This window comes from Condylura cristata, unplaced genomic scaffold, assembly GCF_000260355.1.
Source record: "Condylura cristata isolate star-nosed mole 26May11 unplaced genomic scaffold, ConCri1.0 scaffold00025, whole genome shotgun sequence".
In the NCBI taxonomy this organism is placed as follows: domain Eukaryota; kingdom Metazoa; phylum Chordata; class Mammalia; order Eulipotyphla; family Talpidae; genus Condylura; species Condylura cristata.
Window position 1 is genome coordinate 1894030 of NW_004567126.1, and position 55877 is coordinate 1949906.

Sequence of the window (55877 nt, forward strand, 5' to 3'; positions counted from 1 at the left end):
AAAAAAAAAAAAAAAGGAAGAAGAAAAAGAACCAAAAGCAAAAGGAGAGATACAAAGAGAAAAGAATGAAAAACACTTTGAGAATTATCTGACACCATGACAAAAGGAAATATAAGAGTCATAGAAATTCTAGAAGGTGAAGAGAGAGACAAGGAAATTGAAAAACTATTCAAGGAAATAATAGAAGAGAACTTCCCATACAGGAAGCTAGAATTATGCCACATTGTCATAATGAAAGGAAAACTATAGCAAGGTATATAATAGTATAATTTCCAAGAATCCAAGACAAATAAAAAAATAATGAAGCTGATAAGGAGGAAGAAACAAATAAGATGTAAAGGAAAACTGATGACACCAGACATCTCTGAAAAAATACTATGGGCAAGAAGAGATTGGAGTAATATATTTTTTAAAACCCAAGATAAAAAAATGCCAGGCAAGAATATTTTATCCTGCAAAGCCTTCCTTCCTGTATGAAAGAGAAATAAAAATATGTTACAAACCTTAAAATCTAAACCAACAGAGGAATGAATAGGAAGAATGGAACAAGGTATTGATTAGAACGACAAAATGAAGAACAGAATGGCAATAACAGATTCCATGTATCACCCTAAATGTAAACAGATTAAACTCACAATTAAAATGACAGAGTAGCATATTAGGTAAGAAAACTGATCCAAACTTACGTTGTCTGCACTAAACACATTTAAATTCTAAAGATAAACACAGATTGACAGTAAAGAGGTGGAAACAATTTTCTAAGCAAATGGCCACCAAAGAAAGCAGGGGTAGCCATACTTGTATCAGATAAAATAATCTTTAAACTAAAAAAAGGTGACAAGAGACACCAATGGATGCTATATAGAATCAAGAGGATAATACACCAGGAAAACATAACACTGGTCATATATATTCACCAAATGATGGAGCACTAACATACATTAAGCAATCACTATCATTTCTGAAAACAGACATCAGAAAAAATACATATGTGGTAGAAGACTTCAACACCCTACTCTCATCGATGGATAAGACAATGAAAAAAAATAAAAAAATAAAAAACACAGTATGGGCCCTCCCTGGTGGCACAGCACATTGGACACAGCACTGCAAGCTAGCTGCAGCTGTTTCAGTGGAACTCGATCTCCCATCTCGGAGGTGACCCACATGGTGCAACAGATATCTCCTGTCTCTCCTGCTGCTCCACTCAGCAATGTACTTCATAGATCTCCGTGTTCTGCTCCCCACTGTCTCCCTGCACCTCTGACCTGTACTCCAATTCTTTATGCAGCAATAAATAAAATCTTAAAAAGAAAAAAAGGACATAATCATCTTAAATAAAGGTATTGACCACTTGGGCCTAACACAGACATCAGTATGACACTGCACCAACCCCCCAAAAATACACATTTTTTTTAAGGCACTCAGATTATTCTCCAGGATCAATCACAAACTGGAGAAACAGAAAAACATCAACATGTGCAAGAAGATCAAAATCCTACACAAGGAAAATGAAGGAGAATATAAATGGCTGGAACTACATCAAACTAAAAATCTGCACAGCAAACAAGACAGTAATCAAAATGAAGAGCCCTCCTTACTGAATGGAAGAATGTGTTTGCCACTATACAAAGAACAAAGAACTGATATCAAAGAGCTACGGAGAGCTTACACAACTAAAATCCAAACAATCCTGTCAAAAATGGGCAGAAGAAATAAAAAGAGATTTCTCCAAAGAAAAAATGCAAATGGCCAATAGATATATGAAGCAATGTTCAACATCCCTAATCATCAGGGAAATGCAAATCAAAACCACAGTGAGACACCATCTCAAACCAATGAAAATGGCCCACATTCAAAAGACCAGAAACAAATGCTGGAGAGGATGTAGAGAAATAGGAACTCTCTTACACTGCTGGTGGGAATGCAAACTGGCCCAACTACTGTGGAAAGCTGTGTGGAGGTTCCTCAGATTAATAAAAATGAATCTCCATATGATACAGTGACTCCATTCCTACAAATCTATTCAAAGAACACGAAAACACTAACTCAGAAGGAAATCTGCACTCTTACGTTTATTGCGGCACTGGTTACAACAGCTAAGACATAGAAACAACCCAAATGCCCCTAAATTGATGAACGAATCAAGAAGATATATTTACACAATGGAATATTACTCAGTGACCCAAAAAGGAAAACTCATAACATTTGTGGCAACAAAGATGAATCTGGAAGGGATTATGCTAAATGAAATAAGACAGAAGTAAAAGATAAATATCGTATGCTCTTCCCACCCCCATTTTATTCTTGTTTTCCCTCTCCTCCCCCATAGAATGTCTCTGGTTTATAGTGGTTAGTTGATGTTCTTTTTCACTTTATTACAATTACTATATCTCTCTATATATTTTCTCCTGATCCCTTGCACTCCTGCTATGAGTGAAACCATCCAGTAGTTTTCTTGTTCTTTCTGGCTTATTTTGCTAAGCATGATCCCTTCCAACTCCATCCATGTTTCCACAAATGGCATGAGCTTATCTTATTTATTGCTGAGTAATAGTCCATTGTATAGATGTACCACATCTTCTTGACCCAGTCATCAATTTTTAGGCATTTGGCTTGATTCCACAGCTTCCCTAGTGTAAATAAACATTGGGGTGCAGGTGTCCTTTAAATTATTGTTTTTGTGTCCTTTGGGTATATACTTAGGAGTGGAATTGCTGGATCATATGGAAGCTCCATATTTAGCAGTCTGCAAAATCTCCACACAGCTTTCCATAGTGGTTGTACCCAGCAATATAGGAGCATTTCTTTTTCTCCACACCTTCGCCAACATTTATTGTTACTTGTTTTTTTTAATATGTGCCATTCTAACTGATGTGAGTTGGTATCTCATTGTTGTTTTGATTTGCATGTCCCTTATTACAAGTGATGCGGAACATTTTTTTTATATGCCTTTTGGTCATCTGCATTTCCTCTTTGGAAAAAAAAAAGAAAAGGAAAGAGAACTACAAAGAAAAAAAATTGAAAAGACAATCCAAGAAATATCAGATGCAATGAGGTAAAGAAATATAAGAATCATAGGTGTCCCAGAGAGTGATGAGAGAGAACAAAGAGCTGAAAACACTATTCAAGGAGAGAATTGAAAAGAATTCCTCAATATGAAGAAGGAAATGAAAATAGAAATACAAGAAACCTGAAGAAAACAAAAACACCACAATGAGAAGAAAGCAACAGCAAGACACAAATTAGTAAGTTTCAAAGGAAAAAATAATGAAGCTGACAAGGGGGAAGAAACAAATAACATACAAAAGAAAACCAATCAGGATGACATCAGACTTCTCCAAAGAAACACTACAAGCATGAAGAGAATGGAGGGACGTATTCAACAAACTTCAAGTCAACAAATTCCAACCAAGAATACTCTACCCTGTGAAGCTCTCCTTCCTCTATGATGGAAGAATAAAAACTTTCCATGACAAACAAAATCTCCAGAAATTTACCAATACTAAACCCCCACTACGACAATTACTACAAGGAACCCTACAACTAAAACCCACAGAGGAGTGAATAGGAAGACTAGAACAAGGTAAGGAAAGAATCACAAAAAAAGCAAATAAAATAAAAAATACAGATTTCAATGTATCAATAATAACTGAATATAAATGGTCTGTATCAATGTTTTTAAATGCTGACTAAAACAGATCTTCACTGCAACCTTCCATCCAGGTTGAAAATCAGTGGCCTCTGGCATTTTTTACTGTATCCTATATCTGATATGTGTGTGTGTGTGTGTGTGTGTGTGTGTCTCACATAGCCTATGGGTGATACAAGAATGCTGGCCATCTTGGTTTCCTTGGCCTATAAAAGGAAAGAGCATTTGAGGAGAAGAAAGTAGTTTAATTTGTTAATAAATCAAGAAGGGCAGCAGATTCATATCTGAAAGACCACCTTGCTGCTCTTTGACAGAGTGAATGTGTATTCATCCAGGTTTACAAGAGAGTAAGAAAGGGAATGGACTAGGGCCAGCAGTCTTATCCATGTGACACAAGCATCTGGAGATTTAGGTTGATACCAGCTTGCTTTTGCTATCACCTGGTGGGAAAGAAAGAGAGACAAATGCTTGTATGGTGGGGCAGAGAGAGAGGCAAATCCCTCACTGCAATATCATTCCCCCCGATCTCGGCAGTTGTGGCCTTCCACTCCTATGTGGGAAGGGGGTGTTATAATCATCTGCTGAACTGAGCTATCACTGGGGGGCTTTATTAAGGAAGGATTTTGTGGTGGTGCAGTAGCCCTTCATTGCTGTTTTATGGTCAACATGTAATTGGTTGTGAAAGTAGATACAGTCTAACTTTTCTTCAAACAGTGTGTTGGTTAGGTTTAATAGTTCAAATAATACAGATAACCCCCACATACACTAATACTAAAGATTAACCTGCATAAATAAATTACATTTTCTAATTTATATAACTATATATTTATTATCTTCTACTACAGACTTCAGTGTTGAAGATTGAATTTCCCCAAGGATAATTAGAGAAATTTATATAATAAAGCTTAGTGTTATTACAGAGAATTTTATTAAAACACTCTATGTGCCAAAAGGTAAACTGTTAAACTACTCAACCATTAAAATCATGTTTTTACACCAATTTGAAAGGAAACCTGCACCCCTCCCTATGTTTATTGAAGCACTATTTTCAAAGTCAAGATATGGAAACAACCCATATGCCTCAAAATAGATGAATGAATCAAGAAGCATGAATCAAGAAGCATGACTCAGCACAGCAATCAAAAAAGATGTGCTCCTGCCATTAGGACAACATGAATGGGGATGGATGAGATTATGCTAAATGAAATAACTCAGAAACAAAAGGACAGATACTGGATGGTCTCACTTATATGGGGAATATAGAGAAACCAAACGAAAGGTCAAGAAAAAAAATCAACTTAGCAAGCTGACCATATAGATCTCAGGCATATAGCAAAGGAGGGGGAGAAGGTTCAAGATGGGAGGCAGGAGCACAAGGAAATAGGGTGATCATTCACAGGTGACATGTTGACAGGGGAGCTATAGGGTCCACATTGATGTAAGGAAAAATTTCAAAAATTTAAAAAATGTTTTTAGAGAATACTAATGAAACAGAGGAATAGCAGGCCTTCATTGCTAAGTAGAAACAGAGGGGGACATAACTACACTCCACATATAAACTATGGCAGTAAACAAGCAAACAGAAAAAGAAAGGCCAGGAAATCGATGCAACAGAGTGATGGTCTCTTGGAGGTGGGTTTCAATGAGTGTGGAGCATGATTTTGTCTCAATTTTTTTATATTTTTCACACTATCTACTATTTAATCCAGACTTGGACTTCCTGAAGAATGAAGGCTGGGTAGACGAGCAATGATGGCGAAGAGAGAAGGAATTTGAGACATCAGAAATAACAGGTGCTAAACTTTACCTGCTTTCCCTTTGCTTCATAAATCTCCGAATCCGAAGACCAGGAGAGTTTCCAGGCAAGTGGAACACACACTCTTGGTTTTTACTACTTCCTAAGTCCACCAAAAGTGACAATTAAGGGGCTAAAAGGAGAGAATGGGTCAAAACACTAGGAGAGGGCAGTCCCAAACGATTGTGGTGATCGATCCATCGATAGGGAGGTGGCTTAGCTGACTAAAGATAGCTACAGCCGGGGCTGGCAGTGGGGAAGTTCAAAAGCAAGCGGGTCTGTCCAGCAGGATCACAGGAAAACTCAGGTTTGAAAGGCAATAGGGACCATAAATCCTGGTTCTGAAAATCTAGGACTTTAAGAAGGACTTACAAAGAAAACATCTACTAGGATTGTTTTTTTCTCATCATCAGTGTTATACTGAAATGACTTTGAAGAAAGCAACATTATTCCAGCAACTGCTGTAATTCTAAAAACTGAAGGTAAAAGTGCACTGTGCCAAATCCCCACACCAAACAGTTCGGCGATGCCTCTACCTTTACCAAAGCAGGAACGTTGGACAAGGGAATAAAAGATGATTTCTTTAACCTGTTACAGGACAATTGGTGGTGGCTGTGAAATCGCTGAAATTACCCTCCAGGACTGAGGCACCTTTGCCACACTGTTGAAACTGTCCAGTCCACACTGTGCTGTTCTCCAGCCAGCGCCCTAGTCTCCTAGTCACACCCAGGCCCTGAGGGGCCATTATCTAAAGCCAGTTGATGGGGGAGGGCAGGGATTCATTAGCCAGAAAGAAAAAAAATGGAACTTTTTAAAGAAAAGACAGTATTTACAACAAGCCACAATTTTAAAAGCCAAGAACAAATCCCTAAAAAGATATACAAAACTCTCTCTATATGAAATGGATTTTATTTTTTCTGTGTGTAAAATACCTTATTTACATACCAATTATCAGGGGAAAAGTTGGAAATAGCTCAAATACTTTTGTTGTTTATTTGTTTTGACACTTGTAATGGTTGGGGATTAGAATAGAAACCTATCTCACAGAATCTATAAAACAAAGATTAAGTGGGATTTTAAAAACAAAATTTTAAAGCCAGCAGATACCACATTTTTAGGACGTTCATTCAACACAAAATACTCTAATGTGTTTATTTAGGTTACTTTTTAAACTGTGCATGTTACCTGAAATAAGGTTTGCAAAGGCTTTTTTTTTTTCCATTTGCCAAATGGATTGGGAAGGCAAAAATATCATCAAAGGCCCTGAGATTATATCAGAGCAAGACAAGAAAAGACTTGGAAGGTGTGTATGGTCAGGGAGCCAAGAGCACCTTTAATCCAAACAAGTCACGAGCCAAAAGCATCATTTGAAAGGGTAGAGAATGAAATCAGCTCTTCCATAAAACCATCTCCTGCTCTCAGTTTATTTCCATGACAAACAAGCTAGAGATTACAAGGAAATTGAATTGGCAAGGTTAGCTTTCTAATCATTTGACCATCTTTTTCAGTCTGATGTAAAAAGAGGTAATCTCCTCTGAGAAACATCTGCTTAGAGTACCTCCTCCAAAGAAAGTTCCTTCATTAACATGCATTCATTCAGTCAAATTAACTTTTAAATTGTTCCTGTCACTTCATCTTTCAGTATGGGTTCTGAAATAAATATAAATAAAACACAAGCACTTTTTAAAAGTTAAGAAGATAAAAGACTATAAAAGGAACTCATTTTGAAAGATAATATATACAAGCAATACAATGCATTTCAGATATTCTGAAGGCAGGAGTGTGGGTAAGCGCTCTAAAGGTAGCCAGTAAGTCTGTCTCCTAACTCTGTTTTCTGTTGTTCGGAATCAGAAGTGTTATAGTAGTATTAAAATCTTAGTATGTCCACATTCATTTAAAATAATTTAAAAATAATTTCCAGTGTTTCTTTGCAGTATACTATCTTGAGAATTTCCTACTTTCAAAAAGAATGATTTTTATGTCCCACAAATTCCAGGATATATTTAATTTTTAAATTTGTGCTTAGTATTCATGAAAACTTTTAATATGCCTATTAAAAAGATTAAATCGGTCAAATACAAATTATTTAAATGCTATTTGATGTTTGACCTAATAGTAGATTCCAGTAGTAAGTAAACAGAAAGGCCAGAAGCTTTTACCGAGGCCCCTTTTCTGCCAGCCGTCATAAATTATGATATGAAGTAATTTCTCAGAAGTGGATGGTGGTGTGCCTTCATAGACAGCTTTAGAACAATTTACAATAATGATAATTTTTTGACAATTATAACTAGTACCAGTTGATGCTGACAGTGATAATTTATTGAGCATTTACCCATGTGCCAGATACTCTATTGGGCACAGTACATGATAACCTCATTTAATGCTCTCAAAATCTCATAATGTAGGTGACTTCGTTTTCTGCCTTTCAGCAGATGGGCACAGTGAAGTATGAAATAAAGATGTCTGCCCAAAACGCCACAGAAAACATAACAGCCTGGAATTCTAAGTCACAGAATTTGACCCCAGAACTAGTACTCTCAAGTACTGTATCTCCAGAATTTTCTTTGGTAGCCATGTTGGAACTGTAATTTGTCTCATAAGCTGGTTCATAAAAGCCTAGAAACATGTCTAGAGTGTGCACTATATTACATACAACTGGGCTGTGATATGAGGACACAGAAGGAACTGGTAGCAAAAGGTGTCTATTATTTTTATTTACAGCAATGGCCATTCCCTTCAAAACAAGGATTTAAACATTTTAAAAAGTTTTTAATTTTTATATTTTTAAAATATTAATTTATGTATGCATACAGAGCTGGGGTACGGGCCAAAGGTGCAGGGACGGTGAGAGGATTCACCAGAGACAGAGTGGGGAGCAGGCTGATGACAAGTACACTGCTGAGGGGAGGGGGGGCAGGGGGGGTTGTCAGGAGAGGTCTGCCACGCCATGGGGCTCACCTCCAGGGCTGCAGGTGGGGGATCAAACTCATGCTGAAGTGGCCTTAGCTTCTTAGTGCTGTGCTTTAACCTGCTGTGCTACCAAGGAGATCCTTGATTTAAACACTTTTAAAGCCAAAGACTCCTCTTTGCAAGTGCAATCTTAAACACTTCAATTTCTAAAATAGAAAAGAGCTACTCTAACTGAACTAGGAAAAGGCCAGCTTCTCCTTCCTTCATTCCCCAAAGAGACCTGACACACTTTCCCCAAAATTCAGAGGTCCACAGAGATAGTCTAAAATCACTGAAGACAGAGAATTTTCTCTAGATTCAGTGGGTCTGATTTTCAGGAAATCATTGGATAAAATATCTTACATGTAGATGAATGTGAGCTATAAAACAGTGTTGTTTCATATGACAATAGATGGTATTGGTGTCATGCCAGACAAATTGGTTCCTGATCACATTCCACTCAACAGTTTTTATCCATAGCCTCAAAAAAAATAAAGAAAAAATTAAAAAAAAAAACAACTTTAAGTCACAGAAGATATGTCTATGAGCAATATGGATAACAGTTGTAAATTATCGCCAAACATAATTGAAGAAAGTGTGAGCTGTCAGTAGTTCAGGAACACACATTTTAAAATGCTGAATATTTTCCACAGAAAATCTTTCTAGTGAGATCTAGTGTGCAGAATCACACACTTTCACTTGAAGGAGTAAAAGCATTCAAGACATCATTGTAAACTTAAAAACCCCAAAAGTGAACTGGCTTGCCTCCTTGCATAGAGTTCACTCTCCAGTTGAATGGATTCTGGCCCTAGGCTGTAGGATGGATTATTCACAAGCCCCAGGGAATGCCAGAATTAGACTTGAACAAAACTTGAAGAAGCCATAGGATACTACAGTTTAAATGGTCTTGAAACAGATACTAAAACCAGGAAAAGGAGACAACACAAATACAAAATCTGGAGGATAACTGATCTCTGGATCCTAGGAAGAGTTCTGGGTGGAATGTTGTTCTGTTTCACTTACACAAACTGGCCAAGGTGCAAGGCATGGGCTGACTGTCATGTTTAAATGTCCAAATTCAAAACTGACACAGTCCTCCCCAAGGTAGGGTGGAGAACCCAGTCACGAGCTGTAATACATCCCAGGAGGTTCATGAGTGGAATATTCACATGACTTCTCTTACCACCCTCAAGCACTCTTCCTAATATACCAAGTTCTAGGATTGAGTTGATGGCAAAAGCATTCTAATGCTTTTCCCTTCTTTTTTCAGTTCCCTGGCTCACATAACAAAGTATAGGGTATAGGTCAGGGTTTCAGCTGGCCAGGTGAAGCAAGGAAGTGATGGCAGATGGAGCAGATAGCCATGGAGGAGAGTAACCATCATGATACTGTCACAGCATTAGTGAATTCCACAGAGATGAAAGACCCAACTCTGTTGTCATCTTTGAGGTTGTCTTTATGGAAAGGCAATGCATGTATTTTGTAAGGAGAGATGTCTCATTCATTGCCCAATAACCATTGGTCTATGCTTTGTCCCTAGAATAATACCCACATTACAGTGTTTTTTGAAAGAATTAAATGGAAACTGTTTAAGCCATTGCCTGGTGAATTAGTACATTCTCAAAAATACAGCTAGTCTTATTACTAAGCTATCATCACTGTGGTCATCAACCTGATATTTTTTTTCTTTTCAAGATTTTATTTATTTATGCATACAGCACTGGAGTGTAGGCCAGAGGTGTGTGTGGTGGGGAGAGGGTAAAAGGATTCACCAGGGACAGAGTGGGGAGCAGAACAGGCAGATTGACTGAAATACACTGCTGAGGGGAGCAGTGGGGAGACAGGAGAGATCTGCTGTGCCCGGTGAGTCACCTCCCCAGCCAGGGATTGAACTTGTGCTGCAGTGGCTCTGAGAGTTTGATAGTGCTGAGACATACCTCTTGAGCCACCAGGGAGTCCCCCACCTGACATTTTCATCCTGGCACCTGTCAATCTTCTTCAGCAGCCTGCAGGAACTGGCCAGTTCCTGGGGCTTTTGGTAGAGAGAGCTCCTGGCACTATGCAATGGGAGTGTTTCAACCCAGGTAAAGATTAATTCTGGAAGAACAGGAATACCATTTTAAAAATTGATTTCAACTGTGTAAGTGCATCTTCTATTAATTGTTCTCTCCGGAACAAATGAGAGATGAGGCTTCCTGTAGGCTTTGACTCTGGGGGTGTGTCTAAGTTGGAGGTTAGAATAAGTAAGAGCGCGTAGTGATCTAGGCTGCTTATTAAACTGGTGTCTTAGTAGTGCTGGTGGTGCACAGAGAGCGCTGGGGAGGTGAGTGTCTGTGAAATCTCTCCAGGTTTTCAACTAAGGAAGTGTGGACTTGGACAGGGAGCATACGCCACTTAGACCCTGGCCACTAGCTCTGGTTTGAATTGGTTCCATGTTAGGTGCTCTCCTTCTCAGGCAGAGTCTGAAAATATCCTCCCATAACTTACTTTTGTTCTCATCCCCCATGGAAGTTGAAAAACTGGAGTGGAGAGGGCAGATATATAATAAGTCTGTAGCATGAATTTCCAGGCAGGAGAGACTGAGACCCAGGCACAAAAGCAACATGGGAGGAAAATGTCCATCCTCAGAACCAATCCTACACCCTGCCTATGGGGGCAACTCTCTGCTGATTTGTGAAGGAAAAGGGAATTATTTTCATTTGTGCTTATTTCTTTGATCACTAAAAATGCTAAGGTTTTTTTTTCATTTTTATTGGTTATTTAATATTTCTTCTTTTATGAATTGGTTGTTCAGATATTTTATCCAGTTTTCTATTTTTAAAATGGACGTTTTTGGATCTTTTATGTATTCAGAACAGCAATCCATAACCTTGTATTTATATATAGTTTCCAAATGTCATTTGACTTTCTCATTTTGTGCAGATGTTTCTAAGTTTTCATCTAAATCTGTCATTTTTCTTTCTTTGATATCATGCTTAGAAAGAATGTCCACCTCCACCCTTGAACTTATATGTAAACATGTTTTGAAAGAAAACCCCAGGATGTTATATTTAGTATTTCACAGTAATTTTATAGATGCCATAAGTCATGTCTTTAATCTGGAATTTTTAGAGATTTGACACCTACCTCCCCACCTCCCCCCCCCCTTTTAGCCACCTGCCTTTATGCAGTTCATATTGGTTCTTTAATTACAGTTGGAATGCTCCCTACCATCCTACCTCACTTCCAAAGTAATGTCCATATTTCCTGTCTAGGCATTCCAAGCTATAGCCTGGTCCTTTTTCTTTCCTGCCCATTTCATGTTTTCTGTGATTTTTTTTACTGTTTTAAAACTGTGATCAGATGAGCCCTGCGGGTTGTCTAAAGTCAGCTGAGAGCCATTTCACCATAGAGTGAAAAAAATGAAGCAAGCAAGCACAGAAACTCACATTTCACTGCATTGCATGTTGATGCTTCTAGACAAGAATTTCATTGAAGACACTCACTGCTTTAAAGGAAAAAAATCCTACTTCTCTAGAACCACTGATCCTCCTTTGCAGGTCTCATGATGTCTGCTTCTTGTGAGTCAGTCACAAGAAACAGTTATTGAGACAGAGAGATCTATGCCCAAGAGACTCCTCCATATGTTTCTCTTATAAGGGAGTGCAGGAAAGTAGACTTAAGCAGAGAGAGTAGAATACATCGGATATAAAATATATACAAATAAAGAAATTAAATATTAAAAAACTTTTTCCTAAAATAAATAAATTTCAACATTTCATTTGTATCTCTCTTATGGCACCAATGCATTTATCATGTTCTAGTTTCTGTTACAGTTACTTTTCACATCATTGAGTTGAGACCTTTTATTGATCCGGGATATATCTTAGATATAAAGTAAAGAAAAGATATGCTCCTTTCCATACTTCAAGCTAATAATTGAAAGTAAAAAAGTATGTAAACATTAATTTAATTTAAACATCGGTGTGAGAGAATGACTGACTCGGCAAAGAAATACTAGTGAACACAGACCCAAAGGGTAAGTAGAGAGTAGCTCAGGGAAGGGAGCTGGTGGGGGATGAGGAGGGAACAACAGGCCCTCCCTGGTGGTGCAGCAGGTTAAAGCACAGCACCAAGAAGCTAAAGCTACTTCAGTATTGTATTAGTTCAATCCCCACCTGCGTGGGAGGTGACCACATGGCAAGAGGCCTGACCCGCCCGCTGCTCCCCTCAGCAGCCTGTTGGGCTCCCCACTCTGTCGCTGGTGAATCCTCTCACGGCCGCTGCACCTCTGGCCTGTACCCCAATTCTGTATGCACAAATAAATAAAACTTTAAAAAAAAAAGAGAGAGAATAACAAATGCTAACATTGACATTTATTTGACAAATAAAGATATTGTTCCTCTGTACTAGACATTATCTGAAGTGCTTGAGTTCTATCACTAAACAAAACAGAAGAAGTAACCCCCTCCCCCACCACCACCATGGAGCTTACATTCTAGGAAACAGAATCCAAGATGGCTACCGTTTAGAACTCAAGGGAGAAAGTAGCACAAGTGGGTGCAAGATGAGACTATAAAGGGAGGTAAGGACCTGACTAGTGGCTGGCTAAGAATTTGTAGACTTTATTTACACACTTCAAATGGACAGGATTATAAGGAAAAGAAGAAATATACCTGCATAGACACAGGTAAGCAGAGACTGCTTTGCAAAGGAAAAAGGTTGGTGAAAAGAAACATCAGAGACACAGGAAGGAGGAAAACTGCCAGAATTTATAAATGTTAATACCACAAGACATGATCAGATTGTTTTTTAAACAATCACTCCAAGGTATACATGTTCTCTCTCTTCTATTTACGTTCCTAGAAGATTTGCTCAATAATTAATAAGCGCAGAAGGCCCATTTGTAAATAACGGGCACTCAATAGATAATAGTGCTAACCCTGGGAGCTTCTGTGTGCTGGACACTGAGCTAAGCACATTCTATGTAGGAAGCCATAATCTTTACAACCCACCATCTCAAGTGACAGGCCAGAGAGGATGCTGTTCATTGGAGAACTGGAACCCGGACACAGCTAAGAATGTATACAGCTATTGCCCAAGGTATATTGTGGGGGAGAGCAGAAGATATGAAAACAAAACCTAAGTGCCACACACAACCCATGTGCCTTGGCTTCTTATTTAAACCAAATTATTCTTTAAAGTTCACAGCCACAAAGAAAAGAAATACGTACATATGAAAACAGTCTGATCCTACACACCTCTAGGGTTCTCACCTGTATTCATAATTATTCAAGTATATGTTTAGCAAAATCATTGTACTTTCTTAGGAGCAGCTTATGACATATCACAGCAATCTCTGGAGGTATCAAAACAGTTCCTTCCTGTTAGGAATTTTTTTTTTTAAGATTTATTTATTTATGCATACAGAACTGGGGTACAGGCCAGAGGTGCAGGGGGTGGGGGTGAGAGGATTCACCAGAGACAGAGTGGGGAGCATGACAGGCAGACTGATGAAGTACACTGCTGAGGGGAGCAGCCAGTGGGTCAGGAGAGGTCTGCCAGGCCATGTGGAATCACCGCATGAGGAAGTGGCTTTAGCTTCTTAGTACTGCGCTTTAACCCACTGCACCACCAGGGAGGGCCCAGGAATTTTTATTTTTAACCTGGAGAATTTATCACCTGGAATCCACAGAGACACGGACTTCACTGATGGACATCACCTTCCTTCAGCCTCCCCTGACTGCAAAAGACACATGAGACTCCTCATCCCCCAACTCCTCACATACACCAACCCTCCCCCCTCCGCACACACACTCCCCCTACTAGAAAAGAGGGGAATGAAGCTGACAGGAAGAGGTAAGTGGATCAGTCACAGACAGAGCTGCACAAGTATGTTCCTGTTTCAGAGGGGAATCCCCACAGCGAACTAAGGTATCCAGAAGAGGAGGAAAGGCAGGAGCCTTAATAGGGGAGGTGCTTTGGTGAAGAGGAGTCCAGTTATTACAGAGGGTCTTTAACCAGAATTCCATTTCAATGCAAGTGTGAAACAGCCCAGGGGGCCTGAGCAGTCATTTTTCAGATTAAATATAAGTTTATCTGAAAGTTTACTGAAGCAGAAATGACCAAGAGCCATGGGTTCTCTCTAGAGCTTTACTTCTGTGCAGAACCTTCCCTCAGATTCCACCCCTGCATTTTTTTGCTTTTGTTTCTCCAGCTTTTCCTTCATCACAGGCAAGAATTATAGCCCCTGGCTGGACTTCTCTCTCTCTCCTTGCTGGAGGTGTGGCAGGTTGATTTGAGTAGGAAATTGGGGTACCTGGGCTTTATAACATTTCATAAACTTTGTGTAAACCAAAGCCAGGATTTTGCAATAAAAAGTATTTTTATAGAAACCAAACAAAACTAACATGAGTTGTGCCCAGTTATTCAGAAGGCGAAGGAACTGTTTTTCTTGACAGCCTTAAAAACTTGAAACGAATGTTAAAGATAGGAGTACTGTCACAGAACAGAGACACTTTCCAGCTCCTATTATTTATCTTCTGTGGCAATAACTACACCTGCCCATTCCCTTCCACCCCAGCTCTACAACAGACCTCTTCCAAAAACAAAAGGCAGTTAGGTAGAATGCTTCCCTTTATTATAGAGTTTTAACTCCTGGCAGAGAATGACTTGATGAACTACAATGTACTGCTGTGCCCAACACAGTCAAAGTTAATAGGAAAATAATAATAATAATAATGCACATTTAATCAGCACATACTAGGCACTGCAGTAACCATATGTACCTTATAATCTTTCCACAATCCAGAAGAGGCTTGGAGAAGGCAATTTGCTGAGTTAGCCTCACACAATTAAAGAACAGGTTGCTTGACCCTAAAATCTATGCTTCAACCACAGTATTACACAATTTAGAAACGGAATTTATAAAGTTATCTCTAAATAGGCTTCTTAGGCTTTCAGAGAGTTCAAATGGTTCTAAGTCACACATAACAAGGCAAACAAGAGTACCTGTGGCTAAATTCAAAATATAACCAGCTGACTTGGTCAAATCATTTGTCTTCCTCACACATAAATATTTGTTAAAATAAAGATCAATAAAATTAGAATCATCAATTCTTTTCCTCAATAAATATTTTGAAGTCTCTGCCTGTGAGCCAGTCTTTAAGAAACATTATAAAGAACTCTCTGATTTCTTGAAATTTGTTGGCCATTGAGGGAGTCAGACACTAACTATAGAAGCACACACATATCTAAGTAACTTGCACACTATAATTATCTTTGGAGGAACAAGTCTAGTACTATGAGAGAATAATCAGGAAAACCAATATTATTGGTGGTCAGGACAGCCCCTTCAGGGAAGCCATTTGTAATCTGAAACTTAAAGGAGGCACAGGAAGTAGTTTGACTGACAGTAAGGGGAGGAAGGAAGGTGTTCCAGGCAGAGGATGTACTTATTGCCAAGAGGAAAGCGTGACTCTTTCCAGACCAGTGATCCCTGAGTTTGGAGCCCAGGAAGAAGATAGGAAATGAGGCTGGAAAGGAAGACAATAGGCCCTCAGTATTTTGGAGTCTTACCTTAAGTGGAATGAAAACCCATTAAGGGATTTTCAGCAGTGCAGTTTGAGAATCTTCTGTCATTTTTAAAAGTTGTTTGAGCAGAATGAAGTTAGGAGGGCAGAGGTGAAAGAGGGTGGACAGTTAGCAAGTTTTCCTTATAGTTATCTATCCAGGCAAAAGGACAGTAGTGGTTCGGACTAGAGTGGCAACAGGAACATAAAGTGCACAGCTTGTACATACGTTTAGAAGAGTAGAATATTTAGTGATGAATATGATAAAGAAGGCTATGGGAGGACTGGGAGAAGTCCCAGGTATCTAAACTTAGCCTCTGGGTAGATGGAAGTGTAGAATAGCTAGAAAATAAGAGTAAGAGAGCAAATAATAAATACGTTCTGGTGGAGATAACTTCTAGATCTCTTATATTTTCTAAGTACACAGTATTATACCTAAAACAAAAGGTTGTTAAACATGTAAGGAGGCAAGGAAACAGTATTTATAAGCAAGAAATAAAACAGGCAAAATAAGGTGAACACTCTCAGTCAAGGAAATGCAAATTTAAAGAAATAACACAATAAGAAATTAATATAGCCTCATCAGAATGTCTGAAATTTAAAAACACTGATGATACTATGTGTTGGTTTTAAAGTAGAATTATTGGAAATTTCAGGCATTACTACTTGAGGTATAAATTTATAGATTTTGGAAAACTTTTTGGCAGTAGCTAGGAAAACTAGATATACTGATACGTATGACTAAGCAACTCCAATTTTGGGTATATTTCCAAAGGAAATGAGCGCAAAAGTCAAGCAAAAAACATGCAAAGGAAAATTCACAGCTGTTTTCAAGAATAGCTTCAAAGTGGAAAGTTAAGGGGGTAAATGGTATAGGACTGCAATGGAATACTAAGTGTGTGTGTGTCCCTCTCTTAATGCTGTTGCTAAGGAATAATCAAGAGCCCTTCTTGAGTACTAGGTGGGGGGAAGGGAGGAGAGTCAGAAGAGGGGTGGATAAGAACTATCTCTCCATTCTGAAGCCCTGATCAGCCGAATCAAAACCACCACCAAAACTAGAGATACAAAAGGTAATTATTTTTACAAAAACTAATCTTCAATAGAAAATAACACGTTTCTATTAAATAACAATATGCTGTAGTTAATTATGGAAAACTTTTTTAGCCTTCAGGTGTTCACACTTAAGTGAGCCAGGTGATAAAAGGAACTAGTCCTCAAGTAGTCACGTAGACATCTGTCTTCCAAATAGATGAACCTAATTAATTCAGATTGTTTTTCTTCCGAAATGTTTGAGTCATCAAACTGAGATAAGCAAAAACTCAAGCTTACATCTAAACCCAAGATCAGAGTGAAGACGCGGAAATTAACCCTGGCGGAGCCACCACCGTTAAGCCTCACTATCCGCAAGGACCTGGTGGCAAACCGCCAGGTGCCGGACCCCCGACGCCCTGGAGGCCAGGAGGCGCGGGTGGAGGCGCGGGAGCGCTAGCCCCACAGTCTTCCTCCTCCCGGGCCCCAGCAGACGCCGCCAGGCTCCCGGTGCCGCAACGCGAGGCCCCGCCCCTCGGCGTGCCTCCGCTCGCTCGGTCGCCGCGTCTCCATGGAAACGGCCCTGGTCCCGCGCGGCCGGGACCGCGATGGCGGCGGGGGAGCCGGGGGATCTGGGCGGCTACTACTTCAGGTTCCTGCCTCAGAGACCCTTCCAGTCTCTGAGCAGCAAGGAAACCCGCAGCCGGCTCCGCCAGTGGTGAGGGGCCGCGGGAGGGAATGGCGCCCTGGGTCTGGGCGGCCTTGGAGGCGCCTCCCGGCGGGAGCTGGGCTTCAGGGCGGCCGGACCGCCCTGGGTGAAGCTCCGGGCGGATTCCGAGCCCGGCCGCCCCGGCTGCCTACGCGCCCGCGGCGTGCGGGCCCCAACTGACTGCCTCCTCCTGTTCCTCAGGTCCATGCTGGGCAGAATCCAGGCACAGGCCTTCGGGTTTGACCAGACGTTTCAGGCCTATCGGAAGGATGATTTTGTGATGGTTGGTATGAAGGTGGAGAGGGGCCGGCGCCCCTGCTGCCTTTTAAGTTTTCGTACATTCTTGTGAATGCGCCGTTCCTTAATGACGTCGTTTCCATCGGCGTTTAAGAATCATAAAAGGTACAATGGCATTATTTTTCAGTTAAGGTGAAGGTTCATTGACAAGACTGTTTGACTTAGGGGTACAGTTCGGCTTCACATCTCGTCAAATGTATGTTACCACAACATGTCCACCACAAAATTACTAATAACTCCACACCACAGGCAGATTTTACTTGCTTCCTTACGTCGTGATAAATGTGTTTTTCCTTTAGCTCATCTTCAGTACACTGCCTTAAAGAACAATCACTCTAGAAAATTTGGATTTTTTTTTCCTTTTTTACTTTTTCCCCTTAGAGCACTTCGTTTTTTAATATTACCCGGCTTTATTTACTAGGTTTAGCTTCAAATTATTTTTGGTTGGTTTTCAAATAATATCTGTCTTGTGAGAACGGCTCTAGCAACAGTTCCAAAGGAAAAATTCCAAAACTGGCTTTAAGAGTTGTACCACTAAGTCTTTAGCCAGTTAGGAGGTAACTGCTTTGTAAACCAAAGCATTCACTTGAAAATACAGTCAAGTTATTTTAAACTCTGGCGTGTTTTTATTTTTTTCCTTCCTAATCAAATGGAAAACTTGTGGTCTGTGATACAATCTTTGCCTTTCTTGTCCCTAAAGGCATTGACTTTAGTGTATAGTTGGCAGTTTATTCACTCTTTCCCAAGCATTTCCTGAGGGGCCTACCGTTGTGCTCCTAATTCTGTCAAGTGTTGGGGATACTAGGAAGAACAAGCCAGACAGGAACCTGGCTTTCAAGGACCTTCCAGGCCCATGGCAAGACTGCCAATAAAAAACTCAGGTCATTTCATCTAGTGCTAAGTGCAATGAAGGAAGGAAGGCAGAATGGAGAAGGGGGAGCAGTAGGATTATCAGGGTTTTCTTAATATTACTAATACACCAAAATATTTACCATGAGAAAACACTCCTTTCTCAGGGCTACTACTTCAAATATCAGCTTTAAGTTCTAGGGTCAAGGTGTGAGCAGGGCTCTGGTCCCTGAAGCCTGAAGAGGAGAATGCACCTTACTGCTTCCTACCTCTGGTGGGCTCCCAGCAGTCCTTGGCATTCCTTGGCTCTCCACTGCAGAACACCCTTGGATAGAGTAACAGAGTCTCTACCCTCATTTGTCCAGGTCTTTTTCTCTCTTTTGAGAACCCTAGTCTTACGGAATTAAGGGCCCACTCTACTCTAGGAAAACCTCATCTTAACTAATTATATCTGTGACCACTCTGTTTCAACTTAGGTCACTTTCTATTTTTTAAATATTTATTTATTCATACAGACTGGGGTACAGTCCAGAGGAGCAGGGAGGTGAGAGGATTCACCAGAGACAGAGTGGGGAACAGACCAGGCAGATCCAGGAAGTACACTGCTGAGGGGCACAGTGGGTGGTTTAGGAGAGGTCTGCAACACCTTGTGGCTCACCTCCAAGGCTGGGGATTCAACTTGCGCTGAAGCGGCTGCTGCTGGCTTGCAGTGCTGCGCTTTCACCTGCTGTACCACCAGGGCGGGCCTCAGATCACTTTTTGAGGTGACCAGAATTGGACATGAATTTAGGGAAAAGCTAATTCTGAACAGAGGGTTAATTGGTTAAATGATCATATTGTTGCTGATAATACATTAGTGACAACTCCCAAATATTCATGGTTAGATTTTTTTTTTCCTTTTTACTCAAACTTCGAAGTCATTTCTACCAAAGACTCATAACTGAACAAAGGGCATTGCTTAAGCCAGAATTCCAGATTTTTAATTTTCCCTTCAATATAAAAACAAATTATATTCTAAAAGTTCATTTGTGAGGAAGCAAAGAGATGGAAGAAGGAAGGAAGCAGCATTCACCAAGCAAACATTTCTTTAGTGCCAACATCTGTACCAATGAACAGTTAGACTCAAAAGAGTAAAACACTAAAAATTGCATTGTGAAGAAAAAGAAATGATAGCACAACCTGTGCACAGGTACTATGGTTGCACAAGAAAAAGTGTTCTTGACTGAGGTGGTCAGAGGAGGGTTCATAGAAGACAAGCCACTTGAGCTAGACTAGCCTGAGAGATAAGTAGAATTTTGTCAGGTAGACTTAGCAGGCTAATACCAGGACCAGAATGGGATGATATTTTGCACCTTTTGTGCTGTGCAGAGGAGTTTGGATGTCACCTAGCTCTGACTGAAACTAGCTCATGTTTAGTCACTGAAAGCTTTTCAGCCAGACAGTAAAATATAAAATATATTGGCCCTCCCTGGTGGCGCAGCAGGTTAAAGCACATCACTGAGAATCTAAAGCCACTTCCGCATAAATTCGATTCCCGCCTGCCCCGGAGGTGACCACATGGTGTGGCAGACCTCTCCTGACCCACCCGCTGCTCCCCTCAGCAGTGTACTTCGCAGATCTGCCTGTTCTGCTCCCCGCTCTGTCTCTGGTGAAGCCTCTCACCGCCCCTGAGCCTCTGACCTGTACCCCAGTTCTGTATGCACAAGTAAATAAAAATAAATCTTTAAAAAATAAATAAAATAAAATATTGAGAATCCCCATTGGCAGAAGTATAAGGGGGGAGATTGTTACGACTGAATCTGAAAGCAGTGAGTCAAAACTGAAAATTTGTCCTCCAGACAGTACATGGTTATGTCCTCAAAGGCCTGGAGAGATGCTTAAAGGAAAGGAGTTCATAGAGACTGATACTATGTGTTTATTTTTTTCTACTTCTTGGGACTGATAAGATGTGGAGAATAAGGGGGTGACATGTCTCTGATTTGTTGAATGGAGTGGCAGATGATAACATTAAACACACACAAGTTACAAAAGAATAAACAAGGGGCCCTCCCTGCTGATGCAGGGGTTAAAGTCTCAGCACTATCAGGCTATCATCAGCCATGTGGCCTGCGTTCTATTCCTGGTCAGAGAGCTAACCCTTATGGCACAGCAGACCTCTCCTATCTCATAGACTGTTTCCCTCAGCAGTGTATTTCAGTAGATCTGCCAGTTCTGTCTCTAGTGAATCCTTTCACCTACCCCATACCTCTGGCTTAAACTCAATTCTTGTATGCATAAATAAAAATAAATTTTAAAAAAAGAAGAAGAAATAAGGAAATGAGTCCAATTTTAGGAGTAATGACTCGGAGCTCACATAGATAGTGTTGGCATCCTTACCATGGGGCTACAGATAAAGAGGGGATTCTTCTACCTTAACAGGGGAGTTTATAGAGCTTTCCTGAAAGTCCACATGATACCTCTGCACTTCGGTATACATATGATGGTCACACTTCAAATACACAGAGGAAGGACAGACTTTTTTTTAAATTGAGACAGCATTAGTTTACAACATGGTAGGTTTAAAGTGCATAATTTCTCACCTCAGCAACTGTGTATCACACCACACCCAAATGTGCTGTCACAATCTACCACTAACTAATTAGTTCCCTCTTCCCTTCTTTCTCTCTGGTAACCAGCATCCTGTAGTCAGAGTCTAAGGGTTTGTTTTTGTTCTATTTGTTTACTTGTCCCCCATTTTATTCTTTGTTTTTTTCCTTCTGACATTTCACTTAGCATACCCTTTAACGTCTATCCAGGTTGTCACAGATGGCAAGATCTTAACTTTTTTTGTGGCTGAATAGTGTTCCATTGAATATACAGAACATATCTTATTCCATTCATTCAACCATTGTCACACACTGAGTTCATTTCCGTACTTTAGCTATTGTAAATAGTGTTGCAATGAACATGAGGGTGCGTGTATTTTTTTTCAAATTAGTGTTTTCGTATTCTTTGGATAAATACCCAGAAGTGGGATTACTTGATCATATGGTAGTTGCATTTTTAAATTTTTGAGGGACTTCCATACTGTTTTGCCACAGTGGTTGTACCAATTTACATAGTCAAAAACAGTGCCCTAGAGTTTCTTTTTTCTACATTTTCACTAGCACTTACTGTTTCTTGACTTTTTGATAATAACCATACTTGCTCGTGTCAGATGAAATCTCACTGTGGTTTTGATTTGCATTTCCCTAATAATAAGTGGTGAGGAGTATGTTTTCATATGTTTTTTGGCCATCTGTGTGTCTTTAATGAAATACTTATTTGGATCCTCTGCAGAGCAGACTTTTATCTGAGCACTTTGCTGTAACCGTTAAGGAAGAAGGAGAGAATTGATAATGGATCAGAAACCAGCAGCCTACCAGATAGATTTAATAGTCAAGTATCTAACTATATTTCAAATGTGTGGTATATACTAGACATACATTTTAAAGTACATGTTATTTAAAACAATGCATTAATTTAGAAATATCTTTTACACCTTACAGTTTGTGAAATATGTTAACTAAAATCTTCGCATTCATTTTGACATTGTTATCGCTAACGAGTTTATGAGTCATCTAATATTTTTTCCAAAGCATATCAACTTTCCTAAAGTTACTCGAGAAACAGTGAATTCTTTCTTAATGCATCACTAGAAATTCTATAATAAGCCCAAATTATCTTTTGCATACATTAGGACTATTTTTTTTTAAAGTTTATTTTCTAGGTGTGTAATTGCAATTTCAGTAACAGCCATTTTATTGTTTTATTTGAAGGATCTTTCTGAAGATTTATTTCTGTTGTTCCAGGTCAATTCACTGAAGGGTACTTAGCTTACTTCAATTTATAATGACATGTGAAATGTAATTGTAAGTTGACAAAAACCCAGAAATCATTACAACATAGAATTAAATTTTTCCCTTTTCTTGGTTCTTTGACTTCTCTTTAAAAAAAAAATTCAAATACCAAAAGACACTTCTCCAAAGAGGAAATGCAGATGGCCAACAGGCATATGAAAAAATGTTCAACATCACTTGTAATAAGGGAGATGCAAATTAAAACCACAATGAGATACCACCTCACCCCAGTGAGAAACAACTAGCAACAACAATTGTTGGCGAGGATGTGGAGAAAAAGGAACTCTCCTGCACTGCTGGTGGGAATGCAAACTAGTACAACCACTATGGAAAACTGTCTGGAGGTTCCTCAAGCTGCTAAACATGGAGCTTCCCTACAACCCAGCAATCCCACTCCTAGGTATCTATCCAAAAGACACAAAAACACTGATTGAAAAAGATACCTGTACCCCCATGTTTATTGCTGCTTTATTTACAATTGGAAAAACATGGAAGCAGCCCAAATGCCCAAAAGTAGATGACTGGATTAGAAAGATGTGGTACATATATACAATGGAATATTACTCAGCAACCAAAAAAGAGAAACACATGTCTTTTGCAGCAACTTGGATGGAGCTGGAAAAGATCATGCTTAGTGAGATAAGCCAGAAAGAGAAAGAAAAATACCGGATGGTCTCACTCATAGCAGGAGTATAATGGACCAGGCGAGAAAATAACAAAAATAATGAACAACCATAGACCAGAGACATTCTGTGGGGGTGGAGTGGGGAATGGGATCAAAAACGGGGGTGGGGGGGAAGGGAGGGAAATGCATGGGACTATGGTGGTGGCACAGGGGTGATTTGGTGATGGGAAACCCGTGGGGATTACAAATGAGATGAAAAAAAAATGTGCAAAATAATGTAAAAATAAACTTTTTAATGAAAAAAAAATTCAAATACCAATTGTAGTTGAAGTTAATTTAAGCTTGTATATCCCTTTAAGAATGTATTATCAAATAAAATAGTGCACCAACATCCTTTTAAATTTTTAAACACAGTAAATTTATAAGACAATTTTTTCCTGAGGAATGATTGTAGGAAAAACATTTCTTTGTAACTGAGCAAAGTATTTAACGCTATCTTACACTACTAGAAACAGGGAATTTATCTTAGCATAATGTAGACATTTGCAAATCCATGTTGAATGTATTTGTCTTTACTTCACACATCTGGGCCTCTTTTCCTTTCTCATCAAGTAACATTTATTCTGTCTGTTATTTTGTGTAAAAATTCCAGACATCATCTTGTATTCCGTCTTCTCCCTTTGTCCCTTCCTCTTGAATATCTGTTGAATCCATACTCTTCCACCCCCTTCTTGTCATCTTGAATGGTGAGAATTTCATATATAGCTGCATTACAGCAGTACCTCGTCTCTAAGCAGTGTCTTCATAGCCCTTCAATTCATCCTGTACGCTGCAGCCAATATGGAGAATAGCTTTTAAAAAATATAACTTGAACCACATTCTTCCTTTGCTTAAACCTATTCAGTGTCATCCTGTTACCTGTAGATCAAAAAATGCGTCAATCTAGATCAAGCTTAGATCAAAATCAGAATTCTTCACTTAACCTAGAAGTCCTCATTTAACTCACCAGTCTCACCTAATCGTAAGAATGAACGTTAAATATTTTATTTTTGTGGGTTTTTTTTTAATATGCATCTCTCTTTTCTTGCATACACACTTTTTATACTCAAAATATTTACGGTTTTCCTTCAGACTTCATATAGCAGCTGTTTATTGAATAACTGTTCTGTGTCAGGGCCTGTTGTAGGCCCTGGGGATATAGCAATGAGGAAGAAAAACAAGGCCCTGCTCTTATGGAGCTTATATTTTATTCTAATATTTTTTCTTCAATAGCTGCATACAATGTAGTGTAAAAGTTCTGTATTTTATTCAACTATTGTTGGTAGACATTGGAGCTGTTTGAGGTTTTGACACTACAAACAATACTGTAAAAAAAGATCCCCTTATACAGAAATCTTAAGACCTGGTAGTTTCATTTCTGTAGACCAGACACCAAATTGGAATGCATTAGATCATAAGGCACACATATTTTTGATGTTCAAGATAATGGCCATTTACTTGCTCAAAAGATTGTAAAGAGGCACACCTACCAGCAGTTTGTGAGAATGCATATCTTCTGGTATGTTCATTGGTTACAATCCTTTTAAATATTTTCAGTGTAGTGGGTAAATATGGTACCTTGTGGTTTTTATTATCACTTCTCTAACTGCTCTTGAAGTTGAGCCTCTTACTGGTGGTTTGTATTTTTTTACATAATATTTGTATCCTTTGCCCTTTTTAAAATCAAGTTGTCAGTATTTTTTTTTTTTTAAGGATTTATTTATTTGTATATACAGAGCTGGGGTACAGGCCAGAGGCTTAGGGGCGGCAAGAGGCTTCACCAGAGACACAGTGGGTAGCAGAACAGGTAGATCGACGAAGTACACTGCTGGGGGACCAGCGGGCGGGTCAGGAGAGGTCTGCCACGCCATGTGGTCACCTCCCGGGCAGGTGGTGATCGAACTCATGCGGAAGTGGCTTTAGCTTCTTAGTGCTGTGCTTTAACCTGCTGAGCCACCAGGGAGGGCCAAGTTGTCAGTATTTTTTAAAATTGGACATTTTTTAAGCTATTGTAGATGTCAGCCATCCCTATCCCTTCCTTATAAATAATTTTTGTTGCAAATTTTTCTTCATTCTATTATTTTTCTTTTCTTTTATTATTCACCATAGCCATCATTATGTTTTCTGGTTACCCTGTGCCTTTTAAGCATACATGTACCTTAGGGGTAATTTTTACCCTTCTGAAGTCCCTAGTGGAATCCAAAACACTTGCCTCTTTGGCACTCAGAGCATAAACCTGGAATTAGGTCTACCAATCAGATTTATTGGTGAAAGACTAGGATTCAAAGTGAGCAACATAAGGAGTTGCATATGGAACTCGTCTCCAGCAGAGGTGGAAGCAGAGGTGCCCAGCATTCAGCAGGACATTCCTGGTACATCAGTGGCCTTGGCGAAGGCACAAGTAGGTGCAATACAAAGATGACTGTGTCTTCAGATGATTGTGCATTGTCCCAGGGCCTACCCTTTTGTCTTATATTCTCTACTTCCTGAAAGATTACATGGAGTGTTTGAGATAATATCTTTGATAAATTCTAACCTTTTCAGTCAGAGTCTGCTGCTGGTGCTTGGAACTAAAACTGTTGACTACCTTATTTCCTTCTGCCATATGGAAAACTTTCATGTTTATGAAGTCTTACCTGTCATTTTTTGTTGTGGCCCCTGAATAGAATCAAATTGATTACCTTAGTTTCAGATTTAGTGGTGATTATTAAGACAACTAGGAAAACAGGATTGAGAGAAAACAAACTTTTTAAACTTTATATAAAACTTACTTTTTATCCTATGTCATTATTTTTATTTATGCCCCCAAGATAGCTATATCTTGGAGAACCTAAACTGTTGTTCAACTGTTCCAGTTAGAAGATAACATTTCTTTGTCAAAAATTTCTTAATTAGATATTTTACCAATTTGAAACTTCCTTGCCTGATTTGAATTGCAATTTTAAAAGTTAATTTTAGAAGTTAATATTGTAGTTTATGATAATTTATCTAATACGTTCCCCTCACATTTGTATTTTAGGCTTTTTTCAAAGATCCGAATGTTATTCCCAATTTGAAGTTACTTTCAGATTCTCCTGGACAGTGGATTACATTAGGTAAATAAAATTTATTTTTATCTTTTCAGTTGACTTTATTGCTGTTTTAACACAATGTTACCTCAGAAGCTCTCATTATTATAATACAAATTGGGGCTACCTGGCTGCCTAGGGGGTTAAATCTCAGCACTACCACTTCTGTGGCCTGAGTTCAATCCCTCACCAGGGAGCTAACCCACACATGGAGTAGCAGACCTCTCTTTTCTCTCCTGCTGCTCCCCTCAGCAGTATCTTTAAATAGATCTGTCTGTTTTTCTCCCTACTCTGTCTCTGGTGAATCCTCTCAGCTCAGAAGAACTTTGGCCTACACCCCAGTTCTTCTATGCAAAAATTATATGTGTGTATGGGTATACAATATTTGTAGTGTGTGTGTTTGTGTGTATAATACAAATTGAGGAATAATGTCTCAATTATTTGGTAACAGATATATAACCATCTGTGCCAGGCTGCTCTGCATCTTTCTCCTAGGAGTTGATGATGCACTTTCTTGGCTTAACACTTCGTGGAAGATGCCACATGCAGAGAACATTAAGATGTATGAGTCAACCCTATTCTGTGAACTCTGTTATATATATAAAAAAAATTGCACCAATGTATCATGGATGTTACCTTAGCCATAGGAATAAGACAAGGAGAATAGTCATTTGTACTCATTGAAAGGATCGAGTGACAATGCCACTGATATCTATACTTGAAATTGTAGAATGCTGGCTATTTATTCTATGTTTTCTGCTAGAGGTACTTATCTATGATGAAGTTTTATTTATAAAGTAGGCATAGTAAGATTATCTGTCAACAGCAAATAGTAGTAAAATAGAACAATTATAACAGTGACTATAAAAAAGTTACATGAATATGATCTCTCTCAGCATCCTTATTATGTCTAATTTAAAAAAATATAGTTATTTATTTATGCATGCAAGAACTGGGATACAGGCCAGAGGTACAGAGATAGGGGGTGAGAAGATTCATCGGGGACAGAGTAGAGAGCAGAACAGATGAATTGACTGAATTACACTGCTGAGGGGAGCAAGACAGGACAGATCTGCTGTGCCATGTGGGTCAGCTCCCTGGCTGGGATTGAACTTGTGCTGCAGTGGCTGCTGATAGCTTTATAGGGCTAATGCTTAACCCCTTGTGCCACCAGGAAGTCCCCTATATCTGATATATTTTTAAAGATTTTTTAAAAATGTATTTATGAATACAAGAACTGGGATATAGGCCAAAGGTGCCGAGGTGGTGGGGAGGGTTGAGAGGATCCACCAGTGACACTTGGGGAGCAGAATAGGTAGATCTACTGAAATATACTGATGAGGGGAGCAGCAGGCGAGATAGGAAAGATATGCTTAGCTATATGTAGCTTAGCTACCTGGTCAGGACCTCATGCTGCAGTCTCTGGGGACAGCTTGGTAGTGTTGAGACTTTAACCCCTATGCCACCAGGGAGGCCCTATCTCTAATATTTTTGAACTTTGAGTAACTGAAACCACAGAAAGCAAAACCAGGGATAATTAAATCACAGAGGAGGCTTAAATTCTCAAGAGGAGTACTTTATATAGATAATATTTTCATAGTATTTTGAAACACAGCTAGAAATCTTTAAGTAAAATACCAAAACATGTAACACTCAAGTCTCTTAAATTCAAGTCAAGGAACAAGTCACAGAGTTAATAGATTATTATGAAAACAAAAGCATGAACACTGTATTTTAAATTTTAACTGAGGCCTTACCTATAGAAGAAATCATTCCATTTAGAAGAATCTGGTTAGTAATGTGGATTTGTGCTCAAGAAAATACAGGTTGATTTCAAATTACATGAGGTTGGTTTGGTAAATTCTAAATTGCATTTTCTTGGAACTCCAGTAGACTTACATACTCAAAAACTTAAGGTATTAGTCAAGAACAAGATTACAAGTAGTTCATGATGCTGTCGACTTTGTAGGTCAGATTTTATTGCTATTGGCTAAAGGCTACTACATAATTTATAAAGTAAAATGCTGGTACAGTGTGATCTTCAGACTGCTTACAAAGTTAAACTGTGCAACTATATTTACCAATTTCAAATCTTCAAAAGGAACTAAGCAGAGCCATGTATCACATATTGATATATACTTCCCAAAATAACACCTACTCTTTCTAATTTTTAAAAAAGAGAAGTTATAAAATTCCACATGTGTCTGACAGAATCAATTAGCAATACTCTGAAAACAGGGTAGAGGGATAGCATTCTGTTTTAGAAGTTTCTAGTGGATTGCTAGTATTCTTTGATTAGCTAGTTTGTATCTCTTCTTTCTTGCTTTTCTTCATTTTCTGACATATCACTATCATTTCTATTTAATTTTCCTGGGGGCCTCAATAAGCAAAAGAAACAGATTTTTTTTTTTTTAATGAGAGAAAAATACATTCTTCTGGCAAGTGAACTGGTTTTAAACATCTTGACAGGAGAATGTTATTCCCTACTGGCCATGCTGCCCACATTCCGGATTGATGGTGCTGCTTCCTCCTCTCAACCTCCTCTCCCCTACCCCCTTCCTTTAGATCCACTCTCCACCCACCCTTTGGGACTAACAGAATGAAGCTTCTGTGTGCTCAGTTTAGGGTGACATGTACATTCCCTCATCTAAGTCACAAAAACAACTCTGAGAGGTATTTTTATATATTCCTGTTTTACAGTTGATAAATTAGAGTAAGAAATTGCTGCCTCTCATTTTACACAGTTGGCCAGGTGGTGTTGAGAGTCAAATCCAGCCTCCAGAATTCAAGAACTTGGCACTCACTGTACCAACCTGCCTTTGCCATTGCCACATGAATGGGGTTGCTAGAAAATCACCAAAGGAAAAGGAGACATACAGTGTATGTATGTCTACTGGTGCCACAGGAGAATTAATGCGTTCTCAACTCTCTCCCTAATCTTTTTTTTTTAAAGATTTATTTACTTATGCATGTGGAATTGGGGTACAGGCCAGAGGTACAGAGCTGGTGAGAGGATTTACCAGAGACAGAGTGGGGAGCAGGACAGGCAGATCAACGAAGTGCACTGCTGAGGGGAGCAGAGATGAGACAGGGAAAGTCTGCTGCACCATGTAGATCACTTCCCGGGCAAGGAATCAAACTCGCACTGACTGTTGTACCACCAGGGAGGGCCTTCTCCATAATCTTAGCCAGGCAAAGATTACATAGATTACAGGATTTTTCCAAATTCTTACAGAGAGCATAGTGTGCTGAAGATTGAATTGCACCCCTCCCCATTTAGCCACAATTTGACAATAGTTAGAGATGAGTGCTTTGGTAGATCAATAGGTTTAGATGAGGTCCCAGCCTTGACAACTCCTCAGGATGGGACTCTGCCCTTATGAGCACTATAAGCAGATCAGATACCTGTACTCTCTACCTTGTGTGGGTACTCCAGAAGATAGCCATCTACAAGCCAGGAAAGAATCCTCACCAGGAACTGAACCAGATGTCACCTTGATCCTGGACCTCCCAGCTCCATAATGATAAGAAGTAGATAGCTGTTTAAATTAACCAGTCTACGAAGGGTTTGTCTTAGCAACTAATGCTTATTTTGGTACCAAGATATGGAATGCTACTATAACAAGAACCAAAAAAATAAGTAAATAAATGCACAGGTGTCTTTGAAACTGTGTAATGGGATAGACAGAGTTTTAAGGTACATGCTAGCACTATGGCTTTTAGGGTAGTTTGGTGAGATCTTAGATGGAAATGAAGCACATGTTACTGGAAACTGGTGGAAAGGCCAGAAATTCTTGTTATAAAATAGTAGAGAATTTGGCTGAACTATGCGGCAGTGTTTTGTAAAAGAAATTTTGGATGTCTAACTGGGAGATTGTTAATTAAAGTATTGAATGAGTGGCTTGATTTCCTCCTAACTGCTTATAGTAAAATATGAAAGGAGAGAGGAGAATTGAATAAGGAATTTTAAAGAAAAAAGGATAAGCACTTAAAGTTTAAAAAAAATTCACAGCTATCCCTATTGCAGAAAAAAAGTGTAATCTTGTTTTGAAGAGTGCTCTAAGGGTGTGACTGAGCCACCATTTGATGTTTGATAAGAGATCCTAAATGTAGCAACTCAGGAACTTAATCACCCATTTCAACAGAAGCCAGGAATTGAGATGTGATAGTACCAGCCAAGACTCTTCTGGGTGAATTAAAGACAACAGAAAAAAGCAGGGTAGACAAAGGCAGCTGTCAGACTTCTTAGATCCTCTATGAACAGACTATAAGGCCACAGAGTTGCACACACACACATTCTTCCAGGAAAAGGAGGAGGCCCCAGAAGACTGCCCCCTCAGTTTCAACTTGCCAAATGGCTTCTGGCTGAAGCCTTATGGGCAGGGCCACCCTGACCTTTGGGAGCTGAACCAAACAACCACCCCACTGGAAGGCACAACATTGTGCCCAAGAGGAGGATCCTTTTTAAAAAAATTATATCATTTTTTTCTTGAGGTAACATTGGTTGACAACAGTGTATATGATTTAAAGGAATAGGTTCATACCTCTTCAGATATATTTTACCATACCCTACTTACCACCAAAGCACCTATAATCCTCTACCATTGTCCATTGGGCCCTCTCCTCCCTTTACTTCCCACCCCCACACTCTCCTCGTAGCCTAGGTTCTACAGTAAGATTTCTAGGGTTTGTTTGGATTTCATTGAATCTGTCCTTTGTTTTGTTTCTCTATAGTCTACGTATGAATAAGTCATCAGATATTTGTTTTTCTCCTGACTTATTTTGTTTAACCATAATCTTCTAATTCCATTCATATGGTCATAAATTACAAGAGTTCATCTTTTCTATTTTTATTGCTGGATAGTATTCCATTTTGTGAGTTTGTGTGTGTGTATGTTTTATAACCACAGCCACTAATGCACCTTTCTGTTGATGGATATATGGGTTTTATCTAAAACTTGGCTGCAATTGATATAGGATGCATATATCCCTTCAAATTAGTGATTTTGCATTCTTTGGATAGATACCTACAAGTGGAATTGCTCCTAGAACTATTTATAATATGGTAGATTTGTTTTTTTTATTATTTTGAGAAACCACCAGAGTGCCTAGATCAGTTTATGTTCCCACCTAACAGTGTATGAGGGTTCGTTTTTCCCTATAGTCTAAGAGGATTATTCTTAAAGCTTAAAATTTAATGGAATTTGCCTTGCTAAATTTTGGTCTTGCTTGGGGTCATCACCCCTTCTTTCCAATTTCTTGCTTTGGGAGTAGAAATGTCTCCAATGCCTAGTTACCACTGTGTTTTGGAAGTAGATAGATAACCTGTCTGGTTTCACAGTTTTCACAACTACAGAGGAATTTTGCCTCAGGATAAAGTGTCACCAGTATGATCTAGGTGATATTTACTGAGACTTTGGACCTTAGACTACAGAGTTGATACTGGGATGCATTAACTTTGGAGACTGCTGGGATAGAATAAGTGTAAAGGACATGAACTTTGTAGGATCAGCATGGAATACTATAGACTGAATTGTGTCCCTTTGTTATTTATATACTGAAGTTCTAACCTGACCCATGACCTTATCTAACCAGAATTGCTGACTAAAGGGCCTATATCCAAAGATCATCACACTGGGAGTTAGGGCTTAAATATATAGACTTAGAGGGACACAATTCAATCCATAGTAAACACTATTTCCATACCTTAGATTAAGTGGATTGGATCTCTTCTCACCCTCCAAGCACTCCTGCAACTCCCCAAATCAGAGCACACATCCATTTATAAAATGACATGTTGCCTACGTCAGCCCCTCATCCTATGGCTGCCAGCCCATCCTTGAACATTGGCTCTACCCTACTCTTGGTTTTTGATCTTCCAGTGGTGCTCAGACCTTTTCTTTGATCTTTGTTTTATTTTAATCCTCCAGAGGATTTTGCTTCTGAAACAAAAGGAGTTGTTCTTAGCAGCATGGCATTTGAAATGACTGAGATACACACAGTTCCCTAGTTCTGGAAATCCTTGCCTCTACAGTAGCCCAACTCAGGATCAGAAGGAGGTACAGGCCCTAGCAGTGCTCTCAGTGGTCATTAGAGCAATGAAGTAAATAATCTCCAGCTTTACTATTCTCAAGCTCAGGCTCCATCTCAGCCAGAGATCCAGCACATGTCTTAAGGTGACAATGCACCAAGATCCGCCACCCCTAGAATTCAGTCTCCCTCCTACTCTGTATTGAAGAACACTACTCCTTCATATACGAATGACTGCGTGGATGGTAGTGGGTGTATAAAACAGAAGCTGACTAAGTGATTCACTGAAGCAATAATAGAAATATTCACTCTATGTATTTCTATAATTAAATGACAATTTTAGTAACAAAATCCATCTCTGGAAGACACATTCAGGAAACAATTATGGGATAGAAGAAAGAGGTAAAAGTGTGTGTGGGGGGGAGAACTAGAACTACAATATAAAAATGGACAAACCACCCTAATTTTAAATTTCTCTAATTCTGAACTTGTAATAACTCTTTGGGTCCTGGTTTTAAATTTACCTTTTACTTTTTTTTTTTTGATAATAACAATGTAAATGAGTTCACAAGGGAGAAACCCCTAAATGAAGAGGAACATTTTCAAGATATACCTTGATATCTTGGACTTTGGAGATACCCATTACTTTAGTAAAAATATTCGCAATGTGAATTATAAAGCAGTAAGCATAATATAAGTCCAAAATATTCAAGGCAATTCCCATCCTTTTTTTGGCAATTCTGATATATGCATTAAAACTGATCAAAAAACCTCCTACCACACACAAAATATAGTTCATTTTCAAGCATTTTCTACTTTACATATGTTAAATCTATGCCTCAAATGGTGAGATTTTGTTATCAGGTTTTAATGCTTGATAAAAATGAATAAGCTCCAAAATAAAAACTAATGTGTCATTAACTTTATGAAAACATGTTGTATTTGGTTACTTTTAGAATCTCTTCATAGTGATATTTGCTTTAGAAATGATTGAGAATACTAAATTAATTTCTTTATTGCTATAAAATATCTTTTCAGGAACTGAAGTGAAAAAAATTGAAGCTGTAAATATTCCTTGCACACAGCTTTCAATGTCATTTTTTAATCGGTTATATGATGAAGGTATCGTGCGAGACAATGGACATATCGTTAAATGTCTAGACTCCTATTGCGATCCTTTTCTTATTTCAGATGAATTACGAAAAGTAAGTACAGAATTTAAATTATTCACAGTAGAATTTAGTTTCAGGAAATCTTAAAGTCAAAAACGTTTACCAACCTAAAGCCCATAATAGTCATTATAGTCCGTGGATTTCTTTTTGAATGGCACTTTTACTTTGACATACACATTTCTCCCTAGCCTTCAGCCAGGTGCTGTGACACGTAAAGGTAGAAGCTCAACATGGTGCAGTACATAGGAAATACACCGCAGGGCTCTGGCCCGAATGGCAAGGGGCTAGTGGAGGAACTCTGGCTTTTCTACGTAATGCCTATTTTTCCTCAAGGTGGAGTTTCTTTTTTTAAAGATTTATTTATTTATGCATACAGAACTGGGGCATATGCCAGAGGTGCAGGGGCGGTAAGAGTCTTCACTAGAGACAGACTGGGGAGCAGAACAGGCAGATTGATGAAGTACACTGCTGAGCGGGTAAGACAGGAGAGGTCTGCTGCACCCTGTGGGTCACCTCCCTGGCCAGGGATCAAACTCGTGCAGAAGTGTCTGTGGCTAGCTTTGTAGTGCTGCACTTTAACCTGTTGTACCACCAGGGAGGGTCCCTAAAGTAGGGCTTTTAACATAACATATGAAATTTGAAACATATCAAATAATTTTTTTTGAAGTAACTATTATAAAATACAAGTTTCAGAGGTATGTCATTATGGATCAGCATCTATATTTACTACACTAAGTTTATCATTACTTGGATAGTTTACCCAATAAAATAATCAAAAAAGAACTTGGCTAAAAGAAGATAATGGTTATCAGAGAGATTAGGGTAAATAGTGTGTAGAGGAGGAAGGCAGATGGGGTATGCTGGAGGTAAAAAATAAAGGTTTACCATTACATGTCCAATCAAATGAATATTTAAAAACATCCCTGCAGTAAAAGAATCTTTGAATCTCAGGTGTGCTAGTGAGAAGTATACTGAGCTAGGAATCAGAAGACACAATAATTTACTTAATTCTTGATTTATTGTTTATAAGATAATACCAACCTTTTGGCAAATCATTGATAATTTTTAGTCTCAAGATCTTATCTGTACAACCTCGAGATTAAAATATTCATTCTACCTTCCTTGAGAAATGAGTTGCAAAGGCATTTTAAATGTGCTTCTTTAAAAAAGTATGAAATGCTGTTACAGTGAAGCATAGTATATCATTAATTATTAAGAAAGAGTATAAAATGGCAAAAAGACTTTGGTGTCAAATAGATATGGGTTTAAAATCAGGCTCTGTCACTTTAATAATTGCAGTACAAGCCTCAGTTTTTACATCTATAAAATAGACACAATGTAAGAATTATATGAGTGGATGCATTTAAAGTACTTCCCACAGTGCCTGGTACATATTAAGCTTTCGGTAATAATAATGGCTATTGTACTATTTATTACCACGTACATTGAGAGAGGGAAGGAGGACATCAGATTTCCTGTTCAGACAAGGATAAATTAGGGAAGCAGTTGAGGCACCATCTGGACACAGAAATCACGTCTGTAGACCAGGAGAACTGCAACCAGGCTCAGGTTTTATGTTGATCTACACTAAGATAAGATACAAATAAACTCTTAGTTTAAGAAGAAAATAGAACAAGAAAATTAACCAGTTGAGACCAGTCAAATTCACACAATGGATGAGACTATGTATAACTTGTTTTTTAGTTAAGTGAAGTGTATTTCTGTGTAACCCAAGATAACATAAATAATCTCCAGTGGAGACCTGATAGTAATTTCTATTCCTTACTGAAGATTGGAACTGAACATGAGAAAGTTTCTCGTCTAGGCTGAATTCCCCTCCTTCCAGGAGCTATTTAATCTCAGCTCTCCTTTCTGTCACTGAGCTCAGATCTAAGCTGGCCCTTACCCCTCATTTCTGAGCTTTCACTGTCCCTTCTACAAAGAGAGCCTCATTAATAGACTTGTTTTGAGGAGGATTTGCTTCAGCAGAGTACTCGGCAGAACTCCTGCTGCTGTCGGTCTTATTTATTGCTCCAAGAGCACCTCTATTCAGGAAGTGCTGAGCCGCCTGGTTTTTTTCCATTTGCCTGTATGTTTTGCTCTTCTGTTCTTTGCCACTTTGCAGCAACAGGGAGGGTTTTAACTTGCTTGCTTTCTGACTGAAAAAATAATTTCCAGCCTTAGCCTGAACTGAAAAGGGCCCCCCATTGTGCAGCAACAGAGTCTATTGGCTCCTGGTGCAGTGTAAATGCTGGTAATCAGGCTTTTCTGACTGCTCTCAGAAGTCTTGCCATTAACCCTTGCAATCTGCTCTCCCGGGCTGCAGATCTGTACAAGAATGGACTGGGAAAGGGCTGGAGAAAGCTACTGCTTTAACATTCATTCCTAATTGTTTTTTAGTTAAGGTAGGTAGTTTTTAAATTGTATAGCCTAATCAATTCAGCACATGAGTGTGCTCTAGGAAGGAATGTGTTAGCTATTCATTCCTAAGGGCTTTAGTCACCCTTTTGGATTAAGCCAGATCTTCAGGTAAACTGCAAAACTGGGTTTCATTCAGTATCACAGTGTTTCACTCTGGAGGAGTAAAGAAGATGAGATGGGGGGAAGGGAAGGAAGGAGGTGTGCCAGGTGTTTCACATGGCACTTCAGAGGACAGTAATCATATATATATATAACTTAGACTTTCATCAAGTCACTACAAGTAAACAATATATAGGCAACACCACATAATTTATTATTTTTTAAAATATCTCTTACATAATGACCTTGGAATGACTTTTCATTTGAGATTGAGGCATATAAAGTGTTAACCTTCATCAGTTTCCTACTTTCTGCAACTAGACTATTGTATAACTCTTATTGCCCTCCTTTGCCTGTGAGGTAGTGAGTGGTAAGTGTTATGTATAATTTTGTAGCTTTTCTACTTCTGGAATTCCTTATTATATGAACTGTCTCTCCCTACCTTATTTCTTGGTTACAACTTTTTGTCTTTTAGAATTTTTATCTTATTCTGTGTGTCTATATTTTATTGTTCATTCTTTTTAAAGTAGGTGGGGTATACACAATTCAGTAACAGAGCTATATTAGAGTGTACATGCATGGCCTCCTCATCACTGCCACCAGCAACAAGCAGTCAATGTCTCAGTGCCCAGTGGTGTGAGGAAAGCACCTGCATCCTCCTAGTTAAATTGGGAAGGTGGTAGCAAGGTCACTGTAAAGTGGTGAAGTGTAAGTCATGTTATTAGGAGAAAGTGGAAAAGAATAGTGGTTATAAGTTCCCTAAGTAGTTCAAGGTGGACTTCCTCAGGGAACAAAGAAAATAGCGGTCCAAACACTAAGGTGGGAACGCTACAAAATGGAGTGGAGCAGTTTCTCCACTTAACGATATGCTCCCTTGTTTCCAAATGCAATTTAAGGTGACTATATATATATAACAGTTTTTTTGCATCATTTTGTACATTTTTTTTCATCTCAATTGTAATCCCCATGGGTTTCCCATCATAAGGTGACTATATTTTAACATTGCAGCAGAACAATGCAGTTACAAAGGATAAACCATTAATAGAATCAAAAAATCCGGAAGAGTGGAATTAGACCTATTCTTTTCCTTTAATGTCAGTAAGGAGTGACAAAATGGAGGGAAATAAGAACAGGCCTGGCAGAACACTGTGGTACCTCAGAATTGCTTCTTAACATAGGTCTAAGATTATTTTTAAATATATAAATTGAGCTTTTAAAAACATAAAAATTAAAATCTCAAATTTTGTTGCTCTAAGTTTTTTTCATCTTACATAGGTTTTGTTAGTGGAAGACTCAGAAAAATATGAAATCTTCAGCCAACCAGAGAGAGATGAGTTCCTGTTTTGTCTTTTCAAGCATTTTTGCCTTGGTGGAGCCCTTTGTCAATATGAAGATGTGCTTAATCCATATCTGGAAACAGCAAAACTTATCTATAAGGATCTAGTGAGGTATTGTTGCTAGATTACCATGTGTGTGTGACTGGTTAATAAAGTTCTTGTTTAACTACGATGGGATTACCCAGCATCTGGTGAGGCTCATGTTATCAACTGAAGTGTGTTGAAAGAGCCCAGCAGGACCCCCTTTTCAGAGCTGCCTCTTTCTCTTTCAGGCTAGAAAGCTTGTGTATTTTCTGGCCTTCCTTTAGTCCTCGGTCACCTCATTCTTCATCTGCCTCTGCTGCTTGTTTAAGATCTGTGAACTACTCTGTCCACTATTAGCAACTTCCACCTTCCTAGTCTCCTTTCCCCCCTAGACTGCCTTTAAATCTCAAGGAATATAAGATCCCTCAGGATGTTTTCATGTGCTTGACTAGTAGTAAAGACAAATACTGCATTTGTTCTAAAGAGATGAGGAAATTGTCATCTAGATGCAATCTTTACTTTTCATATTAATCCTAAAACTATATGGTTTGTTTCAGGTATTACACACTAGCAATTCTTTTAATTCTTTTTTTAAAAGATCAAGTGAAGATAAAAACTTTACAAGTCTCTTAAGTAACCTTTTAATCTTATTGACTAACATTGATTAGACATTCTTTGGTTGGGCTTTTCCATGATTAAGGTATTGGATCATCTTTGTGAAGGGACAAGAGAAAGTATAGGATCCCAGAGTTTTGTTATAGTTTTACTTTAAGGAAAACAACAGACCTTTGCTACTTAGTTCTTGGTATCATTCCATGATATTCAACACTGTAGTTCTTGGTGTCATTCCATGATATTCATAGAAGCAATTTCAGAAAAATCATACGTATATCTAATCAAGCATTTTATGCTAATCATTTATAGCTTATGAAAACTGACAAGACTGCACCTAGCATTCCTATAAATATTCTTCCATACACCGTATACACACATACACACTCACATGCAAGCATGTGGGCATCACCCCAGCCAAGAGGGGAGTCAATTGCTGGGGTTGCAGGAAGTGTCACCAGTGCCATTCTGGGAGGCCACAGCCACATGCACCTGTAGAATTCCTCACTGTCATGCTGTGGAGGAGATTCTTTTGGAGATATTTGATAGAAATAACTTGAGAACCTAAACATTAAAGATGTTGCTGTTTTTCCCAACATTCCTTTCACTGGATTCTCACCTGTGATTCTCTTCTACACATTTTGGGTGCTAAGAAAAATACATTACTCAGAGAGTAATGGCCACTCATAAAATGAGTAGCCAAAATGCATGACATCTTCCAGAAAGAATGGGAATGATGTTCATGGAATCACTTCGGCAGGCAATCAGTAAGTGCAAATAGCATGCACAGAATTCTGCCAGGCTCTGAAGAAACTGCAAGACTTCAACCTTCAGGAAATTGCAACAAACCAGCAAATTAGATAATTGTAATTATTCACAATTGTTCACAATCTTTTATAAGTAAAATCATATAATCAAATGTTAGCAGCTCTTTGTACTGTAGTAAATACCCTGCAAGTTCAAAAGAGGAGATTGTTCGTATGTGGGTGTGAGCAGTCAGGGAGTCTTGATGTAATGAGTGGCCAGCCAAGAGGGGGGTCAATTGCTGGGGTTGCAGGAAGTGTCACCAGTGCCATTAAGGGAGACGACAGGGAATCAGCCTAGTTACAGCAGGACTCTTCTTTGAGAACATTAAATATTTCTTTCAAAAATTCAAGTTCAGCCATGCTGATGAATTACTTTGCTGAATGACAAAGGATATGAATTTGTCTTCCCAGAATAACTTCATATTTACTTAAGATGCATTAGGTGCTAGCACAATGCAACAGATAGGTTTAATGTCACAGTCTGTTAAAAGCAGTGTTGCTCTGCTTATCACGAATACTATTCATGTATTTTCTAATACTAGCCATGCGCTGTCATTTGATTAGAACTCTGGCATTTAGAAGAGAAGATACAGGGTGGATCAATGTAATATTTATCAAGGAACATACAAGTAGAGGAAATATAATCTGAACTTGAAGTATCATCACTAATTTTTCAGAATTCTGAACCATATACCGAGTCAAATTATTTTTCCTTGCCAACCTAACAAAGGATATATTTTCCTATTCTCTTGCTTGAATTTTGGGTGTTTTCATATGCTTTTGAAAACTGTTGTGTTTCTAACTATACATGCAGTGACTGCTGCTTTATAGTATCTAGCAGGTTGGCCCTTACAAACACTAATATGTCCCAGGGAGGGAATCCAGCGTTTATGTTTTTAGATATTGGGAAACACTATAAAGCCTAATTTTAGGAGTCTCTGGCTCAAACAGAGGCTAAAAATATTTCTAAAATGTTTTCTCCCTCATTTGTAATGTACTCTGAAAATGTATCATTTAAATATTTTGGAAAATGCCTTTTCAATGATTACAGCTCTTTAGATCAGGTAAGTAGTACTTTAGTACTTTTTTTTTTTTAAGTAAATGATCATTTCATTCCATGTCAAAAATGTCCATGCAGAAATAGTTACATGGTTAATAATGGTGCCTGTGTCTTTCTCCTTTAGACATTAAACACAAGCTCTTGTCAATGTTTTTGGAGAGATTCTCCAAACTACATATCTGTACCACATGTAACATTTATGATGTGAACTGAGAAATTCAGATTATGGCACTGATGCTAATTAAGAATGGGCTCCTTATTTGTTAAGATGAGCAGAATTACCTAGAGTATTCTACATACGACTGTGTTTAGAGTCAATTTAGGAATAGATCACAATGATACAGATAAGAAAACTTTTCATTATATTGCTTTCTAAACAACTAAGATAATCACACTTTTTGCAAGAACTATTTGAAAATTTTGATCTAGCATTGTTAAAAATCATGGATTTTTAAGGTTACCTGGAGAATGTTACTGACTACCTGAAATCTGAGTGACTTACTGCAGTTCTTTTTTTTTTTTTTAAAGATTTATTTTATTTCTGCAGAAATAAACTCCAGAAAGAACTGGGGTGCGGGGCAGAGGTATGGGGGATGAGAAGTTTCATCAGAGACAGAGTGGAAAGCAGAACAGCACATTACTGAAATACACTGCAGAGAGGAGAAGCTGGCAGACAGGAGAGGTCTGCTGCACCATGTGGGTCAGATCCCTGACTGGAGATTGAACTCAGGCCTCAGACTCAGTGGCTGGTGATAGCATGCTAGAGCTAAAATTTAAGCCCTGTACTACTAGGGAGGCCCAGAAAATGATTCTTAAAATGATATAATTTAGAAAATAGTTTTCATATAGTTTACTGCATTTATTCTCATATAGTCCTAAAAGGAACCATATGCTCAGTTTACATATGAGAAAATTGAGACTCAAAAGTTAATCTTGCCCAATGTAAGTCAGTAGCAGAATGGGCATTTCTGTTTAGGTTGTTTACTTCTTTAGTTTACTATTCTTATCTATCCTTGAAAGTTATCTATACTTCAATCTATAATTTACCAATTCCAGTTATTTTAGTTACTGTCTCTAGCCTGGAATCTAATCTTCTGGGTCTCAAACTGACCTCAAACCTTCTAATTATAAAATTCAGTTTTCTGCAATTTTAATTTAGGTGATCTTGCTCAATCCTTGGATGAACTGTAGAGGCTATCCTTTAAACCACTTTAGTTGCATAAACATATTTTCATGTTATATTTGAATAAGAACACCCATACACTAAAAAGAATCCGTATTAGATGTGTATTTTACTAATGCTTGATTTATATAAAGTATGCCCTTTTTCCTCTCTTCTTTTAGTGTTCGAAAGAATCCTCAAACCAAGAAAATACAAATTACTTCTTCTGTCTTTAAAGTTACAGCCTATGTAAGTGTTGAGGGGAATTTACAACTAATTGATTTAATTACATGTTATTAAAATGATTCTTACAAATGGAGCTAGAACTAGGATGATGTTATGACTAGGAGAACAGATAATGTTAAGTTTTTTATTATAATTAAATGTTAATGGGATATGTTTTTATGTGGAGAACAATATGAACTCTCCAGCTTCCTTTCTGCCCTCTGGATCTAGTAATAGTCTTTATTGATGTTAGAGCTAAATGTGTGACTTGACTGGAACAGAGTTCTCTTTGTCAAATCATACTTTATAGGGACAATAACTAAAAATGCCAGAAACCCTTTATATTACAGCAGCTGATACATAAATTTTAGCATCATAGTACATATAAAGCAATTTCTAAGTATCTTCAGTCACTTAACATATTGTTGAATAGCTAGTGTATCAGCTTCTTTCAAGGTAAGGGCACAGTTAAAAATAAAAGTAGTCTCTACCCTGTAGTATCTCTAGGCCATGTTCTAAAAGCAGACACAATAACATTGAAAAAATAGAAATTTTTGCAATATTTGCAATTTAAAAGCACTTTTCCAAAAATAGAATTTAATTCTGGGCTATAATCCTTTTGTGTGTGTGTGTGTGCATACAAGACCTGGGGTGTAGGCCAGAGGCTCATAGGGTTAAGAGGACTCACCAGAGATAGAGTAGGGAATAGAATAGGCAGATCCACTGAAATATACTCTCGTTCTGAAGGGAGCAGCAGGTGAGACAGAAGAGGTCTGCAGTGCTATGTGGGTTAGCTTCCTAGCCAGAATCAAACCCAAGTCATGGCTATAGCTTGACAGTGCTGAGACTCCAAACCCTGTGCCAGGAGGGAGGCCCCTGCCTACCAATTCTCATAGTCAAAAATTATGCAAGTTTGTATAGGACACATGTATTATTAGCATTATCAGCTGTGCTGTTAATAAATATTTCACAATACTAGTTAGCTGCCAATTTATATAATGAATAATGAATTTATATAATGAATATAATGAATGATGAATAATCAGTTAAATAGCTGACTGTTTTTGAATGTAGTTGTGTATGAAATAACTGAGGTAGGTTTGTCTTTTTCAGGATTCTGTGGGTGTGTGCTACCCTTCAACAACGAGCCATGAGCAGACATTTTCTTACTTCATTGTGGATCCTATCAAGCGCCACCTTCATGTTTTATATCATAGCTATGGGGTGGGGGAAATGTCTGAACATTAATTTTCTAAATTGTTCACTTAATGTTATTTTTCTTTACCAGTTTTTAAATTTTACTACTGGTTTCTAGAAAGACATTGACTTTGAAAGTTAATTTAAGTAGCATATAAAGAACATGCTTAGAACACAAGGAAACAAATTTGTCTGAAACACTAACACAGAAAAATATGCTATCCCAAACCCAGTCTATACCAAACCAGTTGTAGAAATTTTATAGAAAGCTCCAAAGTACTCAAAGTCTAGTTCATATTTGTTGCATGAAGAGTTAAGTGAGTCAATTTTCCATGTATTTGAGTTTAGAAACTAATTCATTCTCAATTGAAGTTATGGTAGAAGACTAAACTAAACCTCTCTACCTAATATGAATTATTAATTAAAAAAATTAATTATAGTTCTTCGTTGCACAAAGATTGACATCTCTAGGACTGTGAAAGGAAATGTCCTTGCTTCATTTAAAATCTTCAATAAAAAATTAATGTTCTGAAAGGAAGTATAAACTCTTCTATCATATAATAAATTAAAACTGCAGCTGTTCTTAGAGAATATAAGAGCTACATGTTAACATGAAACAGAGAGAGAGCTGTCCTGATGCTATTAAGTTGGCTTAAAGGTAAGATGCAGAGTCTTTTATTACTGTCCCCTCATTAGCTTCATAGTAGAGAGCCACAGAAATGTGGAGAGAGGCAAGATAGGAATGTGTGTTTCTCTGTTGTAGTGAGAAGGATGTTAATGTTGGACTTGAATTTGTGGATTTATCTGGAAGTCAGCTGGCAGTTTGTATTTAAAGCTTAGGAGAGTTTGTTTTATTTCTGATACTTTGCACAATATCTTGGCACATTAAATGCCAAAAGAATGCTTTCCAAATATGTTCATAATATTCATAGCTTTTAAAAGCATCATATGAAAAATCAAATTAAGAACTAACATGTCATTTGCTACTGGTTTTGCTTTCTACTGCACAGACCCCTATAACCTGAGGATCCTTTAGATTGCTTTAGGTGAGATGAGGACTTTTATGATATACTCCCATAGCAACTTTTAAATGTGCAATCATTATTATCAGGTATAATCCCCAATAGGTGGTGCAGAGAATCACATTTAGGTGCAAGGTTGTGGAATTGACAGTGATTTTCTGGAAAAATGGATCTCACAATGATGAATTATAGAAAGAAAGCCCGAAGTCCAAAGGTCAAATAGAAGATGATAGTTGTCATAGCACAGAGTTGGCTAGTCTGAGTTAATAGCAGTGAAAAGTTCTCTGGGCATGGGAGAATGGAAGGTTCATTAGAAAAAAATCAAATATGGCCCTCCCTGGTGGCGCAGTGGGTTAAAGCACTGCACAGAGAAGCTTAACCCAACTCCTCATTAGTTTGATCCCCACCTGCCCCGGAGGAGATCCATATGGCGTGGCAGACCTCTCCTGACTCGCCCACTGCTCCCCTCAGCAGTGTACTTCGTTGATCTGCCTGTTCTGCTCCGCACTCTGTTCCGCATCTCTGGCCTATACCCCAGTTCTGTATGGATAAATAAATAAATCTTAAAAAAAAAATCAAATATAGCTCCATGAAAGGTCAGCTGGTGAGTGAATGGTGACGTGTTCAGTATTTGAGGTAGTAAGAACTGAGAAGTGGGAACTGTGGTCGGAAGCTATAGTCAGAGATGGTCAGAGAGGGGAAATCCCTTGTCCTGCCTATCATTCCTGTCCAACCTGAGGCTCAGCCAACTTGGGCCCTTACAACTTTGAGTTTCTAACGTCTGCCTGGAAGCTTCTTAGGAAAACTATGTATCCTGGAGGCTTTTCAGTTATCCAATTAGTCAGTAATTTTTTAAAAGAGTTATTTTTATTTACTTATGCATTCAAGAGCTGGGTTGCAGTCCAGATATGTGGAGGGTGAGAAGATTCACCAGAGATAGAGTGGAGAACAGAATAAGTGGAATGACTGAACTACACTGCTGGGTGAAGCAGCAGGCAAGACAGGAGAGATCTGCTGCACCATGTGGGTCAGCACCCTGGCTGGGGATCAAGCTTGTGCTGCAGTGGCTGTAGATAGCTTCATAGTGCTATGCTTTAACACCTTGTGCCACTGGGAGTTCCCCTTAAATGTTCTTTTTTAATGCCATCAAGTAATATCATTTTTTTTAAAAAAAAAGATTTATTTTATTCATGCATACAAGAGCTGGAGGTATATAGGCCAGAGGTGCCTGGGGTTGGGGGAGGGTGTGGGATAGTTCACCAGAGACAAAGTGAAGAGCAGAACAGGCAGATGCTGAGGGGAGCAGTGCGGGTGGGTCAGGAGAGGTCTGCTGCACCGTGGATCATCTCCCTGGCCAGGGATTGAACTCATGCTGCAGTGGCTGCTGATTGCTTCATAGTATTGAGACTTAACCCCTTGGACCACCAGGGAGGGCCCATCAAGAAATATCTTACATATTTTTTTGTGAATGTATATTGACTTTGGTCGGAGGCTCCAGAGCAGGGCATCACTACTGGATTCTCTGTTTCTCTAGTCTGAAAAAGAGAAAGAATAAGTGAAAACAAAAGAATACTCAAAAGTGTAAAAAGACAGGGGTGTGTGCTGCCTTACAGTAAAAGGTGTGTTAATTAACACTAAAAGCTGCATTTAGAATGGTATTTGGCAGTCTCCAACTGGCAACCCCTCGCAACTGGCATACCTGATATCCCTGATCGTATGTTCTTCAGTCACCTGGCTTGGCACATGTGTTGGTACCTTTCATTGGGGTTAGGAAGGCTACACTGGTTGTTTTAAATCAGGTTGAAACTTAGAATTACTGCATCTGCAAAGGTCCTGAGTGGAGAATATGTGCAGTGAGTTTTAGGAACTGAGATGAGTCACTGCAGAGGGAACACACTGGGCAGAGTGACGAGAGTTGAGGTTGGAAAAACACTCATGTGCACCTCTAGGTCAATGCAAGGAGTTTGGAATTTTGTTGCAGAGTAATGGGATACCACTGTAAGGTTTTAAGCAAGAGAGTAATGTGTATTTTCAAAAGATCGTTATGACTACTTTGTGCTAAGTGCATTGAGAAGACATGGGGAAAGCATCGCCAAGGTCAGTGAGACATGAAGGCAGCCTGGGCAGGGATGGTTTCAGTGAAGATGAGTGCCGTGGGCCAAATATCCTCCCAACTCATGCTGAAATCCTCTTTCAGTACTTCAGAATGTGACTATCCTCAGAGATGAGGCCTTTACAGAAGAAACTAAAGGGAAAAGGAGGTGGACCCTAATCCAATATGACTACTACTGTTATAAGAAGAGGAGGTGAGACAGAGACTCTAAGATGATAGCCATCTCTGGAAGACAGAGAGAGAGACAGCAGAAACCAAGCCTGCTGACACCTGGATGTCAGGGTTCTAGCCTCCAGGACTGCGGGAAAGTTCATTTCTGTGGTATAGTAGTCTGCGCTACTTTGTTATGGAAATTCTAGCAAACTAAGAGAGGGAAGTGAATGTATTCCAGATGTGTTTTTGGACCCAGAATCAGCAATATTTGCTAATGGATTGAATTGGAGTAATTGAAGAAGTGAAGGCTAATTCTGAGGCTCCTAGTTCTAGAACTTTCAGAACATATGTACTTAAACTATTTAAGAATAGTTTAAGAAACCATCTTATGGAATAAAAGAGCAACTGTTAATTGATTGTCGGGGCCAACCTCTATTTCAGGCTGTTGAGAGGCTGACACAGGCAGGGTCAATTGATGACCTTGAAATTGGAAAAGAAAGATGGGAACTAAGTGAAACAGGACACAAAGGGCAATGAATGGTATCTTGCAAAGGGAAGTCTTCATTGTTGGCTTTAACAACAATGTATCTAGGGAGTTTGGATACAAAAGAGGAATTGGCAACAGCTTTGAGTGGGGAGCAAAGGTGAAAATAGCACTTAAGGGAAATGAGTGTGGAACTCCAGGACTGAAGGGAGCAGAAAAGGCTGGATGAAGCCTGGGAGAGAAGCCAGGAATTGACTGTAGGAATTGAGGTGTGAGCTGAGAAGTATCTGATGTCTCTGGGAAGGTCAAAGGAGCTGGAGACATTTCAGTAAATATACATATTCACATATGCACACACATGCCGCACGCACGCGCGCGCACACACACACACACACATGCACATGCAAATAAAGGCCAAGGGGTCTGTACCTAAACCACCTGCCATTTTCTAAATAGGCAGCACTCTCACCTAAAGGAGTTTCCCTAAAACCTTCTTAGGGATCAGGATCCATGCCTCACACACTTTGTACAAAAACTTAATATTTGCAGATGCCTTTTTTAAAAAGGGCAGTAGGTAGTATGGTGGCGTATCTATGGACCAGGAACTGGAATTTCTGGCTTTACTGCTCAAGAGCTTGGGGCAAGTCATTTAACCCTGTTGCTCAACAGAACTTTCTGCAATGAGGGGAATGTTCTATATCTGTGCTGTCTAGCTACTGGTTACCTGGGAAGAAATTGAGGATGTGAAATATGGCTGGTGTGACTAAGGAAGCCAGCTTTCTAATATGTGGCCAGTGGCTGCTATATCCGCGTGGGCAGATTAACCACTCGAGTATTCAGGTTCTTCTATAAAAGGAAAGACTTGAGCTAAGTCCTAAAATGCTATTATTCTATTTCTGCTTTTAAAAATTCATGTGCACATTATGGGAGTTCACATTTTGACTTCCTAAAACCACATCTATTTTTTTTAAAAAATGTTAAAGTATGCATTTGTATACATAGAAAATATGTAAATGATGATCTTCACAAATTTTAATCAGTTGTATATAAACAAGTGATGTTTGGGCAATATATAGTGACATTAACAACTGGAGAACATGAGGTTCTTGGAGAAGATTCAGATGACTGCAAGAAGATGATTAAAGAGTTGAGAAACAAAACATTGGGTAAAGGTTAAGGAACTGGGATTGTTTAGAAAAAAGACCAAGGGAAGATTTAATAATTATATTCAAATATATGAAGGGTTTTTAGACAGAGATGGTATCCAGATGTTCTTTGCTATTAGCCAGGACTCTAGAGACATAGGTTAAAGAGGAAATAAGTGAGATATTCGGAGGTACATCAAGAGAAGTTGGTATGTTTTCAAAAAGTTTGGTTTTTAATTTCATAGTGTTTGAAACATTTTTATGCCACGTGTCATAAGGAAGTATACATATGCTAAAATAACAGAATGTTGAAACTGTAAACAAATGGAAATCCCTGGTTGTGGGTCTTTCAAAAGGGTTACTCATTAGTTTTCTGGTGAGATTCAAGGCATAATTTTTTGAGATTCTTTACAACATGAACATGTCACCAAATAAATTTATTTCAATTATCAATAAATACATGTTATATATTAGTAATAGATTTTTGTAGAATAAGTGGCTAGATTAAGTGATGTTTATCTAAATTATAATATGATAAAGGTACTTACTTTATTGGATCATGGGAACAAAGCATGGTAATATTTATAGACTAAAAACAGAATGGTTTTTAGAGTAGCAACTCTGTGACATTGGCATGCCTAGAGGGTCTCACTCACTAAGTAGCTGTGTACATCTGCAAACTTCCTGACTCAGCATGTCTGGGCTGTGACTACTGACATTTCTAGCAAGTTTTCAGTGACGCTGACACTGCTGGCCCACATAGGGAATATAGTTAGTATTTTCAGAAGTTACCTTTCCATTTTTAGTATAATTCAGTAAAGTCTAGGAAATAAAGAGATCTAGTAGCTTCTATTTTTGGGCCTGGTTGCGGAAAGCATATGCTGAATTTGGCAGCCATATTGCCTGCTGACTGACATGGAGATACTTTTCGGGGCTCTACTCAGTTCTACCCTAAGCCTGAAGCATTTCATACTCAAAAAAGTCTTCAACTATTGGGGGGAAAAGCTTAATTTCTTCCATGTGGATAACTAGCTAAATTTTAGAAGAATTCTGATTTAACTTTTTAAAACTGCATTATATTAACTATCTTAAAAAGAATGCCATTAACCAGAATGCATCTAGTGGTAAAATATCAAAAATACTTATATTTGAAAGAAGTGGGCTTTCTGTAATGGACCTGACAGGTTCCCTACCTCACCAGAACAGAGTTGAGCCATCTACTCACTCTTCTGGAAGGTTTTCATACTCTGGTATAATGTTTACTAGTTTAGAAAACTAGATCACCCAGCCAATAACCTGAGTAGAGTTGTCCATAAATATTTTTCTCTACTGTCAAGTTTCCACTATACATGATATATACAACCAATGTTAGAAAAACCCATTTAAATAAGTGAAAAGGTTAGCCTTATCATTTTTTTATAATTGTCAATGCAAAGTATTATCTCTTTTATAAACTCATTTCCCAGTCCTAGTTGATGCTGTTCATTAAATGGATGAGTGTGATTCTGATTTTTAAAATAATAATTTGCATGTAGATATCTATTTCTTAAGTGCTTTAAAATGGCCTGTTCTCTAAAATTGGTAACCATGTACCATTTGAGAACATGTTTGCCTTTCTTAATTGCTTAGGCGTATCTAGCTATAATCTAAGGACATCCTCCCCTTATCTGTTTTTTTTTTTAAGATTTATTTATGCAAACAGACTGGAGTACAGGCCAGAGAGGTACAGGGGCAGTGAGGGAATTCACCACACACAGAACAAGCAGATAACAAAGTACACTGCTGAGGGGAGCAGCAGGCAACAAAGGAGAGGTCTGCTGTGCCATGTGGATTACCTCCTTGGCGGGGAATTGAACTCCCACTGAAGCAGCTGTGGCTGGCTTGCAGGGCTGAGCCCTAACCCATTGTGCCACCAGGGAGGGTCATCCTCCTCTCATCTAAGCTTGCTTATTGTCACATACTACAAAGTAATAGGTTCTGAATGAGCAAAGTCTCCAGGAAACACAGAAATACCCTTTAATAGGTTGTATAGTTTTGCAATGACCCTGTCTTCAAACATCTAAATGTACGGTAAATCAGTTTTCCAGTTCTGCTAGTATTTGTTAGATAATAAGATCAGCAATCTGTACTCCGAATTTGCAAGAAGGGACTAGTTTAGAGTTATAAATTGAAGGTAGGGTGATGAGATTTGGGGTTCTATTTTCACAACTAATCTAAAAAACAGTGTTTCATATTCATATTCATTTATCACTCACAGTAGTTTCTAGCCATTATGGCGGAATCTCCTTCAAACCAGAGTTTATCTCATGATTACTGATTAGAGTCTAATTTGGAACATGCATTATAATTGACAGAGGCTGTGGGAAATGACATTTTAAATTTAAAAATTCAGAACATGCATATGAGTGACAGAGTAGTTTCAGTATTATGTTAATTCACAAAATACCTTCTCAAGTTTAAACTAAAAAGACTCTGAAATAATGCCTCTGAGTTGAACAATCAAGGCCTTTCAGGTCAAATAGAACTCCCCTGGGTAAACTATTCCTCACTTGTTCTTCATTCAGCTATACCAAGTCCACTGAATCTCATGCCCCTAAGTCCTCATTGATGCAATAATAAAAACTCATTCATGTTTCTTCTTTGTAATCCTTGTTATGAATGTAGACATTATTATAGCAATTACTACCAATGCCCGGCATGTAATCATTGCTCTATAAGTACTTATACAACTGTTTCATCTTAACTTCATCCACTTAGTGCCAGATACTTAGCAGGTGGTACAATGTCCCAGAAATTGAGGAAATATGCAGACACATTGGGGCTATTGAAACTAAGTGAATAGAAATTATGATGAGAGAAGAGTTCTACAAAGTCTCAGTACTGGACAACAATGATCAGTGAACTTGTAACTTGAGAATACTTGATGTTGGGGTCTAGGAGATCACCCTCAATATAGCCAGAGGTATGGAGAATCCTGGTCAAGAAACAGCTTCATCACCTCCAGTTCAGCTGCTAATAATGTGTCTTCTTCCTTTCTCCCTGTGAATTCTTAAGTTAGACCCTTATTTACTGAGGCAACCTGTGTCACAGTATAACTCCCCCAAAGTGTAATTGTCCAGTGAATTTTTTTCTTAACAGCTCCTTGTCTGTTCACACTTTTGATTTGAAATTAGCCAATTACATTCTTATAAATTTTTTAAAAAAACATTTATTTATGCATACAGAACTTGGGTACCGGCCAGAGGTGTGGGGGAGGAGTGAAAGGATTCACCAGAAACAGAGTGGGGGGCAGAACAGGCAGATGTACTGAAATACACTGTTAAGGGGAGCAGTGGGCAGGTCAGGAGAGGTCTTCCACACCATGTGGGTCAGCTCCATGGCCAGGATCGAACTCATGCTGTAGTGGCTGTGTTAGCTTCATAGTGATGTGCTTAACCCATTGTGCTACCAGGGAGGGCCCGTCTTTTAAATTTTTAAAAAATTAACTTATGCATATAAGAACCGGAGTATAGGCCAAGTGTGTGGGGAGTGAGAGGATTCACCAGAGACAGAGTGATGAGCAGAGCAGGTGAATCCACTGAAACACAGTGGAGGGAAATAGCAGACAAGACAGGAAAGGTCTTCTGCTCCTGTCAGCTCCCTGACTGGGCATTGAACTCTTGCTGCAGTGGCTGCAGATAGCTTGATAGCACTGATACTTTAACCCCTGTGTCACCAGGGAGGCTTCCCAGCTTTATTATTATCATTGAGCATTAAGACCTCTTAGTCCTAAATTAGCACTGACTGGTCAGTAGAAATAAGTGAGATATTTTTTAAATGACAGGATTCTGACACCCCCGTTTCTTCTACTTGTGTATTTATTTGTCAGTGGTCCTTTTGAGCTGTCTGAAATTCAAACATGACATTCCTGTGGGAAGGTTACACCCTGGAATCAGAAATGTGGACTCGAATTCAGCTCTAGCATTTAGCAGCACAGCTTTGAGCAAGTTATTTAATCTGCCTGGGAAAATTCATCAGTATTTATTAAATAACATGACATGTAAGAGCTATGTGATATGTGACACAGAATTATTTGTATTGTGACGGCATCATAGCTTGAGCTCCAGATCCATGTCTTCTTCTGGGCGCTGGGTTAGGTGCTTACCTTTCCCTCTTTTTTCTTCTATGTGTTTTTAAGCATCTACTATCTGAACATTGCTGGATGGAAATATGGGAGACAATGCTATGAAGCATCCAGATACACAAACCATCAGAGTGAACTATAATAAAGGCCCCATTGGAGGTGGGAGTCGAATTCCATGAGAGCCCAGAGAAGTCCTAGGACTGGAACCAAGCAGGGGTTTGGTGAAGAGGTTCTCATCTGCTCCAGGGAAACCAAGTGAAAACTCAAGGCCCAGAGTTGTGAGCAAACATATAGCCTGCACATATCAAAGGGTGTGGGGAAAGAGCTTACTCAGGAATCACAGGCTGTTCAGTGTTCCTGCAAAACAGAAGCCATAGGAGCGAGTTACAGAGAGGCATTAAGGAAGGAAGCACGGACTAGAACAGCAAGGGCCTGCCGTTCCACACTGAGGTCTGCTACCATAGCAGAATGGAACTTGCCAGTGGATCCTCTGCCATCAGAAAAGAAGTCTGATGGAGCCACAAACAAACAAACAAACCAAAAGCAAGGACATGATATTAGAAGCTCTGCACAAAGCAGTGGGAAATGAAATAGCAGTGCACAGGGAGTCAGCAGCTGACTTGTGGAGATCCAAACAACTAGGAACACACATTGTTTACTGGTGGGGTGTCGGGGTGTGAGAGGCTGAGTATGAGGACGCTGAAACAAAGGTAGACCAGGAGCCATGAACCTACAGGGTGAATCAGAGGAGGATGTGGCTTGGGAGGGTATGTATGTGGTTGGAAGTGGAGAAGGTAGGGGTCGAGAGTTCAGTTGTGGATGTCTGAGCCAAAGGGTAAAAGAAGGAAAAGCAAGGAAGAAGAGGAAAGGTTTGGGGCTTTCCAATAATGTACCAAGAATGTGTAAGGAAGGGCTTGTGAAGATGTATACTTGCTTCTGGGAAGTTCAGGGGGTGCTTTGGGAGCTTTTGGGCATGGTGGCCTCCATTTCTCTGAGCAGTTGGAGTCGATGTGAATTTTTGAAGGACAGGAGGCAAGAGTGGTAAGGTTCAGAACAGTTGTATCAAGTACGTAAGAAGTTGATCACTAGCTCAAGAACTGTGCCTGAGACTGCAGGAATAGAGAGGCGCTGCTGCTGACATCTGTGAGGTTCTTTCCAGTTGTCCCCAGGAACCTGGGTGTCAGCCTTGCTTTCCAGAGGCGGAAGGAGGGCTGGACACATCTTGTTTGCAGCCTCGATATCATTAAGCAGTGGGCTGCCAATAGAGCTTATTAAACCAGACTGTTTCAAATGTTTCACTTAGCCAGTGAAGGCTGCTAACACACAATGCCTACAAGGCAAAATAATTATGCTACTCACTAGAAAATACCAGCATTTACTTAAAATGTCAATTCATAATGCATTAAAGAATGTAATTTGTTAACTGGGCAAAGTTTAAAGTTCTACAGTATATGCCATTTTATCATCTCTAGGATGATAGTATGTAACCATTAAAACCCTCAAAATATCAAAAAGTTTTGATGGAAGCTTTTAATGAGTGAGGGTCAGCACCCCATAAGTTTAGGTGCTGGAATGGAACAAAACAGATGACTGGATTAATCCAGTTTAATGTAGTACACTGAAATGCACAGAGCAAAAGGACAGAGGGCATAGATGATTATAAGAGGTTGAAACAATGTGTTATAATGTTGAAATGGAATTAGAAAAGGAGCAAAGGCAGGAGGGAGTGATACGTTGATAGCAAAGAGAGGAGTTGATAGTTAATTGGGTTAATAGAAATCAGGTATGGTAAGTCAGGTGTGATGGACAGAACCAGAGACCCAAACACTATCAAGAAAAAAAAATACATTTTTCCAGTGGTAATATTTCAGTGATGACAAGGTATGGACATAGGAACAGGTGGCTAAAACAGTAGAGTGGAGATGAGGGTTATTATAATTGAGAGGTGAAGTAGCAGACAGTGATCTTCAGCTATACTGAAAATGATGCAGAGAAACTGATGGTGGGCTTCTATAAGAAGACAAACTACCATCTCAAATTGCCCTAAACCGGTAATTGGTCTTAAAGGGGAGCTAGAGAGGAAGAGAGGGGACAAAGGATTGAATACAGGCTATCTTTATCTCTTAGTAACCTGTGATTTCGATTTTTATTTTTGAGGAACAGTAAATTCCAAAATCTTCACTAATCATACAGAGGTGCTTACAGAACTTCAAATCACTCCAGTGTTTCAATCCTCTAATCAAAGTAATTTTGTTCTCAATTTAATGGCAGGTGAAACAATATTGAACAAAGCAACCTCTGCTGTACCCTAAGCCCTTTAATTATAGTGCCCAGTAAATGGTCTAGTAAAGCAACAGATTCCATTATAATCCCAGGTTTTCAATCAGTTTGATTCTTTACATTTTTTTTTTAAGGTGACATTATGAGTGCATAGTTCCTGCCCAAAGGTTTTGTTTGTGTAGACTGATTATTGGATATGAGAGGAAAGGACTGTCCATAGGGAGCCTGAGTGGGTTGCTGTAAAGGAGAAGCCATGTTACCTGTGATCTGGGACAGTGGTGACACTACCAGCGACACTGACTCACTACGTACACAGCATTGGACTTAAATGTTTACTTATGTATGCTGACTGACTTTATGCACGTGATTTATGAAGTAGGTGTTACTACCTCTAGCCTCAATATTAAAGAAATTAAAGAACAGTAAATAAGTAACTTGTCCAAAGTCTCACAGCTAGTGAGGTGGAACTGGGGTCTGAATTCAAGTCTAATTCCAGAGCCTGCAGGTTCATGATTAAGCATACTTGACCTTTGGCGATTGGGTGGGGATAATCCAGGAGAGCATCACTGAGGAGAATTCCTTTCTTCAGCGGGTGTTGGGGTCCAGAGCAGTTGATTAGCATCTACCACACAAACTATGGTAGAGTTCCCTTTTCAGAATTCTCCAGGGCAAGTCCTGGCTAGAGGAGATAATCTTTTTGCTCAGGGGAACTTTTCTTGCTTAATCCTATTTACACATCTGTTTTGCTAGCATAGCAGGCAAAATGATTAAAACAGTAGTCAGATTTCTTTAGAATGGACTAGTGGATTTAAAATCAACAGTGCTGCACAACTCTGTGAATAAAAACACCAAATTTCTTAAAAGGAGGATATGTGATGAGTTATGGTATGTGAATTGTACCTCAATAAGGCTGCCTTAAAAAAAATGAGCGTATGAATTAAAACTGTTTTTGAGTGATTTCAGATGGACTCCTTGTATGCCTGACACTGCCAGGTAGGGAACCAGATGTCTGGGATGGCCTCAAATCACTCCAGCCAGAGTTTACCTTGCTGTCCACAAGGGATAAGACCAGGGATAACAAAGAGGGGCGGTTCCTGCCCTCTCAAGGGTGCAAGGCAGGTATCCAGACAAATGCTTGGAACCCTAAGGCAAGCACAGATTTTTATTGCTATTTACTTTTAGGGTTAAGATTTTCCAGGATACTCTTGGAGTTTGAGTGCAAAGTTTTCACTTAAGAAAGGGGCAATTTTATTTTCTAGTCAATTACATGCAGTTACCGATCTAGTCTCCAAACATCCAAACTTCACACTACTGTTCATCTTTTCACAGTGGGTTTTTTTTTTTTTTTTGGTATATTAAGAAGTGGGGGCAAATCATCCCGAAGTTTAAACATCGGACTCTAATTAAATCAAGTGCTTGTTACTAGTGCTGCCTCGGCCCACTCCGGGGGTGCTGTTGAGCTGAGGCTGGGGGGCCGAGACGAAGCTTTCCGCGACCCCTTGGACAACTCCCCGGCCTCAGCGGATCCGCGGGTCAGGCGAGCAGCAAGCCTCCCGGCCTCTCTCCCGAGAGCCGCCAGGCCGGCGGTCACGTGCGCGGGCGGGCTGGCGCGCGGCGGCAGGAATGCAGGAACTCGCCGGGAAAGTTGGCCGCGGCGGATCCGGTGCGGGCGGGCGCGCATAGGAAGGAAGAGCAGCGAGGGGGCGGAGCCGGCGTGCGGCTCGGGCGGGCGCTTCTCTCAACTTTAGTTTGGGCGTCGGAGGCTAGTTTCTGTCTCAGTCGGGCGCAGCCGCCGCCGGGGAAAAGAAAGGGAGGAAGGAAGGAACACGAAAAGGAAATAAAGGCCAGAGGGGGAGGGGAGCGGCGACTTGCCGGCCGCCGGCCGACAGGGGAGTGAAGGCCCCAAAGTTCTCCCGCGCCGCCGGGTCGCGTCGCGCGGCCCCTCCCGAGGCGCAGCCGTCAGACCCGCGGG

At 39.2% G+C, this 55877-nt stretch overlaps 1 protein-coding gene across 1 annotated transcript; it reads left to right on the forward strand.

Annotated features, from left to right (window-relative positions):
• The first annotated feature begins 17557 nt into the window (after positions 1–17557).
• Positions 17558–43109, forward strand: LOC101629933 (chromosome unknown open reading frame, human C11orf70). The gene is made up of 7 exons (XM_012729491.1): positions 17558–17693; positions 17886–17967; positions 26392–26467; positions 33509–33675; positions 37438–37610; positions 41346–41412; positions 42502–43109. Exons 1-7 carry the CDS (start codon positions 17584–17586, stop codon positions 42634–42636), a joined length of 810 nt encoding a protein of 269 aa, XP_012584945.1. The 5' UTR covers positions 17558–17583; the 3' UTR covers positions 42637–43109.
• Positions 43110–55877: the final 12768 nt, after the last annotated feature.

Bases quoted from the DNA above. Each gene is read 5' to 3' on its own strand.
- LOC101629933 (XM_012729491.1), top strand. From the start codon at position 17,584: ATGGCGGCGGGGGAGCCGGGGGATCTGGGCGGCTACTACTTCAGGTTC. The intron at 17,694-17,885 runs GTGAGGGGCCGC...CCTGTTCCTCAG, and splicing joins CGCAGCCGGCTCCGCCAGTG to GTCCATGCTGGGCAGAATCC. The intron at 33,676-37,437 runs GTAAGTACAGAA...CATCTTACATAG, and splicing joins TTTCAGATGAATTACGAAAA to GTTTTGTTAGTGGAAGACTC.